We start from the raw sequence: 72,089 nt of genomic DNA, 5'->3' as shown, positions 1-72,089 counted from the left end.
AAAGAAGTGGTTTGGGACTATTTAGAAAATGTGGATGAGCACAAGTCCATGGGGCCGGATGCACTGCATCCGAGAGTGCTAAAGGAGTTGGCGGATGTGATTGCAGAGCCATTGGCCGTTATCTTTGAAAACTCATGGCGATCCGGGGAAGTCCCGGATGACTGGAAAAAGGCTAATGTAGTGCCCACCTTTAAAAAAGGGAAGAAGGAGGATCCTGGGAACTACAGGCCAGTCAGCCTCACCTCAGTCCCCGGAAAAATCATGGAGCAGGTCCTCAAGGAATCAATTCTGAAGCACTTAGAGGAGAAGTCAGCATGGATTCAGCATCAGGAACAGTCAGCATGGATTCACCAAGGGCAAGTCGTGCCTGACTAATCTAATTGCCTTCTATGATGAGATAACTGGCTCTGTGGATGAGGGGAAAGCGGTGGATGTGTTGTTCCTTGACTTTAGCAAAGCTTTTGACACGGTCTCCCACAGTATTCAGCAAGTTAAAGAAGTATGGGCTGGATGAATGGACTATAAGGTGGATAGAAAGTTGGCTAGATTGTTGGGCTCAACGGGCAGTGATCAATGGCTCCATGTCTAGTTGGCAGCTGGTATCAAGTGGAGTGCCCCAAGGGTCGGTCCTTGGGCCAGTTTTGTTCAGTATCTTCATAAATGATCTGGAGGATGGTGTGGATTGCACCCTCAGCAAGTTTGCAGATGACACTAAACTGAGAGGAGAGGTAGATATGCTGGAGGGTAGGGATAGGATACAGAGGGCCCTAGACAAATTAGAGGATTGGGCCAAAAGAAATCTGATGAGATTCAACAAGGACAAGTGCAGAGTCTTGCACTTAGGACGGAAGAATCCCATGCACTGCTACAGACTAGGGACCGAATGGCTGGGCAGCAGTTCGGCAGAAAAGGACCTAGGTGTTACAGTGGACGAGAAGCTGGATATGAGTCAGCCGTGTGCCCTTGTTGCCAAGAAGGCCAATGGCATTTTGGGATGTATATGTAGGGGCATTGCCAGCAGATCGAGGGATGTGATTGTTCCCCTCTATTCGACATTGGTGAGGCCTCATCTGGAGTACTGTGTCCAGTTTTGGGCCTCACACTACAAGAAGGATGTGGAAAAATTGGAAAGAGCCCAGCGGAGGGCAACAAAAATGATTGGGGGTATGGAACACATGACTTATGAGGAGAGGCTGAGGGAACTGGGATTGTTTAGTCTGCGAAAGAGAAGAATGAGAGGGGATTTGATAGCTGCTTTCAACTACCTGAAAGGGGGTTCCAAAGAGAATGGATCTAGACTGTTCTCAGTGGTAGCTGATGACAGAACAAGGAGTAATGGTCTCAAGTTGCAGTGGGGGAAGTTTAGGTTGGATATTAAGGAAAACTTTTTCACTAGGAGGGTGGTGAAACACTGGAATGCGTTACCTAGGGAGGTAGTGGAATCTCCTTCCTTAGATATTTTTAAGGTCAGGCTTGACAAAGCCCTGGCTGGGATGATTTAGTTGGGGATTGGTCCTGCTTTGAGCAGGGGGTTGGACTAGATGACCTCCTGAGGTCCCTTCCAACCCTGATATTCTATGACTATGATTCTATGAATACGGAAAACACATTGATCAGTAGGTTACACAAACTCACAAGTTTGGATACTGTATTTTGCCTTTGACTGTGTAAAGCATGCCTACCTGCAGAGACTCTATCCTAGAAAACAAAGAAAAATAATTGGAGTGTGACCCCTTTAATGAAAGCCCCACCTTGGTGATCCACAGGTGCTATGGGGAATTAGTCCAGATTTGAGCTTGATTAAATTTTCAGTAATAAAATTGCATTTTGTAGGTCCCTATTATAATTATTTTCTGCAACTCCCACTGCTAATAAAACTTTACTTTATTTATCCTAAATTTTAATGCTGTCCAGGTGGTTTTAATGAATGCTTATGTGTTAATGATTTCTTGAACCTATAAGGTTTTTTCTGTGTTTTGTAAGTTATCTAAAGTTGAGCTATGAAGCTTTTTTAAAAGGAGGGTGGGAGGAATACCTGTTTAAAATCCCAATTTAGTAGCAGCAAATGTGAAGGTATCTGAATAGTATGCAAATAAATTTCGTTCTCTGGGATATTTTCACTTCTCATTGTTTTGTGGTGTTATTGGCTACCCAAGTTATGTTTCTGCTCCCTTATTAGCTAACTGAAAGTATAAAAATTCAAATAAGAAATAAGTGGCAAATAGTGAAATATTAATGAATAGTTTTGGTCATGCATGACTGTACTTGTTTGCATGTTAGTGTGGGTATTTGTATGAAAAATATTTTCCCAAATATTTGTGTGAACAAAATACAATCCATGCAAAAAATCATGAATTGTGAAGTATAAACATGGCCAAACTGAACAGCATTTTATATGCACAAAGTGTTAAAGTGTTATATGGGGTTTTGTTTGTTCTGAGATTTATTTTGGGGAGAGAGGAGTTGGGATTCAATCAGCTCCTCTCAGTGTTCTTGCTGTTTAGTTTTTATTTCATTGTAGGATTCTCCTTTTTCCCTCTAATCCCTTTAATTAAGACCATTTAAGTTGGAATGCTTTTGAGGCTTGGTGAAGACTCCCAAGAAAATGAAATTGGCTTCTGGCCTTCTGCAAACAGAAATAGCACACAAACTTGGCTTGAACATTTTGTTATTGTGTGAGAACTGAAGAGGGGCTGTGAAGATGCCAGTTAAAGTCAGGGTCAACATGAGGAGAGCTTAAAGAAATGCAACCTCTGTATTCCATCAGGCTGCAAACCCTCCCACTGGAGAGAAGCATATGTGGAAAATCCTCTAGTTCTTCAGTGGAATTTTTCACCTTCTGTGGGTTACTACTTAGGAAGGGTGATGGCTAGGTCTAGTTTATTTTAGCAAAGCCTTATCCTTTGTCATTCTTTCTAAAGCCAAAGTCCCAATGAAGTTGATTAATAACAAATGTTAAATTTAATTAACATTTTACAACTCTAATTTCACCAACTGCCAAATATGAAAGAATAATAAAGCATATACTTATTTCCCAAACCTCAAATGTATTTTATTAACCTATGTGAAAAAATATTAATGGGAAACATTTCTGACAATGAATATTCATCTGTCCTTATTAGCAAAAGTCTTTGCACTATTCAAGGAGAAGGTAGATTTAATAATATAATGATATTGCATTAACTCAAAAAAAAACAACAAACAACCAAAAAAAAACCCACCTGGAAAATGTATGAGAACTTTAAAGATCTTAATATATCCACTGAACTGGTTTGGAATGGCAGCAAGAAAACTAGCTTTATAATGCCAGCTCATCCATGAACTGTAATAGTGACCTCAATGTACCACCCTGAGGATCAGAACTTAGTTCATTCTTCGTGGCCATTCAGTTCATGGTCTCTTGACTGAAGGTATGTCTATACTGAAAACACTGCAGCTATGGTCCCTCAGAGATGTAGCTATGCTGATGTAAGTTCCCAGTGTAGGCCAGCCCCCATGAGACTGGTAGTAAGGGGGCAATATTAGGGTAATACCTAATGAAACCACTAACTCATTCTATAACCAAAAAGTCATCTGATAGTAGTAGTAATTTCCAGTCAAAAATGGAAGATACTATTTACCTTTAAAAGTTGACTGAGCCACCTACATCAAGTTCAACTCTACTACTCAAGATAAGGGAAAAAATGGTTATTGATAAATTCTTTGAGCAATAACTGTTTCCAATGATGTAAGTGTAAGATGATACAGATATTTAGTTTAAGTCAGCTACGGTCTGTGCAGTGGACTTCAATGCTGATAGTTTCTATAGAAAAATGTTTCTGGTGTTGTTGCCACTGTGTTTGTCCTAGGGTATTAGGCTATGTCTACACTAGCACACCCCTAACTGACATAAGTTTCACTGACAAAAATGCTGGTGTGGGCAGCGCTATGTTGGTGGGAGATCTCCATGCGACATAGCTACCGCCGCTCATTGGGGTGGTTTAATTACGCTGGTGGGAGAGTTCTTCCCGCTGGCATAGAGTGACTACATGGGAGACCTTACAGAGCTGCGGCTGCAGCGGTGTGCTGCTGTCAGGTCCACGGTGTAGACATAGCCAATGGACTAGTCTACACTGGCAATCCTAAAGCACTGCCACGGCAGTGCTTTAACGTGGCTTGTGTGGTCGCAGCAAAGCGCTCTCCCAGCCCTCTAAAAAACCCATCTTCACGAGGGGCCGGTGCATTGTCTGCACTGGTGCGTTGCAGGGCTGAAACTTGTTGCGCTCTGAGGGGGTGTGTGTTTTTTCACACCCCTGAACAAGAAAGTCGCAGCGCTGTAAATTGCCAGTGTAGACAAGCCCTTAGAGAGACAAGGTGGGTGAGGTAATGCTTTTTATTGAATCAATTTCTGTTAGTGAATGGAACGAGTTTTTGAGCTGCACAGAGTTCTTCTTGAGGTCTGGGAAAGGTACTCAGTGTGTCACAGCTAAATACAAGGTGGAACAGATAAAGAGTTAACACATGTTGCATGAGACTAGTCAATTTGAAGTGCACAGTTAACACCTTTACAGTCATAGGACAAAGGAAGATTAGTGGATCTCAATGCTCCGATAATGACAATATGGGTGAAAGGACACAGCACCTTCAAAAGATGAGCCTGGGAACTTACATTCATTACTCTGCGAGTCACCCCAAAACCATGGACTGGATCAATACACTGGATTTATGGCTCATTACAACAATCTGTAACCCACTAAACCTCCTTTGTCCTATGACTTTAGAGGTGTTAAGTGCTCCCTTCACCTTGAATGGTCTCTTACAACATGTGTTAGCTCCTTATCTCTTCCATCCTTGTATTTAGCTGCGACACTCTGAGCACCCTCCCAAGACCTGAGGAAGAGCACTGTGTAAGCTCGAAAGCTTGTTTCATGTACGTGTATGTACATTGCCTCATATAATAGGATCCTGGTATGAACTGCATCCTCAAGTTGCTAGTGTAATACTACTAATAAATAAGACCTTGGGAGGCAGGCCAGTCCTCACTTACAGACAGCCCCCAAACCTGAAGCAAATACTTACCACCAACTACGCACCACACCACAGAAACACTAATCCAGGAACCAATCCCTGTAACAAACCCTGTTGCTTAGTCTGTGCCCACATCTACTCTAGTGACACCATCAGAGGACCCAATCACATGAGCCACACCATCTGCACATTTACTAATGTGATATATGCCATCATGTGCCAGCAATGCCCCTCTGCCATGTACACTGGCCAAACCGGACGGTCTCTATGTAAAAGAATAAATGGATATAAATCAGACATCAGGAATGGTAACATACAAAAGCCAGTAGGAGAACACTTCAATCTCCCTTAAATCGATAAGAGATTTAAAAGTAGCCATACTTCAACAAAAAAAACTTCAAAAACAGACTTCAAAGAGAAACCGCAGAGCTACAATTCATTTGCAAATTTAACACCAATAATTTGGGCTTGAATAGGGACGGGGAGTGGCTGGCTCACTACAAGAGCAATGTTCCCTCTCTTGGTATTGACACCTCCTTATCAATTATTGGGAGTGGACCACATCCACCCTCACTGAATTGGCCCTGTCAACAGCAGTTCTGCACTTGTGAGGTAACTCCCTTCTCTTCAAGTGTCAGTATATTTACGCCTGCATCTGAAGAAGTGGGGTTTTTTACCCACAAAAGCTTATGCCTAAATAAATCTGTTAGCCTTTAAGGTGCCACTGGACTCCTCGTTGTAATTATTATGAGAGTTTTGCAAAAAGTGAAAGTGACCTTGGAAATTAAGTGATTGCTGGAGGCTGGGGAGCTAGTTGTTACAATTCTGGTTCTTACCCCTTTTCTCAAACTGCCCCTTTCTCAGGTCAGGTCCACACTTTCACTTAGGTTGATCTAACTTGCTTTGCAGAAGGGTGTGACCCCCTCACCCCCGGCAACCCAAGTTTTGCGTTGTCCACACCAGCGCTGTGTCAGCAGGAGACGTCTCCCGCCAACATAACTCACACTTCTCGCCGAGGTGGAGTAATTATGCTGACAGGAGAGCATTCTCCAGTCAGCAAAGCACGTCTTCACCAGATGCGCTCCAGCGGCACAGCTGCATTGGTGCCGATGTAGCACTATAGTGTAGACTTGCCCTCCATCTGAAATGATAGAATCAGCAGGTACGCCAATGAAAACTCAGCTCTCTTCGAGCATGGAGGGTGCCCAGACCCGAGCATAGGATGGATATTTGATTCCTTGTCATGCTCTCAGTACTTGTATAAGTGATACCATATGGTCATGCTGCTGCTGAGCAGCATTCATAATAGTCAGGTGGCTCCTGTATAATTGTGGTCTCCTGTACTTGTCGGTTTACAAGTTGTTCATTTTTAGCTATTTTGAAAAGTTTGACACTTTCCCCCTGCCTTACATACTTTAGATGTGACTTTGCCTTTCTGATAGACTGAAATATTGAAATGGCTGACAGCAGTGCAAGAATGCCACAGAGATCATGTGGCATAGAAGTGGCTGTTCCTCTCTGAAGCAAGGGGAATCATTTAGTTAAGCTAAATTCCTCCAGGGCCAGCTCAAAGTCTAAACTGCCTGCCCATCAACACAAGCTGGTGGTGTGAAGGTTGGCAAATACTCTCATTACATATAGATCAAATATATCCTTATTCAGAGATATCTGGACTTTTCTGAATCTCTTGGGTTTTTCTATAAATATAGGTTTAATGTATTTGGGACACTGCCATTATTTTTCTAAAGGTACAGCTAGATCAGCATATGTATCTTTCTTAGTATGAAGAAAAGCGGACTTCCCATCTTAAAAAACATATTCCTTTCTCTATAATTTTGTAGGGTCACCAAGAAACATATGTGCCTGTGGGTGTATATTGCAAATGTGTATGGAAAATATGTGGAAAGAATTTAGTGGTCGCAGGTGAATGCTCCATGCAGCTCCTAGGAAAATGAATACATTCTGTAATCTGCAGTGCAGTATGATGTAGAAAGTGTCAAGGACTATCTAGGGGCTAAAATCTGAGACAGTTTGTAACAATGCAGGTTAAAAAAAACCCCACCTATATTTCAGAGAGCAGTGCACTGAGATTTATATGGGGAAGAAATGGAGAAGGGTGAAAGATTCCAGATTTGATCTTAATCTTTTACCCCAATCTATTCCATGGAAATATTTTTGCTGTACAATATTCATCTTATCAAACACGCACAATTTATATGCAGAATATATTCTGGGCTGCCTCCTACATTAGTTAGTATTACAACTCCTATTAACTACAGAGGAAGTCTTGAGGACTCAAGAGAGGCAGGAGCGAGCCTCTGGTACATAGAAGATTTGCTATGTGCTGCTCTCCTTTCACCTCCAAGTGATTTTTTCTGAATCTTGCAGCATCACTGTAATCTACCACAAATATCAGAGTATCTCAATGAAGGACAAAAAAATAATTTGTCTGCAGAAAACTGAAAGAAAATTATTTTTTATAGGCTGTTTCTCATGCTTGAGTCTGAGGTTTATGCATTTTTGGAGTGAGAAAGCACTCAGCCACTGGAGGAAGCCTGACATAAAATATTTGAATCAGATTTGTTTACAAAATAATCTCCTTCTGATTTAATGGAAGTCTATTCTGTTCTCGCCAGTTCAAAGCAGCAGGTTTGCGAGCAAAACAAAAACAACAACCTGTTTTAATGGCAATGTTTTCTACATCTTTTCAGCACTTTTTATGACTTTATTTTAAGAAAGGAGCTTTGTTGACCAAACAGTTAACATAGAATATGTCGGAACAGCATTTGAGCTGGGTCAATAGTTCATAACAATATCCCATGCTACCATAAGTTACCCTAAAATGGGCCAAATTTCAAGGGTAATAATATTCCTATGATTGTCAAGTGTGGGTACTAATTACAAATATTAGATCACTACGAGGTCAGGAAAAGTCTCAGAACCCTCATAGCTGAGCTCTCCATGTAGTCTAATAGTTTCAAGTCTTTAACCTACTGTACAGCATTAAGCAGGTACTGTATTAAGTGACCTTGTCTAAACAATAGTGAAGTACACTTAAGAGAAGTGCTGTCAGGGATGCACATGTCAGAGGTGTTGCTATGCTCTTGTTAAATGCTGTGTTTGAAAACCCTTAAGTATTACATTTTTATTTATTTCATCATCCTGTAATAAAATTTTAAAAGTGTTTTTTTTTAAGTACATCTGTTATAGAGAAAAGCTGTCCGGTCATTAAAAGAGTCAAAGCAATTGGTTTTCATGCATGCAGGAATCATTTCACTATAAATGAAATGTTAATCGTGCTGTTTAAACCACTTCAGAATTCTAGGCCCTGACCCCCCCCCAAAAAAATCTTTTCGGTGTAAAACAGTGTTATATTCATGGGAACAACCCAAACTGAATCAATGAATTTGGTATGTATGGTGAGTGCAACAAATTAACTATAATACAGCAATAAGTCATAATTGATATACAGTAGAATTAAAGTTACAAAAAATTATGAGACTACGTGAGACTTTTCTCTTTAAACTCAGACATAATGTAGATGAGGAACTGGATTTTGGCTGACATCCTCAAGCAGGACAATAACATGAACAAAACTTGGTTGTCTTGCTTTAAGTGAAGAGCTGTTGATCCTAGAAAGGGAGATATGCTCATCTGGATATAAAATGTAGAAGGCAGTGAACTCAAACCTGTGCTTTGTGCAATACACCACATTCAGTAGTTCCTTGTACCACAGCATCTCAGATACCACAGCAAGATTAATGTTATTAAATACTGAGGCTCTTCTACAGAAGTCAATGTAGTGTCCCTGGCATAAAACAAGTGTAACAGTAATATCCGGCGCTGAATTCTTATCAATAACCACTATTAGGGCCCAAGGTGAAGCTTTGCATTGTCATACTTCTTTATGTAGTGAGGAGAGCTGAAAGAAGTGTCCTATAGCTGGCTGGAATACACAGCATTGTTAACTCTTATTACAAAGGTCTTACTATGAAGTGCAAATGAGAGGAGAGAAAAACAAGCTGGACATTAAGTGCAAAGTATATGAAAAAGGACAAGTCTAAAGAAATCAATCTGGAACCCTCTGGCTCCTTTGGAACAAACCCAAACTGCCTGCCATCAGCACTGGAGCTGCAGTGTATCTGTGGAGCCATAAATCTAACCTCTGATCAAAATAATACCTGCTGTGCAAGGAATCATTCAGTACATGGTCTGTACTTTATTTTGGATTTTTCCTGGGCTGCGAGCAAACAATGCACTGAACTGTCCGCTACTCTGTAGCATATAGTACTATATAACTCCAGACCAGTGAATGATGCGATTATAGAAGTGTTTTTTTACCTTCCTCCACCCTTGAAGATATTAATTCCAAAGTCATGCCTGAAGCTGTATGTGCCGTCTGCCAGCATTTTGAGTGTCTTCTCAATTAATCAGGAGTTGTCTAGAATTAATGGTACCTATGAATGTGTTAATGGTGAAATATTACCCCATCACCCCCACAGAAACCTTCTGCCCCATGAGGAGCTATGAAAATTACAGAAAGCAAGTGTCTCTTTCCTCCCATTGCATCAGAATGTTACAAGGATGGGGCTATGGTGATCTGAACCATTATTACCACTGTCCCCTGAAAAGTTTTAATAGTTCCTCTTGTTTCTGTAGAACACTAGTTTGTTTATATGTCATTTTCCTTGTTTGACTCATAAGAAGGGCTGCTATTTCCTGTGTCCAGACAGAATACCCAGATTGCATTTCCAAACATGAGAGAAAGTTGAGTAGGTAACTGACCAAAACATAACTAATTAATTTGATCAGTATCGTTGCTTTTATGGCTTACTTTATGCCTTTCCTATTTACTTGTAATGCCCAGGTTGCTACAGAAATAGTGATTAAGAAGCTGGTTTCTGGCTTCAACTTAGGAAAATCTCATTCTGCTAAAATTTTAAAACTCTCTTAATGGATTGAAGTGTACATATTTGGGGAATGCTTGTGTAGACTTGTATTTCACAAATTACATATGGTGAAGAACTGCCTTCAACTGGCAATAAACTCAGAGCTTTAATAAATCTTAACCACAAAGAACTTGTAATTAATAAGAACTTTCCCCGTGGGACATCATTACAATGCTTCCTCCAAAAAATGATATATGATTGTGCATTTACTGTACTAAGCTACCTTTTGTCCAAATAGATCCCAAAGGGATCAGAAAACTCTATCAGCTAATTTTAAAAAATATGAGCCTGATTCTCTTCTCACTGCATTACTTTAAATCAGGAGTAACTCTAATAAGTCCAAAAAGAAAAGGAGTACTTGTGGCACCTTAGAGACTAACCAATTTATTTGAGCATAAGCTTTCGTGAGCTACAGCTCACTTCAATGGTGTATCATAGATATAAAAGTACTGTAAAGTGAGAAGAGAGCCAGACAAAATGTACACATAGATATACATGATTTTAGATAGCATACCGACCACAAATATAAATTAATATACAGTTCCTACTGCACATCCGAAAAAAAAAAATTTAATTGGGCTAAGTTCTCAAAACATTGGCTGGGACATATGGGGAAGCAGGGAAATAATGAACATAGAGAGATTAGATGTATGTGCCATATTTAAACTGGTTGAACGTTGGCTCTGTTTCTGCATTAACCAAAAAATAGATGGAGACTGAGTGGTGCTATAAAGGTATGCACTTCTAATTTTCAAATAGGGAACGCATCACTTGTATTGGGCACAGTAAAATTTAGATTAATGAAAGAGTTGTCTAAAGTAATAATTTGTATAATATATGTGCATAAATTAAAGCATGATGAAATGCTTCTCTGGGTTTGATTTTAAAGAATGATCAAATATCATTTATAAACAGGAAAAACAATTTTATACTGGTCCACACACTCAGACAAGACAAACAGACCATTTTGGATCTTTGTAAAAAGAAACCACTGTTTTTTCTTAGCCTGATAGAACTACACATGTGTGAAAAGTTTTCAGTTTTTCAATATTCCTGATTTTATATTTCATCTAGGACTACTGTGCTGGTGATGAAGTAGATATATCAGTGTCAATTGAAATCCTACCTGAATTAATTTATGTAAAGAAAAAAATAAAAGCATTTGTGATGAATTGTTGGTGTTTCTGGAGAGGGAGTGATGGGCAGAGAAAAGGGCACAGAGCTGTATGAATTGGTACAGATGGCAATGTTCACTCTACCTTTCCTTTTATCTTTTGGATGGATGCCTTGCCATGGATGCCCCATTTCTGTCTTTATGGGTCCCCTAAAAGTCCCTGTGTTTGACTTGGCCTGTCATTATGTTCAAAGGCAACTAGATGCAGCTATCTCTTGAGCAGGCCAGTGCTTGCTCCTGGGTTAGATAGAGCATCATTCAGACATGATCTGAAGAGTTCCATCTCTGAAGTAGCTGAGTGTTCTGCTTCTGCAGCTCTACCAGCTATTGCAAAATAAGAGAACAAAGGTGGGTTTTTTTGGTTTGATTCTCTTTTGGAATTTGAAGAGCCTAGATCCTCCTTGGTTTTGGAGGTAGAAGTAGAAACAGAAAGGGGTGCAGAGTGATTGTGAGCCCCAAGCTTCCACAATGGGGGAGAAAAGAACAGAGAAGGTATAAAAATGGGAAATGAATATCTGGGATAAATCAAGTTTCATACCAAGTTTCTCTTGTCTCTAAAATGTGTTTCTATGCCACAAAGTCAAATGTGACAATGTGGGGCTCTGTGTCTATGGTGTCTCACTGACTTCCAAATCTGTGTGCTCAGATTAAAAAGTAAAAAGATATCTCCCCCCGCAGCTACCAGATCTGCAAACTCAATTTGGGATGTGAGAGCTAGGCTGGTTTCTTTCTTTCTTTCTTTCTTTCTTTCTTTCTTTCTTTCTTTCTTTCTTTCTTTCTTTCTTTCTTTCTTTCTTTCTTTCTTTCTTTCTTTCAGATCCGTACTTGTAATAAAAAATTCTACCCTCAGTGACTCCATGGCCTTCAATGATTTGCACAGGTGTAACTGCTTGAAGTTAAGTAAACATTTTAGTTGATGAGGGACAAGAAGAAACAGAATCCAGCTCACACTCTCAGCTGTGTCGGCTCCGCAGGGTTAATCTCAATCTCTTCTGTATAATAAGAAGGTCAGATTTTGATTACAGGAAGCCTGATCCTGCTCTTACTCACACCAGTGTAAATGCAGTGACAGCAATGGAGTGGACTGGAATGGAGTGACTGCAAACTACACTAATGTAAGAGAGAGGGTAGTAGAATGACATATAAAGGCAAGCTTTGAAACACAAGACCTGAAGCAGCAGCAGTGAAATCAGGGGCAGATACTACAGTCAGGGGTATTGCAGAACTGATAAGGAAAGAGGAATATGTTGGAAAAGCATTTGCGCTGGGTAGATAGTTCATAACAATATGTTCAATCCACCTTGTTTCCTCTGTTCATGAATCATCCATCAGCGGACATGCAGTTGTCTCAAATTTATTCATCATTTCAATTTCATTTGCCAGAGAATTTCTACAAACAATTCTCTGCAGCTCATTCATGAACAGGCTGTTGTGAGTGTCCCATATCTGAGATGCAGGTTGTTTTGATTAGACACACAGCTCATATGGTATATTTCCGTATTCCCACTGGGTGAACATATCTCTTTAAAGTCAGTTGTCCAGTCTAAGTACTCATCTTTTACAAATACAAATGAACTTTTCAGCAAATATTCTCCAATGTTTATCAGTCACTGTTGCACTGTTGCTTGTAAACATTATTTGCTAAAATATTCATGGAAAGTGAACACAAATGGGCCATGAACGTAGTCAGGTGAACATATTTAAAAAGTTGAACAAATATATCTGAATGCTTTCTTGTACTTTTTGACTTGTTTTCCTCTCCCTAACGAGAACTAAAATCATCTAATCCTTCAGCTTCAGCAAGACTTTTCCCCCATAGATCATCAATACTTGTTATTCTTGCCTCTTACACTGTGCAGACTAGCAAGAGAATATGGCTGAATTGCCAGAAATGCATGAATCATGCGTTAAGGTCATCTTTATTAATTGCCTCTGCTTACTTAGGAAGTGCATCATCGGCCAGCATTTGTGAGCCTGGGGCAGTCTCCTGCCCGTGGCTGTCTTACACTGCAAGCATCCGCGCTACAAGCACAGAGGAAGGAGCCTGGGTTTAGAAAGCCAAAGAGGTAAAGCCAAAAAGAAGAACTAGAACAGATTCCGCTGATGGAGTGGAAAGAAAAGTAAGCAAATAGCTAGCTCACTGTCAAATCAGTGTTGGTCTTACATTTCCCCACTGTCCGCTAAAGATATTGTACTCGAAATGAGCCCCAGGCAATGTGATGGCAGTGTGGAGGAAGTGTACTGTGCTAATGGGCATTCCTACATTACTCTTTTTTGTCCCTACTTTGTTTTTATTTGTTAAGTTGTCTCTTTAGAAATGTTTTCTTCACTTATATTCAATAACTGAAATAAGTTGAGTTTACTGTTTGGAAGGATATATTCTAACATGGTGGTGGATGATCTATAGCAGGCATCTGAACAGCAGGGACAAAGACAGATGGACAAGTTCATTGAGTTTATGAAATTACCCAAGGCCCAGTGGGAAACTCATATTTTTGGTTTCTTTTTCACTTTTTGATTTAGACAGTTTGTTGAAGTGTCATCATTGTGACAAGACACGGGAGCATAAAATTCACTTGCAGTTAGTACCAGCTCATGGTGTGTGTGTTTAAGAAGCTGAGTGGGAGTCAGGTTTATCACATTCCATCAGGGATCAGTTTCATTTGTACTCAAATCAAGAAGTTCATTGATTCTTGAGGAATATTGCTCACCTTCTAGGAATGTATTTCGAGGGTAGTATTACAATACCTCTCTCCCTCTTATCTGCAACCATGCAACCTCAGGCAGAACTCTAGTCAGAGCTCATCAAGCTTGCGTAGGTTTGGGTGCAGTCAGTGCTTGCATAACTTTAAGGAAAACCTAGGCGCAGTAGGTAGTATGGATGATTCAGTGGCTTTCCCTCTGAATCACTTCTGAACCATTAATCCAGGTTAGCGTTAAGTGATACATTGCTGCTGATGCTATTACAAAAAAAAAAAAAAAAAAAAAAGAGAGAGAGACATAAAGCCAGTTGGAAAGAGGGTGAATACTGCAATAAAATTCCACTAGTATTTGCTTTAATTTCAAAATGAATCTGCTTTGGTGAACACAAAAGAGTTTTGAGACCCACTTTCCGTGAAGGCTAATATGATCATTAAGTTTCACTTGCATGAATGCTTGAAGAAACACAAAATGATAGAGTTGGTTGGGACAAGCATCAAAAAGTTTTGAAACTCTGCCAATACTTCTCTGATGTAGCCACAATTCTTGAGCCCAGTTCAACTCTCATACAATGGAATTACATGAGTGTAAATCTGAAAAACTGGGTTGGGAATCTCCAGGCAAGATTTCTGTTGGTTCTTGTTTCTAATCAAGTAGAATGTACTAAAATACCAACCATTCTCAAGATATTTTGGCACTTCAGGTGCTGATCCCAGCCACAACCTTGAAATACAGAGGTGCACAAAAATAAGCAGTGTTAATTGGAAACTGCAGAATCTTCAAATAATTCTGATTTTAGAAATGGAGCACAGGTTTAGGAAGGTTTATCTTTCTTTCCAGATTATTTGCCCCTCATTATTTCATAGCCTCTGCTTCTCTTCCAGGAATAATTTAAAGAGGTCATTTCAACTTATCTCTGTCACAGGCAGCTGGCTGCTGTTGAAACAAATGCCCTGTATTTTGATAGATGGATTTCCTCTTGTTCACCAAATTGATTTGGACCATCTTTAACTGTTAAGATGTTTGAGAGAGTTCATGGACTCAGCATGCTGAGGGTGAATTGACTCATAGTCATAGTATCACTTGAATAATGAACTCAGGAGTCTTTCCCCACAAAAATGCACTTTAATTGCATAAAGAAATGTGGATGTCTCAATAAGGGGAAAGTATCTGCCTGGCAGTTACTTCAGAGCTTATTCTATTTGGAGATGCATTTTTGTGACTGCTTCCAATGTGAAAAGAGATGCCGTGTGAGGCTGGATGTGTCTCCTCATTTTGTATAAATTTAGGAACCTAAATGGGGAATTTTGCACAAACAGTCTCACTGTGTGGTTCCTTGGCATTGTCTTATACAAATTCACTGATCAAGAATGTTAAAGTTGGAAAAGAAAAAGAGAAAATTCATGCATCAGCACAAAATGTACCAAAAATCTTGTTTGCTTCATAAAAAGAGCAGCTAGACACACACGAGTTCCATTCACCCACTAAAATGAGACTCTGGGAAATGACTGAGATAAAATAAAAATGTAGCTCAAGCCATCTCTCATTTTAAAGACAATGGGACTGAGCCATGACATTGGATCTCAGCTTCAAAGCCAGATCCATATTCAGTGGCCCATGTTCTAATCTTGTGCCAAGTAGGACCTTACTACTCAAATTGTCTCATTGGGCCAGATTGTGAACTCCTAACTCAAATTGCAGAGCAACTATTCACCCGAGTAGTTCCACTGCATGCTTATGTGACACCTGGTCTACATGTAAAACTTATCCCAGCATACCGATGATGGTTAGGGGTGTGATTTATTTTTAATGACATAACTATGCCAGCATGAGCCCTAATGTGGATGCATTTATACCAGCATAAAAGTACTTCTGCCAGTATAGCTTGTGTTTCTTGGGGCAATGGTGTAAACTATGTCAGAAGAAGCACTTTTATGCTTGTATAAGCTGCACCTGGAACTAGCAGGGGTTGCTGAAAGGTCCACAAAGCCTTTCTAATGTGGACAAGGCCTGAGTAACTGCTTTACAGTGTGACTAAGAGGCTCACAATCTAGCCCACTGAAAGAAGTGGACCTGCCTGAACTGAAAAGTGCTACTTAAGCAATGTCTACACTACAAACTTTGGCCGATGCAAGTGACATCAGCATAAAGCCACTGCAGTTAGTATATCACTATTGCACGTACATACTTAATTCCTTGCATCAGCATTGCATGCACTCACCAGGAATGATTGTGTCAAACCACAGTGTGATGCACCATGGGTAGGTATCCCAGTATGCAACTCACCAACATCCTGCATGCTGTCTTTTGGGAAGTTTTAGCAATGCATGGTGTAGCAGAAACAAGTCACACAGGAGTGACGGGAAGGTTCCCATTATGTAACTTTTTCCATTCCATAATATCATCCATATCTATAATTTTTGTGTCTTTTTTTAAAATCTCACAAAGCCGGGTGGCCCTCCTCATTGTCCACTATCTCTGACAGAAGCATGGAACCCGAACAGCTCTGCGCTATTGCCATGAGCATCGCAAGCACAGGACATACAATCTTCAGATATGAGCTGCAAGAAGAACCTCATCAGCAATTCATGATGTTTTTGTGGAGGACAGATTGCTGTGGGACACAGCAAGAACAAATTCAAGGTTGTTGATGACAGTCACAGAGCAGCTGCAAGCGGGGAGCACCACTTCTGGGCCTGAGAAACAAGGACTGACTGGTGGGATTACATCGTAATACAGGTTTGGGAAGACAAGAAGTGGCTGCAGAGCTTTTGGATATGTAAAGCCACATTCCTGGACCTGTGTGCCAAGCTCCTCTAGTGCTCCAGTGTAAGGACACCAGAATGTGAGCTGCACTGACAGGGGAGAAGTGAGTGGCAATCTCACTGTGGAAATGTGAAACACTGGATTGCTACTAGTCAGTGGGAAATCATTTTTGAGTTGGAAAATCCACTGGGGGGGCGGCTTTTTATGCAAGTATATGCACTATAAGGTGGGTAGAAAGCTGGCTAGATTGTCGGGCTCAACGGGTAGTGATCAATGGCTCCATGTCTAGTTGGCAGCCGGTATCAAGTGGAGTGCCCCAAGGGTCAGTCCTGGGGCTGGTTTTGTTCAATATCTTCATAAATGATCTGGAGGATGGTGTGGATTGCACTCTCAGCAAATTTGCGGATGATACTAAACTGGGAGGAGTGGTAGATATGCTGGCGGGGAGGGATAGGATACAGAAGGACCTAGACAAATTGGAGGATTGGGCCAAAAGAAATCTGATGAGGTTCAATAAGGATAAGTGCAGGGTCCTGCACTTAGGATGGAAGAATCCAATGCACCACTACAGACTAGGGACCGAATGGCTAGGCAGCAGTTCTGCGGAAAAGGACCTAGGGGTGACAGTGGACGAGAAGCTGGATATGAGTCAGCAGTGTGCCCTTGTTGCCAAGAAGGCCAATGGCATTTTGGGATGTATAAGTAGGGGCATAGTGAGCAGATCGAGGGACGTGATCGTTCCCCTCTATTCGACATTGGTGAGGCCTCATCTGGAGTACTGTGTCCAGTTTTGGGCCCCACACTACAAGAAGGATGTGGAGAAATTGGAGAGAGTCCAGCGAAGGGCAACAAAAATGATTAGGGGTCTGGAACACATGACTTATGAGGAGAGGCTGAGGGAGCTGGGATTGTTTAGCCTGCAGAAGAGAAGAATGAGGGGGGATTTGATAGCTGCTTTCAACTACCTGAGAGGTGGTTCCAGAGAGGATGGTTCTAGACTATTCTCAGTGGTGGAAGAGGAAAGGACAAGGAGTAATGGTCTCAAGTTGCAGTGGGGGAGGTTTAGATTGGATATTAGGAAAAACTTTTTCACTAAGAGGGTGGTGAAACACTGGAATGCGTTACCTAGAGAGGTGGTAGAATCTCCTTCCTTAGAGGTTTTTAAGGTCAGGCTTGACAAAGCCCTGGCTGGGATGATTTAACTGGGAATTGGTCCTGCTTTGAGCAGGGGGTTGGACTAGATGACCTTCTGGGGTCCCTTCCAACCCTGATATTCTATGATTCTATGATTCTAAGTGTGTGGGGCCATTAATCATCTCCTGCATCTCCTGTGACTCTTGGCAATGTGCAGGACACGGTGGATGGATTTGCAGCAATGGGGTTCCTGAACTGCAGTGGAGTGATAGCGCACTGCGCACACATCCCTATTTTTGCACCAGCCCACTTTGCTCTACAGTACAGCAACCAAAAGGGCTACTTTTCTATTGTTATGCAAACATTGGTGCATCCCCAGTGATGCTTCACTGACATCAGGGCTGGCTGGTCAGGGAAGGTGCAAGACGCTTGTATCTTTAAGAACACAGGACTGTTCAGAACGCTGCAAGCCGGGACTGTTTTTCCCAGTTGGTAGGTTGCCACTGGAGATGTTGAAATGCCAGTCGTGATCCTGGAGGACCCAGTCTACCCTTTGCTTCCCTGACTGATGAAGTCGTATATTGGCCACCTCAACAGACCAGTGCAAGATTCAACTACCAGCTCAGCATTGCTGAATGAGAGTTTAATGTGCTTTTGGTAGATTGAAGGGACAATGGCATTGTTTACTTACAAGATTGGATCTCCATTAGAAAAAATATTACAATGGTTATAGCTGCCTGCGGCGTCCTCCATAATATCTGTGAGGCAAAGCACAGAAAGTTGCAAAGGTGGAGCAGCTGTCTGCTGAGTTTGAACAGCCAGACCCAAGGGCTATTAGAAGAGCTCAACACAGAGCTATATGGCTGAGGGAGGTCTTGAAAGAGCACTTTAACAGTGAGCCACAGTAATGCATTTAATGAAGTGTGCTTTAACTGTAGGGTGACCATACATTCCGTTTTGGCCAGGGCAGTTCCTTTTTTAAGCCCTGTTCTGGCCGTTCTGACTTGGGGGGGGGGGCGCAAAAGTGGGCATTTGTCGCATTTGCTCTTGCCAACTTGAGCAAATGGCACAAATGCCCACTTTTGTCAAAAAGTGGGGTGCAAAGAAACTTATAGGGAGTGAGCAGCGATATCAGCCCCACGCGGTGGGAGAGGTGTGGAGGCAGGGCTCCGGCAGGGGTTGGGCAAGCAGCAATGCCAGCCACAGACTTATGCAGGCGGTGTGGGGGGGCAGGAAGGGCTCAGGCAATGCAGTCTCAGCCTTTGGGAAATATGGTCACCCTATCTGGTATGTGTGTCACTGCTCGCCCGAGCTTTGCCTGCCCCCCATGCGGGGAGGAGGGCGTGGGTGAGCGGCTCAGGCCAGCCTCATGTGGGGGACTCGGGTGAGTCGCTCGGGTGGCTTGGGAATATGGTCACCCTATCTGCCTGGCCCTGCAGTTTGGGTCCTGTTAGGAATTGTGTGGTGCTTGGTGTACATCTATGAATTCAACACTGTCATTGCACCTATATGAATTGTGTGGTGCGTGCTGTACATATTTGATTATTACGCTGTCACTGATCTTATGAGTTCTGTCACACTATACAACAACTAGTTAGTTGGTGCTTCCAGTACTGCTAGGTATTCTGCTGAATATGTTGTGAACTAATAAAGACTAATTATTTTCCTAAAAATAGAATTTTGAGTAACAAAAGTAGTGCACAAAAAACCCCTGTACAATTTTAAAGCGAATATATTAAAAACATAATAAATTAATGGAGATCTTAGCAAGGGAAGAGATCATGCATGTCCATTTTGGCTACACATACAGCAGTTATAGCTCTCACAGGTAAGTATATTTAAAGCTGTGGTTGTCCTTACTGTCAGTGTGGAGTGGGAGGGATAGGGACGTGGCCCCGATGCCATGAGGAATTTGTACCAGGCTGTGTGGAGAGGTGCTGTCATAAATATAAAGGGAAGGGTAAACACCTTTAAATCCCTCTTGGCCAGAGGAAAAACCCTTTCATCTGTAAAGGGTTAAGAAGCTAGGATAACCTCGCTGGCACCTGACCAAAATGACCAATGAGGAGACAAGATATTGTCAAAGCTGGCAGGGTGGGGGGGAACAAAGGCTTTCTTTGTCTGTGTGATGCTTTCGCCGGGAACAGAAAAGAAATGGAGTCTTAGAACTTAATAAGTAATCTAGCTAGATATGCGTTAGATTCTGTTTTGTTTAAATGGCTGATAAAATAAGCTGTGCGGAATGGAATGTATATTCCGTTTTTGCGTCATTTTGTAACTTAAAGTTTTGCCTAGAGGGATTCTCTATGTTTTGAATCTGATTACCCTGTAAGGTATTTACCACCCTGATTTTACAGAGGTGATTCTTTTACTTTTTTCTTCAGTTAAAATTCTTCTTTTAAGAATCTGATTGCTTTTTTCATTGTTCTTAAGATCCAAGGGTTTGGGTCTGTGTTCAGCTATGCAAATTGGTGAGGATTTTTATCAAGCCTTCTCCAGGAAAGGGGGTGTAGGGTTTGGGAGGATTTTTGGGGGAAAGATGTTTCCAAGCGGACTCTTTCCTGGTTATATATTTGTTAGATGCTTGGTGGTGGCAGCAATAAAGTCCAAGGGCAAAAGGTAAAGAAGTTTGTACCTTGGGGAAGTTTTAACCTAAGCTGGTAAAAATAAGCTTAGGGGGTTTTCATGCAGGTCCCCACATCTGTACCCTAGAGTTCAGAGTGGGGAAGGAACCATGACAGGTGCTAAAATGGAGTTCTCCAGGAACTTCAAAGGGAGACAAGCTCATGATTGTTGAACCAGTAAGTCCACCAGAGTCTGCAGCAGCTGTGTTTGCTGCTGGAGAAACCCCATTATGTCCTGGATATGGCCCTCTCCTTTTCCTGCTGAGACTCCTGGGTTTTTCTCCTGACTGCTCTTTCCTTCTCCATACAGTCTGAAATACTCACCTGCCAGAAGCTCTGCTCATGGCCAAATGTAACACTGGGTTGCAGGTTCTTGTTGAACATGTCGTCATCCTGAATTCTCTTCTTTCTCCTCCTTAACTGGCTCAGGCATTCCATGGGTGTGGAGAGGGAACCCTTAAGGCCACAGTGGCAGCAGCTACAGATAAAACACACAGAGGTATCATTTTTCAGAGGGGTAGCCGTGTTAGTCTGTATCCACAAAAACAACAAGGAGTCCGATGGCACCTTAAAGACTAACAGATTTATTTGGGCATAAGCTTTTGTGGGTAAAAAACCCCACTTCTTCAGATGCATGAAGAAATGGGGTTTTTTACCCATGAAAGCTCATGCCCAAATAAATCTATTAGTCTTTAAGGTGCCAGCAGACTCCTTGTTGTTTTTTAGAAGTGTCATTGTCAGTATAGGCATAAACTTAAGGTTCAGAATTTCCTTCCCTGGTTCCCCTAAAGGTTTAAACAAGACATGCTCATTGATAATTCTGCTTTGGAATGCTTGTGCATGGCACCACTCACAGAACCAGCCATGGTGAGTTTGGCGCACCGGGGGTCAGGGAAATGAGGAGAGAATTCCTCAGTTGCATGACATACTGAGTACAGGGCAATGGCGCTGAACACTGGCACAGTTTTCCACACACAGTGGTAATTTTAGCTGATATCTCAGCTTGGAAAAGAGGAGACTAAGGGGGGATATGGTAGAGGTATATAAAATCATGAGTGGTGTGGAGAAAGTGAATAAGGAAAAGTCATTTACTTGTTCCCATAATATAAGAACTAGGGGCCACAAAATGAAATTAATGGGTAGCAGGCTTAAAACAAATAAAAGGAAGTTCTTCTTCACTCAGCGCACAGTCAACCTGTGGAACTCCTTGCCTGAGGAGGTTGTGAAGGCTAGGACTATAACAGGGTTTAAAAGAGAACTGGATAAATTCATGGAGGTTAAGTCCATTAATGGCTATTAGCCAGGATGGGTAAGGGATGGTGTCCCTAGCCTCTGTTTGTCAGAGGGTGAAGATGGATGGCAGGAGAGAGATCACGATCATTACCTGTTAGGTTCACGCCCTCTGGGGCAGCTGGCATTGGCCACTGTCGGTAGACAGGATACTGGGCTGGATGGACCTTTGGTCTGACCCAGTATGGCCATTCTTATGTTCTTATGTTGAGGGTAACAAAGGCACAGTGTCACCTAGTTTTCTTGACCTTCAGTCCCTGTCTGTGTAGGGGTGTTGCATTGACAGTTATATTAAGGATTGCGAGTAGAGCTAGTCAGAAAAATTGCAGAAAACAGTTTCTCACCAGATTTCAGAGTAACAGCCGTGTTAGTCTGTATTCGCAAAAAGAAAAGGAGTACTTGTGGCACCTTAGAGACCAACCAATTTATTTGAGCATAAGCTTTCGTGAGCTACAGCTCACTTCATCGGATGCATACTGTGGAAACTGCAGAAGACATTATATACACAGAGACCATGAAATAATACCTCCTCCCACCCCACTCTCCTGCTGGTAATAGCTTATCTAAAGTGATCACTCTCCTTAAAATGTGTATGACAATCAAGTTGGGCCATTTCCAGCACAAATCCAGGTTTTCTCACCCTCCGCTGCCACAAGTACTCCTTTTCTTTTCTCACCAGAATTTCCTGATTTGTTGAAATTGAACCATTTCTTGGAGGAGCTTAGATTTCAAGGAAGTTCCTCCAGAAACCTGCCTGGTTTCTTGCAGCTTGCTAGCTCAAGTGCTTCCAGTGCCCATGGTGGCCCAAGGGTAGCCTGCCAGCTGGACAGCCAACTTTCAGGGTCTGTGACTTTGTGGTGGTATGCCAGGTGGACTACTCCAAGCTGGTCCTCCGTTCCCTTTCACCAAGAGCTTCAACAGTTTTGGGGTTTGTTCCGAATCAAAATTTCAAATATCAAAATTATCCACAAAACAGAACTACTTTTCTTCACCCAACTCTAGTTATCAGGTGCTCAGATCCTTTGGTAATGGGACCCATATAAGTCAGATGAATTCCTGGGGCGTAAGCCTTTTACTGAGAATGCCCAGCCACCTGTCTGAGTGAGTTCTACAGATGGATCCAGGGATAACCCAGTGGATCACAATCAACCCATGTGGGTCATGGGGTCATCTTGCACCAGTCTATAGCCTGTTTACACCTCTCTGGAGGTACAAAAGGTCTAGTCCTAAATGAGTAGCTGGGGATTCCCCTGGCATAATGGATGTCTTGAGGGTATGCCATGACAGAATCTGACCAGAGTACTCAGAAGCTGTGCATGGAGGTTGCATTGGGTGGAACAGCCCTTTGAAGGGATGTTACAAGCTAACATAACTTAGAGTTGCTCTGAGAGTGCTCTAAGTTATGTGAAGCTGAACAGAGTCCTGGGGATTGGTGGAGCAGAGGTATCTTAAAGCCACTCTAGCTCCTCCCATACCCCTTCAGCTCTTCAGCTGAGAGGGCATGGGGAGAGCTAAGGTAGCTTTAAGCTACCTCTGTCCTCCATCAGTCTCTAGGACTGGAGTGATTCCACCATGGCTGATCAGTCTCTCAGACAGGTAGGCCTCAGGCAATTTAGAGCTTCTGAGATCATAACTAGCATGTGGAGCTACAGCTATTGTTGATATTAATAATCAGAATTTACCAGAATTTTCTGTATATTTCTTTTGTACCCAAACAGTCACAGACACAATATTTACAATGAAAAATATCCTGAAAAATTTGACAAATTCCTACCACAAAATGGTAGCTCTCCAGAATATTTACCTTTTGTTATTTTCACAATCTTCCAGTATTATGCCACTAATTAACCCTCTTCAGTGCCCTTCTACACCCACTTTGAACTGCAAGGGAGTTCTGTATGTGAGGTGGCTGCAGAATTGGGTCCTTCATTCCTACAGGCAAGAAAATGTCTATGCTGTTGGCATTCCTGCAAATCAGCAATGTCAAGAGGAAGCTTGTGAAAATCACCTCTGAGACTTCAAGGTCCGCCCTGTATAATGCAAGGCATTTACTTTCAGGCTTTCTGCACAGCAGGTTCCTACAGCAGAACCCGAATACCCTTTATTATCAACACCACTAGATTTTTCAAAATTCTAAGGTGAGGGGGAGGCAACACACTTGTCTTCTCATGCACATAACATAATATTTTGTATTTTGGGGGAACTTCAGATTCTTAATATTCTGCCCTGATTTTTAAAATATTTACATGTCTTTTGACTGTTTATTAGCTAATCCATGGATAGATCTGTCCAGAGGTGTACAACAGTTATAGAGGTAGAGAGGTGTGTGTGTATAGTACAGTAAAGACTTTTTTTTCATGTGTGTAAAGTATAACTGGAATGCTGCTTCTGACCAAAAGCTGTGCAATACTGAAAACAGTGTGTTTGTTTTCAGACATCTGATATTCTGTCCTAATAATAAAGGGATTTAAGCACTCATACATTCATATTTTTAGTACCACTTTCTAGGTGTCCCCTTTTTTATTGCTAAGTATTTTAAGGTAAAGTGTTTTTTTTTGTATATTTAAAGAAAAATTGTCACTACAGCTATTGACATGTAGATGCTATATATTCATAGTAAGTATCTTTGCTTTATAAACCACCATTCACATAATGCTGTAAAAAAGCAGCAGAATAAGGCAGGATACGGTCTCTTCATAGCTATGGCCATATGATAAAAACAGATGCAACAACGAAATGTCTTATTCAATTATGAATTAAGAATGATTGAATTAAGTTTGTCTTAAATGCTGATATGCTTTTAAATGATAAGTGTGACATCCTGGCCTCAGTGAAGGCAATAGGAGTTGGACCACTGACTTCCGTGGAACCAAAATGACAGGCTGTGACTTGGAAGAGATTTTGGGGGTTGGATAGTTAAGGGTGGGATTTCCAAAATCAGCAAGGAAGTAAATGCCCAATTTTCTCCCACTGGCCTTGATCTTGAAAGGTGCTCTGCACGTCCTATTGTGAGATGCTGAGCAGCCTCAATTCTGGAGGGCGCTTGGCACTTCACAATAAATCTCATAGGATTGTTAATGGGATAAAGTTTTTCATTGGGATGTCATTGCTTCAATGTGAACATTGGGTCAATTACAGAAATTATGAGCTGATAATGGCCTGGTAGAGGGCCAGTGGGATTGCTGATATGTACTTACGTATTGATATTAAAATGTAGCCACACAAACAATTTTTAAATGATGCAGACCCATCACATTGTACAAGCGAGCCTAAGTAATTGTGTGATCTTATTACTAGCACCATGATCTTCTTTGGAGCAGAGAACTGTTTACTCCTGAATATTTGCATAACATCTAGAAAAATTGGGCCAATATCTGATTAGAACAGAGGTGGCCCGCGGGACCGTCCTGCCCGGCCCTTGAGCTCCCGGCCAGGGAGGCTAGCTGCTGGCCCCTCCCCTACTGTCCCCCCTTCCCTGCAGCCATGCCACCCCGTGGGCAGTGCGGCTGGCTCTGGCCAGGCGGCGCGGCTGCTAGTCCTGCCACTCTGAGCAGCATGGTAAGGGGGCGGGGGGGGGGGGGGGGCAGGTGGGTTAGATAAGGAGCAGGAGGTCCCAGCGGGTGGTCATGGGATGGGTAACAGGGGGCGGTTGGATGGGGCAGAGGTTCTGGAGAGGGTGGTCAGGGGACAGGGAGCAGGGGTGGGTTGAATAGGCGTTGGAGTCCTGGGGGGGCCTGTCAGGGGCAGGGGGGTGGATAGGGGTTGGGGCAGTCAGGGGATAAGGAGCAGGGGGGTTGGATAGGGATGGGGTCCTGGGGGGGCAGTTAGGGTGGGGGGTCCCGGGATGGGGCGGTCGGGGACAAGGAGCAGGGGGGTTGGATGGGTCGGGGGTTCTGAGGGGGAGATCAGGGGGCAGGAAGTGGGAGGGGGCGGATAAGGCACGGGGGGTCCAGGCTGTTTGGGGAGTCACAACCTTCCCTACCCTGCCCTCCATAGTCTTTCGCAACCCTGATGTGGCCCTCGAGCCAAAAAGTTTGCCCACCCCTGGATTAGAGTCTCTTGGGGTAAGTACAACAAAAATTATTAATAATTATAATATTTTGTGCTTCTGACAAGGGGCAAGACTAGAGAGTGCAGAGATATGTAAAAATAAAACTTCTACTTTTTTTAAAAAAAATGTACTTGACTGATCTTCTAGAACTGATTGGTTCAAGTTTTGGATGAAAGTTTAAATCACTTCCTTTTTTACTCCAACCAGTTCTTCTGTTCCTGTTGTCCTGATATATGTAGGAAAATTATATATTTGTGAGTGACTGGGAAACCTGAGTGAGTACAACAATGTTGCTTTCCACCTCTGCTTTGGATAAAGGATAACTACCTTTACACAGAACAAAGTCAGCTAAGAGCCAATGCTTCCCATTTCTTGACAGGCCCAGGTAAAGCACTCAAATTACTTAAACTTTGTAGCTAAGGTTTAAATTCCCTTTAAAGTGAGATTCGCATTCCTCATGTCAAGGTTATCTTGGACAGTGATAGCCTTTCAAACAATCAGACCACCTGCCAACCTTATGGGTGTTCAGAAGTTTGACAGTCTCTGCACTGATCCTACTCTTGCATGAAAATGGCTTTATCAAGCCTATAATTTGAAATGAAATAGTCTTAAATGGTTTCCACACAGCTTGACTTTCAAAGAGGTTCCAGTTTCACATAACTTCATATAAACAGAGAATAAGAAGATATAACCAGATACCACAGTTCCTGCTTACTAATTGCCATAAAACAGAGCCATCTGCTTTATACAACGTCGAGGTCATGTAATCCCTTTAAACTGTGACCTTTTTGGCTCAATGGGACTTGTTATTGATTAAATGAGACCTTCTTAGGAAGTTATTGGGAAACTTGGTGTGCATTCAGTCTGAACACAAAATATATTTGCTTGGAATTCTATTAAAACTTAAGAAGATAGTTCTACACAGTCTATCCTTGAACTCTCTTTCTCTGCCACATGTTAATCTTCGATGACTGAAGATAGAAATGGCTTATTTCAATTAAAACAACCACAACCCCCCACAAACAACCTCTCACACTGAACTGAAGATAAATTTGAGGGTAAAGTTAAAACTTCTCATGACCACTGGAGATGAAGCTGGGTGCATTCATGGATGAGGATTTTCTTCCTCAAGCAGTATGGTCCTGCCATTCCATATGTATATATGACCCACTTAGAATCTTCAGTGCACACTTTGTGCTCCAGCGATAAGTGTTACTGCAAAATAAAAATTATTGCAGTTTGGCACATACAGAAGAGGACTTTTAAGTCTTTCACTACTAATAACCTTCATGTCATGAAACCTCCACTGGACTGTGCTTGTCTCCCTCTCTCCCCTCAAATACTTCACTTAAATATTTGATTAAATAAAAGAAAATAATTACTATGATTAAAGAATCAGTTCTTCTGTATTTTCCCCCTTCTTGCCTCCCATTTCTGTCTGTGTGTCTTTAATATCTGTCAATTTTTTCTCAGTCAAGAAATAAATTTGATAATTCACAGATAATTCTGCAGTCCTTCCACTCCTCTTTTAATGAAACCTATTATAAAGTTGTTGCCTATTTTTTTCCGTGCTGGAAAAAAAAAACAACCCATCAGAATGGTGAAAGGCCTCACTGAAAATGCTAGGGCTCAAAGATTCCACCTACTGTGTGATAAGTAATAATTTGCAAACAGATATGTGCTGGGAGATAAGACTTCAGTTTCATTGAAAAATAAGTTGTTCTGGCATCTAAGCAGTAGGGAAAGCATGATAGCTAGAAATTCTCCATTGATGAGAAAGGACTTGACACAGATGCAGGCTATTTTGCCTTAATCTATTTTATTTACAATTGGGACAATTTTAAAAAATGCTGTAATCTGGCCTCCTTTCTTGCACATGCAAGTCCGAGTACTTGCACACCTGACTACATCATTTGTACTGGTAATTTCATTGTGGGCATGATTTGGTTGGCAAGTTGTGCCCTCATTGGGAAGGTTGTGCTTTTGAATATATGGCCCAGTGTGTGTACAGTTTCTGTTACCCTGAACAAAGGTAACCAAAGCCACAGCCAAACTTTGAAGTGGCAATCCACTGCCAGCTAGATATAGTTTGCAGCCACTTCAAATAAGCAGCTGATTCTCTCTGATTCCAAAGCCTACATGGAACCAAATTAAAAGGTGTTATGGATGGTCATATAAATTCAACTCCCTCACATCCAAGTTAGACAATTTCCCTGGGCTTATCTACACAATGACATTGGCCAACATAGCTATTCTTGAATAATTCCCCACAGTGGTGGCTCCATTCTGAAATAAATTACGGTACTTTATTCTGGAATAACTCTGTTTTGGAAGCAGAGCACTAAAGGAGAGCTCAAGGAAGACAAGGCCATTGCAGAGAAGCTAAACTAATTCTCTGCATCAGTCTTCACTGCAGAGGATGTCTGGGAGATTTCCCACAACTAAGCCATTCTTTTTAGTTGACAAATCTGAGGAACTGTTCCAGAGTGAAGTGTTGGTAGAGGAGGTTTTGGAACAAATTGCTCAATTAAACAGTAGTAAATCACCAGGACTAGATGGTATTCACCCAAGAGTTCTGAAGGAATTCAAATATGAAATTTCAGAACTACTAACTGTGGTAAGTAACCTATTGCTTTAAATCAGCCTCTCTACCAGATGACTGGAGGATAGCTAATGTGACATCTATTTTTAAAAAAGGCTCCACAGGCAATCCTGGCAAACACAGGGCAGTAAGCAATCAAAAAAAGCTAACAATGTTAGAAACCATTGGGAAAGGGCTAGATAATAAAACAAAAAATATTATAATGCTACTATATAAATCCATGTTACACCCCACCTTGATTACCATGTGCAGTTCTAGTTGCCCCATCTCAAAAAGATATATTAGACATGGAAAAGGTGCAGAGAAAGGCATCAAAATGATTAATGGTATAGAACAACTTCCATCTGAGGAAAGATTAAAAAAGACTGCTTTTTTTCAGCTTAGAAAAGAGATGACTAAGGGGTAGAGGATATGATAGAGATCATTAAAATCATGAATGGTACGAAGAAAGTGAGGAAGGTAAGTGATATTCACATAACACAAGAAGTAGTGGGTCACTCGATTAAATTAACAGGCAACAGTTTTAAAACAAACAAGTACTTCTTCACACAATGCACAGTCAACCTGTGGACCTCAGTGCCATGGGATGTTGTGAAGAGCAAAAGTATAATTGGGTTAAAAAAGGAATTAAATACATTCATGGAGAATAGGGCCATCAATGTCTGCTAGCCAAGATAGTTAGGGATGCAATCCTGTGCTCTGAGTTTCCCTAAATCTCCAACTGCCAGAAATTCAGATTGGCCTGTTCTGTTCATTCTCTCTGAAGCATCTGGAACTAGCCTCTGTCAGAAGACAGGATACTAGGTTAGATGGATAAATGATCTGAGCTAGTATGACTGTTCTTATTCCAGAATAATATCACTTTTATTCTGGAATAGTGTCCATATAATTGAGTTATTCCAGAATAGGTAAATTATATAGGAATTGCTAAAGTGGAATAGTTAATCTGGAATAGCTGGTCAGTTTCCCCTAGCTTTGATTGGACTCTTTTAGATCTCCATGCAACCACTCATTAATGATGGATTCTCATTGGTATACGATGACAGTTCACAAACTTTAAAGACTAGCATACCACAGCAAAATCTCAGAAGTAGTTTGCATGCCAACTTTGTAATTTTGTTGTTTTGAAGTGAATTAAGTTAAACCAAATGAAGGTGATTTATGAGAGGGTATGTCTAACCAGCAAAGAAGAACCCGCAGCACCGAGTCTTAGATCCCAGGTCAATTGGCTCTGTCTGAGGGGCTGAAAATAGTAGTCTAGACATTCCTGTTTCCTGGAATTCCTGGAGCAGGGCTACAAGACCCTCCCTCCTTCACTGGGTTTCAGAACCTGGGCTCCAGCCGGTGCAGAAATGTGTACACTGCTGATTTTAGTCCCGCAACCTGAGCCCCAAGAGCCCAAGTCAATTGACCTGGGCTCTGGGACTCGATGACGTGGGCTTTTCTTTGCCAGGTAGACCATCCCAGAGCATACACAGAAGGCTATAATGTGGTTTAACAATTCCACTTTTAAAATTCATTTGGATTAACTTTCTTAGGTGTCTCATAAAGGCAAGCCTTATTTATATACTATACTTTAAACCCATCTATGGGTATGTCTACCCTGGAGCTGGAAGATGCAGCTCAAGGAGACATACTCCTGCTAATTCTGATTGAGTTACCGCACTAAAACTAACAGTGTGATTGCAGCAGAATGTACTATGTACCTAGCATCTCAGATGGGTACATACTAAGGGTGGCTAGTCCCACTTCCCACATGTGCTGCAGCAGTTACACTTTTTTATTTAGCCCACAAGCTCCATCAGAACTAGTGAAGATAAATCTCCTCAAGCTGGACATTACATTTCCAGTTCAAAGTGTAGATGTACCCAGTGTGCCACCTGATGGCAGCCTATGTCCTGTTAATTATACACATGCTGCAGTTTGAGATCCACTGTGGAAGATCTATGCCAAGGAGCCAGAAGGAGCATGCAAAGGTTTGTTTGTTTTTCATCTTTATGTTTAGTACCATTTTGTCTGGCAGTTTACAAACAAGTGTTTCTTTATAGGCAAGCTCTCCATCCTGACAAAATACCTATTTTAATCATTTGGTGTGGAATGATGAGTAGCGTACAGAATTTAATTTTTATTAACATCTTGGTATTATATATACAAAGGGGGAGAAGGGATTTCAGAGATACAGAACACCATTAGGTATGCAACGACCCATGAGAGTCAAGGCCTAACTCCCATTTGTACCTTTGAAAATCTCTCCCAAAGTATTTAGTTGCACGAAGACATACTATAATACTCTGTACTACTGGACAATCATGTTTAACTTTAACAGAATAATTACATGACATCCCTGAATCTCTGGGACCCAGCTGTCCGAGACTGCTTCTTGCCCTATTCCTGTTCTGGCAGTTAAGACTGGCTGGGATGTTTGCCTTCTCAATTCCTAGTGGGATTTAACTTTCCAGGAATTGCAGCTGGGCTCAGCAGAACCTGCTGCTCATGGCAGTCTGCAGAGCCTGTACTGGCAGCCTTCAAGGCACATGTCTGTTCATTTTGTTTAGCTTTTGATGGATTGTTTTTGGTTTGATTCATTTTCTTTCTGAGAGTTGAGCTACCCAAATTGCCTTGGTGATATCAGCAATGTAACTCTAGATCAATGGCTACCAATGGTGGGTGGCTTATGTAATTTTTGAATCATTTTTAACAAGTGTCTAATTGCCATGTCAATCAGCTCTAGGATGGAGTGCATGTACATCTTTATTTGAAGCCTAGGTGGAGATAGGACTTGAGAGAAACAGGAAATACTCTGGTTTCAGAGTAATAGCCGTGTTAGTCTGTATTCGCAAAAAGAAAAGGAGTACTTGTGGCACCTTAGAGACTAACCAATTTATTTGAGCATAAGCTTTCATGAGCTACAGCTTATCCTCAAATAAATTGGTTAGTCTCTAAGGTGCCACAAGTACTCCTTTTCTTTTTAGGAAATACTCTGGCTGTCCCTGGTTAAAGCAGCCGGTATAAGAAGACTTGACTCAAAGCTGAGAGAGATTCTAGGCATGATTGGGTTGCTTTCACCAGTAGCATGAAAAGAAGGGCTCAATCTGACACCAATTGGGAGAACAAAGGTTTGGGGTACCAAAATTTGGACCAGAAGAGGCTGTTTAACCTGTCAGAGAGTAGTAATACCCTGTTAGGCCCTGATCCTGTACATTGAAATCAGTGTGAACTTTGCCGTTAACTTCACTGAGTGCAGGATCATGCACTTAAAGAGCAAGCTGTAATATCAGTAACTAATACTAAGTTTTGATGGAATGTGAGGGTCTAATCATGGCTGACCTGCTGTGAGTGCCAGGGAAGGGTAAAGAGCCTGCACAGAGCTTTCTCCCGCCTTCTCCATGCCACTGAGGAGGACTGGGAGAGATTAGCACCATTGTAGTATCTGTGCCTTAGTTACTCTGATTCATCCTTGTGCTGGTGTAGAACTCCCATGCAGGGACTGATAACTTCTAAGGGACAGATTGCACCTTATCTGCCATGGCCCCTGTGAGCACCAGGACAGCGAGGCAACAGCTGAAGTTGCTTGTCACTTTCAGTCCTGCCTCTCTTTCTCCAGCCCCCTGACAATGGGGGATTTTGCAAGTGGCATAGAAGCCCTGTACACATGGGTTATTCCTCAGATGGGGATTTACAGCTGTTAAATTGGGCTCCACATTGGGGCCACAGTGCCTCCCCAGTCAAGTAACTATGTGTCAGGCATTTGCTGTACACTCAAGTGACATGTTCTAGTCTTAGCCCATTTTACAGACATTCAGAGCCCTGTGCTCACATACATACATTGCTAACTGCCTAGTGAACATGAGCAACTTACTAGCTCTGGGCTGAAGGAGGTAGGGCTCCAGGGTGTTCACTGCTTGAATGTGTCATTTCCGAGGTCTTCACACTCTCCTTTCCAGTCATAAAAAGAACACCTATATGGAGTTTTTCCAATTGGAATAAAAAAAACCCACGATTGAATTAGGCAATTTATGACCTGAGCTCAGAATTTTATGATGTGACAGGACAATGTTGGAAGGATTTCTTGTAACATAACACATTTCCCCCCTCTTGTATTTATGTTCCCAACAGGAAGAGTTTGATTTTTTTTTCTTTAATAGAAAGTTTTTATCTCCCCAGCCCCTCTGAAAATAAAAAGTATTTCCCATAAGAATCAGAATTAGCTCATTGTAAAGATCACCTCAGACGTAATATTTTCTCTCAAGAGAGAACTTACTTCTGGGAAATTCTAAAGGTAGCATTCTGATTGCATTTTTAAAGTTCACTGCAATTTTCTATGACCTGGTTTCGCTTCTTGCTTTCATGTTCTTTTACCAGCTGCTGCAACTCCTTATCCATCAACAATGATAGTTTCTTTTGTGTGTTAATCCTCTGACTATCAAGAGACTTTCCCCAATTATCTCTGGGTTGATACTGATAGTTCTGGCAAAGGACCCAGGAACTCTTTTGCATTTCTAAATGTGGGTTTTCAAGGTGGTTGTTACTACTTCATTAACAGTCAGACAGGTGGCATTGGAAGACAGCTGTCTGGTCCCACTGACCAATTTGTAACAGGTAGGAGAACTATTCCCTGAACTCCACAGGATAACTGGAGGAGTGCCAAGAACTCAGGGCGTTGTTTTGAAAGGTACTCTCTGTAAAACACAGCGGGTTTAATAAAGATAATCTCTTCATAGGGAGTAAAAATGTGTAGAATAGAGACTGAATGATGATCGTGGTTCCTCACAGATCAGAATGTCAGCTCTTCCTTGTAATCTCTGGGGATGTAGCTGCATATATGAAAGAAAAAAGATTTTGCTGGCTGGCCTTGTGAATGAAATAGCTTCCTCTATATTTTGCTAGAGCTCCATGTCTTTTGATAGGAAGGTCCCTGAATTAGAATGCCACAGCTTCTACCCCATTTTAAGTGATTCTATAGTCTGGATGGCAGTGAGTGTCTCTCATGGATTTTGTTTACTCCGAGAGATGCTCCATTATTTTATTATCACAGGAGTCAGGGGTGAGAAACTTTCCCCTAAGTGTTGGCTGGAATGGAAACATTATGATTCAGGCCATATCTTGTTAAACCTGAATTCTCAGATACATGGGAAAAAAAAAAAAACTTTGCACAATGGCATGGTACTAGATCAATATATGAACACCACATGAGATATTTGGGTTCAATTCTTCAACCTGGCCTCTCTTTCTTGTGTGCCTGGGTGTGTATGTGCTCACTCGTGGGAACAAGGATTGGAGTGCTGTACTGATAGCATGCTGAGCCTTAGGGACATGACAATCAAAAGTGATACCTTCATCTAATGAAGAAGTGATGTAGATGGTCCCCAAAGAATTTCTGCTTGGGAAGAAAGGACATTTTTACATGATATTGGCTAGACAGGGCATTAGGGTGGAGTAAACGGAAAAATCCTCTGGGCAATGGTAAAGCATTCTGAAGGAATAACATAATTGTAATCCAGGATACATCATAGAATCATAGAATCATAGAATATCAGGGTTGGAAGGGACCTCAGGAGGTCATCTAGTCCAACCCCCTGCTCAAAGCAGGACCAATCCCCAATTAAATCATCCCAGCCAGGGCTTTGTCAAGCCTGACCTTAAAAACTTCTAAGGAAGGAGATTCTACCACCTCTCTAGGTAACGCATTCCAGTGTTTCACCACCCTCCTAATATCCAATAATAAAAAAATATAATATAATATTTTATAATATAATAAAAAAGTTTTTCCTAATATCCAACCTAAACCTCCTCCATTGCAACTAGAGACCATTACTCCTTGTCCTGTCCTCTTCTACCACTGAGAATAGTCTAGAACCATCCTCTCTGGAACCACCTCTCAGGTAGTTGAAAGCAGTTATCAAATCTCCCCTCATTCTTCTCTTCTGCAGACTAAACAATCCCAGTTCCCTCAGCCTCTCCTCATAAGTCATGTGTTCCAGACCCCTAATCATTTTTGTTGCCCTTCGCTGGACTCTCTCCAATTTCTCCACATCCTTCTTGTAGTGTGGGGCCCAAAACTGGACACAGTACTCCAGATGAGGCCTCACCAATGTCGAATAGAGTGGGACGATCACGTCCCTCGATCTGCTCGCTATGCCCCTACTTATACATCCCAAAATGCCATTGGCCTTCTTGGCAACAAGGGCACACTGCTGACTCATATCCAGCTTCTCGTCCAATGTCACCCCTAGGTCTTTTTCCGCAGAACTGCTGCCTAGCCATTCGGTCCCTAGTCTGTAGCTGTGCATTGGGTTCTTCCGTCCTAAGTGCAGGACCCTGCACTTATCCTTATTGAACCTCATCAGATTTCTTTTGGCCCAATCCTCCAATTTGTCTAGGTCCCTCTATATCCTATTCCTGCCCTCCAGTGTATCTACCTCTCCTCCCAGTTTAGTATCATCCGCAAATTTGCTGAGAGTGCAATCCACACCATCCTCCAGATCATTTATGAAGATATTGAACAAAACCGGCCCCAGGACCGACCCCTGGGGCACTCCACTTGACACCGGCTGCCAACTAGACATGGAGCCATTGATTACTACCCGTTGAGCCCGACAATCTAGCCAACTTTCTACTCACCTTATAGTGCATTCATCCAGCCCGCACTTCTTTAACTTGCTGACAAGAATACTGTGGGAGACCGTGTCAAAAGCTTTGCTAAAGTCAAGAAAAAATACATCCACTGCTTTCCCTTCATCCACAGAACCAGTAATCTCATCATAAAAGGCGATTAGATTAGTCAGGCATGACCTTCCCTTGGTGAATCCATGCTGACTGTTCCTGATCACTTTCCTCTCATGTAAGTGCTTCAGGATTGATTCATTGAGGACCTGCTCCATGATTTTTCCGGGGACTGAGGTGAGGCTGACTGGCCTGTAGTTCCCAGGAGGGAACAAATTGTCAACAAACCTGGACAATTGTTTGACTGAAATAAAGTGTATAATCTCAATAAGTGTGTAGCCACCGTATTACTTTAATTGTTTATTATGCTGTTTTGGTAAAACATCTTGTTCCTTTAGCTTAGCACACAAGTCAATACCTGCTGCTTCTATGGAAAATGATAACAGAAATTAGCTGTTTAACTGTATAGTTCACATATTATGTATAATTTTTAACACTACTTCCTGAATTTAAACCAATGAGCTCAATTGAGATCCTAGGATGTAAATTGCTATAAAAATGCAAAGTATTATTATTTCAATATATTACTACTTGCAAATGCTTAGATTTCATTTTACAAGGTTTGTCCGATCCCAGCAGTGCCACCTTACCCTCCATAAAATAAATTTCTCTACTCCTGCTACCTTATACCTAGGGCCTTACCAAATTCATGGTCCATTTTGGTCAATTTCGTGGTCATAGGATTTAAAAAATCATAAACTTTATGATTTCAGGTATTTAAATCTGAAATGTCACAGTTTTGTAACTGTGGGGGTCCTGACCCAAAAGGGAGTTTGGGGAGGGAAGAGGTTTGTAAGGTTATTGTAGGGGGAGTTGCAGTATTGGCACCTTTACTTCTGCACTACTTCTGATGGTGCCGTTGTCTTCAAAGCTGGGAAGCCTGATTGCTCTCTGGGAAGCCTGAGAGCAGTGGCTGCTGGCCAGGAGCCTGTCAACAGCAGCGCAGAAATAAGGATGGCATGGTATGGAATTGCCACCCTTACTTCTGCACTGCTGTTGGCAGGGCGCTGCCTTCAGAGCTGGACACCTGGCTAGCAGACATCACTCTCTGGCCATCCAGTTCTGAAAGCAGCCCAGAAGTAAGGGTGGCAATTCCACAACCCCCCCTCCCATAACCTTGCAACCCACTTTTGGATTGGGACACCCAGTTTGAGGGTATGGTCTCTGCTGTGAAATCTGTACAGTATAGGGTAAAAGTAAAAGTACACAAAAGACCAGATTTCATGCATTTTTCATGGCCATGAATTTGGTAGGGCCCTACATGCACATCAGGAGGAGATCTCTTAATGGATATGGGAGGCTACTCAGAGGTTCACACTACAGTCTCATTTGTTCTAATTATTCCAGACATTTCACAGACTGCATGTTCATCATTTGGTGGGCAAAACTTCAAAAAATAATTAGGCCGAATGATGACAGAAACCCCAGCAGAAAGAATCTTCTGTGCATTTTATCTGATTTTATTAATAATTACACTCATTAAACTTTACAAAATATATTATAATACCAGTTCCTGAACATTATTATTAGACTCCCAAAACCAGGCAAGCAGACAGGATTTTCTTATGGGATTGCCAAACAAAGCTCAAGTCTGAGCTTTAACTTGTTCAAAGACAACCCATGCCTTTCTAGTCCATTGCCTCTAGTAAAAAAAAAAAAACAAAAAAAAAAAACAAAACCACAGCAACAGATTTTCCTGTTGCCAGGAGAGGTCACTCTTTCTCTTTTATCTTGTCTGATGTGGTTGATCATGACTTAGCCATGTACATTAAGAAAACTTTTATATTTACTGTTTGAATCCTGTCTAAAACATACAGCATTATGTTCTGAATGGCTTGCAAACATTTACTTGTCGCTTAGCATATGATTTATGGAAATGTCCTATAGAATCTAATAAAAATTATAATGTTTTATAGATTCTAGAGGTTTTTTTTAAACCATCCCATAGAATTCTACAACAGGCCCATAATTCTCTCAAGTTCTATAATAGAATTATAAATGATGGTTTCCAAAGGTAGCCTATAGAGAGGATATCATTCTAATAAATTGTACAGGTGTTTAGAGCCATTTAAGAGAAGCCTAATGATTTAATTCCTATTAAGAGTGGGAATTTCCAAAGTGCTCAGCAATGGATTAACTGTGCTCTCATCCAAGTCAGTAGAAGTAGTGTTATTGACTTCACTCGGAACAGAATCAAGTCAAAGTTGGGTACTTTTGAAAATCTCACTCATATTCATAAGGAAAAGTCCTATTGACTTCAGTGAGAGTTTTCCATAGTAATGATAGAGGGGAAAACCTCAGGATCTGGCCCAGGATCAGTAAATTGAGCAGGTCTGAAGAAGAAAATATCAGACTCATAACCAGGGCATGGCAAGTCGGGCAACTGACCAGGGCGCAAAGCCGGGAGTGGGGGTGGGACAGAAAAATGGGGTGGAAAATTAACAACAACAAAAAAAACAGAGGTGCAAATATGCTTGCTCTCCCTGGGCACTAAAATGCCTAGTTACATCTCTGGAAAATATATTAGTAATTTCTGTTTCAAACATCTTATTTGTTCTTGTGTAAAATGCAATTAAAAGGATAAAATAAAATTCCAACCACACCTATGTCACATTCTCAAACATAATCCAAACTCATGAAGATCCTCAGGTCTAAAACCTGGGCCTCTGGGCCCCTGAGCAATTGTGACATCCACATGGACATCCAACAATTGTGGTAGAACAGCAATTAACAGGCTGGGAGCCTTGTGAGCCCAAGAGCCACAGGACGTGCTGCACAGAGAGCATAACTGGCAGTGCTTCTGGGATCTCTGATTGATCCAAGTGCACTGCTTAAGCCTGGATAGGATTCCAGGAGGTTGTCTGTGCAAGTAGATGATTCCTACATGGCTGCTATGATGGACCCTGCTCCTGATTCCTGCCTTCTGACTCCAGCTCTGACCCTTTGCCCTGGTTCCAAGCCCCATATTCAGGCTTCACCCACTAGGCATTGCCACCTACACCCAGCTGCAACAAAATAATCCATGAAGTTCAAAAAAGTATTTGATTTCCTTAATTTTGAAATTATTTTTCATTTTCACACACTTCTGCACTTCTAAGTTCCTGGTGATCTAGGAGCAGAAAAAGCAGAGTACTGAAAGATAGTCTGTTCTAGCAATATTGTCAGTTCTATAACAATTAGGCATTCTCCCCAAAGCAGGTTGTCTCATGAAATGTTTGGTTTAGCTTTACAGGTGGACGAAATCTGGCTTTTCATTCAAATTTTGGAATTCTTAGTCAAAACTCAGCTGAATCAGCAAAATGTGTGTGATACTTCCATCACCATGTTGTCCCCTTCCAGAGAGAAAAGGAATGTAAAGATCAGCAGAGAAATGCTTTATATTAACTGATCCAGCCCTAATTACCTGGATCAAACATCTCTATTAAGTAAAATGTTGACATGTTCCTTTGGCTTTCCTCCCTTAATTTATCACTCTGAAATAAATGGAAAATGTGTTTTTTCTCATAAAGTATACTTAGTCTTTAAGAGTCATTAAACTCCTTTTCAGCCCCACCATTCCTACCTCACACCCCCTGCTCTGCTCCACAAACAAAATTACTGGTAGGATCCTTCCAACTGTGAGTACTGGCAATAATACATTTGATTTTAACCACAAACACCCCTACAGCATTAATTTTCTGTATGTTGACTCTAGAGTTTAAAAGCTGTAAAAGGTTTGTCTTTTGCAAGAATATTATATACAGAATTAATAAGGCGTTTTTACTGTTTTCACTTAACCAAATATTTTTGCCTATGAACTTTTCCTCAGATTTTTGTGGTGAACAGAAGAAAATGAAGTGGAAATTAAAATGATGGAAGGTGAAAAGATCCGTAGCTCCATGGGAAATAGTTTTCAATGTGTACTTGGGTTGTAAGCTCTTTGGGGCAGAGACTGCCTTTTTGTTATCCATGTCTACAGCACCCAAGACAATGGGACCCTGATCTCTGTTGAGGGCCTCGAGGCACCACCACAATTCAATTCAGTAGTAATAATAATGGAAGCAGTCTCCCTGTTCTTTCATGCTGCCATTTTGTTGCTTAGGGGGAAAGCAGCCAGGAGAGGACTACAAGTACTCCATCAAGTCAGGGTCCCTATAAACTCAAGCTGCAGCAAGCTGTCTGTCTGTCAGAGGTGTGAACAATGTGAACCGGTCCCTCAAAACACATAAACCATCTGCTATTTACCCAATAGGCTCATTCCTCATTTTTAAAAAAAGAAAAAAAAATAGAGAGAAAAAAGTGCCTGTACTGTTATATTCCCCTCTTTCTCTCTACAGGGGTATATAAAAGATCAGCTTGAGCATCAGAATAACTCCACCCAGAGCCAGCACTCATGAACAGTGAACCAGCTCATTTGTTACCCTTTCATTAAACTTTAACGACTTAGGTTTCCTGCTTCCTATAGCTCTCCCCCAGCATAGATAGCCACTCTGTGATCAGTACTGTATAGTAATACTCACTTTGGCTGCGTTATAGATCGCTGTCATAAATATAAAGGGAAGGGTAAACCCCTTTGAAATCCCTCCTGGCCAGGGGAAAGCTCCTCTCACCTGTAAAGGGTTAAGAAGCTAAAGGTAACCTCGCTGGCACCTGACCAAAATGACCAATGAGGAGACAAGATACTTTCAAAAGCTGGGAGGAGGCAGAGAAACAAAGGGTCTGGGTCTGTCTATATGCTGGTCTTTACCGGGGATAGACCAGGAATGGAGTCTTAGAACTTTTAGTAAGTAATCTAGCTAGGTATGTGTTAGATTATGATTTCTTTAAATGGCTGAGAAAAGAATTGTGCTGAATAGAATAACTATTTCTGTCTATGTATCTTTTTTGTAACTTAAGGTTTTGCCTAGAGGGGTTCTCTATGTTTTTGAATCTAATTACCCTGTAAGATATCTACCATCCTGATTTTACAGGGGGGATTTCTTTATTTCCATTTACTTCTATTTTTTATTAAAAGTCTTCTTGTAAAAACTGAATGCTTTTTCATTGTTCTCAGATCCAAGGGTTTGGGTCTGTGGTCACCTATGCAAATTGGTGAGGCTTTTTATCCAACGTTTCCCAGGAAAAGGGGGGGTGCAAGTGTTGGGAGGATTGTTCATTGTTCTTAAGATCCAAGGGTCTGGGTCTGTAGTCACCTAGGCAAATTGGTGAGGCTTTTTACCAAACCTTGTCCAGGAAGTGGGGTGCAAGGTTTTGGGAAGTATTATGGGGGGAAGGACGCGTCCAAACAGCTCTTCCCCAGTAACCAGTATTAGTTTGGTGGTGGTAGCGGTCAGTACAAGGACAACGGGTGTAATATTTTGTACCTTGGGGAAGTTTTGACCTAAGCTGGTAAAGATAAGCTTAGGAGGTTTTCCATGCAGGTCCCCACATCTGTACCCTAGAGTTCAGAGTGGGGGAGGAACCTTGACAATCGCAAACAACACAAAGGGTCATACGTGAACATTTCTCCCTGGGACAGTCACCTACTCTGTCATTGGATCATTTGTTATCTGCTACTTTTGATCTCTTGTTTTAAAAGAACTGGCTTGACAAAGCTGGTGGAAATCTCTCACCTTTCCTAATGTGGGATCCATCAGAGCAGCTGCTTATCTGAACTTCACTTCACTTCTGAAGCCCGTGAAGCTTTCTTATCACTATATTTCTGTTTATACAAATCTAGAAAGCAGTGCCTAAAGGGCCATTTGTAAACTTGTATGAACCAATAACATAACTACTGTATCACTGAGGAAAGGTTATGAGACATTGGGGCTGAAACACCATTTTAATGGAAAATCAAAACTTCCTAAGGAATAAGCCATCAAAGCAAAGTGCAACCTTAACTGCACGCCATTGTGCAGGTGCATTGCAGTATAGTGACTAATGCCATGGCATGCTATTTCGCAAAATAACTGTGATATCATATAGTTTCTGCTAATCCTTGTATGTACTTGCAGCATCTTATAATTAAAAATATGTACTTACACTAATTTTATTTTCATAATGGTCCAGTATATTTGTATAGATATAGGTTCTGTCTACATGTAGCTTTACTGTATGGTAAATTCTCTTCAAGGAATTACATTAAGAATTTTGTGAGCACATTGTGCTAGACACTTTGTTTTCCATTAGTAGCACACCCTTCCTTAATTACATTTCAGGGAAGGATCCGGTTAACTATGAAGCCCAACACATGAAGTGTTGCCTTCCCATCACCTCCTCCATTCCACTAATGTTCCTAGCTCATCTGCCTGTTTCTTAGCTTCTCATGAAGTCATCTCCATGCTTTCTACCAAATGTCCCGCCCACCCTATGCAGGGTATGTCCTCCCTAATGTCATGCACAAAGCTCCTACCCTGACCACATGTAAGTCCCGGCACTACCATGCTGCTTTTACAGTGAGTCAAAATGACTTGTAGGTAAGGACTTGTTGACATGTGAAATTGCATTGGTTTCACGAAAGGTAGAATTTTAAACTGATTTAATTAAATTGATGGAAATAGCCACATCTGGCTCATTAGCAAACAGTGAAACTGAACGTAGGTTAAGTGGAACAAGTGGAACTTTATTAAACCCTGTGCACTCCTCTGTGGCTGTGTTGCTTCCATGCCAGCTCCTCACATTCCCTGTTTTCGTGGTTTTTTTCAGTAATACTCCCTCTAGGGTACATGGGCATTCTGCCTCCAATTACACTGATCATGATACAGTGTGGACATTCTGATTTTGGTTTAAACGAGGCTCATTGCAGGTTAGCTTAAAGACACAAGGCAGGTGAGGTAATCTCTTTTACTGAACCAACTTGTTTTGGTGGAAGGGACTAGGGTGATCAGGGTCCCGATTTTGTAGGGACAGTCCTGATTTGAGGGGCTTTTTCTTATATAGGCAACTATTACCCTCCACCCTGTCCCAATTTTTCACATTTGTTTTCTGGTCACCCTAGAAGGGACAATCTTTCAAGCATCACAGAAGAGCTAGCCTGAAAGCTTGTCCCTTCCACCAACACAAGTTGGTTCAATAAAAGATATTACCTCACCTACGGTCTCACTCTCAAATCTTGGGACCAACATGGCTACAACAACACTGCAAACAGTTTAGCTGAAGTCAGTTTGAAACAGGTTTAAGCTGAACTGAAATCAGCTACTCTTAAACCTAAATAAGAGGGTCCAATATGGGGTTGCAGTGGGTCAACTAAACAGATGCAAGTTTGAGTGTAGGCAAGGCCTGATTTACCCAGTATTGCTACCATTATCTCCCCAGCTTTCTCCCACCTTTGTCTGCCACTAAGAACAGGGGCCATTCTCCTTGAGTGTTTGGAAAGAGTCTAGCACATGGTAGGTTTCAGAGTAACAGCCGTGTTAGTCTGTATTCGCAAAAAGAAAAGGAATACTTGTGGCACCTTAGAGACTAACCAATTTATTTGAGCATAAGCTTTCGTGAGCTACAGCTCACTTCATCGGATGCATACTGTGGAAAGTGTAGAAGATCTTTTTATACACACAAAGCATGAAAAAATGGGTGTTTACCACTACAAAAGGTTTTCTCTTCCCCCACCCCACTCTCCTGCTGGTAATAGCTTATCTAAAGTGATCACTCTCATACTCATATAGCGGAAGCAGAGCTCTTTTGCAAGCTGCACCAGACTTTACACTGGTGTGTTCTCCCTGTGAATTGGGCCAACTGGACTGTCTGGTCTGGAGGATGAATAAACCTACGACTCCCTAGAGCACAGCTACTTATTTAGATCCTTGCTCTCTTGTACACTTGTGCATAAGCCAAGGATCTGTCTGGCTCATAGTCTTTATCATTCTACTGTATGTTTATTGTTACTTGTGTGACAAAGTTCCTCCTCTACCTTGGTGGGTCTTGTGCTTATTGGTGGATTTGCTCACCTCGGAGATTCACGGAAGCCCTCAGTTTGGCTGTTTTCGTGAACCCACAGTCCAGGTCAACTCCTCCTGTGTCTGATCAGGAGTTGGGAGGTTTAGGGGAACCCGGGCCTGCCCTCTACTTTGGGTTCCAGCCCAGGGCCCTGTGGAATGCAGCTGTCTAGAGAGCCTCCTGGAACAGCTGTGCAACAGCTACAACTCCCTGGGCTACTTCCCTATGGTCTCCTCGCAACACCTTCTTTATCCTCACCATAGGACCTTCCTCCTGGTGTCTGATAATGCTTGTACTCCTCAGTTCTCCAGCAGTATGCCTTCTCGCTCTCAGCTCCTAGTGCCTCTTGCTCCCAGCTCTTCACACGCATGCCACAAACTGAAGTGAGCTCCTTTTTAAACCCAGGTGCCCTGATTAGCCTGCCTTAATTGATTCTAGCATCTTCTTGATTGGCTGCAGGTGTTCTAATCAGCCTGTCTGTCTTAACTGTTTCCAGAAAGTTCCTGATTTTCTGGAACCTTCCCTGTTACCTTACCCAGGGAAAAGGGACCTACTTAACCTGGGGCTAATATATCTGCTTTCTATCACTCTCCTGTAGCCATCTGGCCTGACCCTGTCACATTTGGTATTTTTGTGTTTTTTTAAAAAATAATTATGTACATTTTTCTTTTGAACATTTTGAATTAAGAGATGAGTTGTTAGAAAAAAGTCACTACAAAGAGATTGCAGGCCACTGGAACAACATATTCTATGTGTCACAAATTCTGGAATGTTCTGAAATATCGAACAGCTCCATGTTTGAAAGCAAAGGTCAAATGGCAGATTTTGACCTCATTGCAAATTTTGTTAATGGGAAACTCAGGAAAGCAACAGTAAAATTGTAGATACAGGTATAATACTGCCTTTTAGCTAATACCTACAACTGGAAAACATAAAGAAGGAATTTGGAAACTGAGAAGATCCTAATGCAGTTAAATGGGTAGAAGTTTTCAGTTACATCTGTGCACTTGCACTGAAATCAGCTGAGAAAAAAGGAAGAGACCACAGACAATTGCTGAGAGGTCCAACTCATCTCTCAGAGTTATACCTCTTTGTTTCCTGATACAGAAAAGCAGATACTCTCTGTGGGCGTATATTTTGATAGCATTTTGCTGCAGAACTTCCTATACAGAAAGTTAAGATAACAGATTTACAGGCTTTCCTTTGTTTTTTTCTTCTGCTTGGCTTTTTATTTCTCTTCACTCTAGCTTCAGTGCACACTCACATGGATACGTGTATGTGAGCTGGGAATCACAACCCTGGCTCATAGTGTTGAGGTAGCTTTTCTCTACTTGTATCTTTCCTTGTGGATCATTTCTATCATGCCTCTCCTTTGCTCTTACTTCTTTTCACCCATCTAGGTTCTTATCTCATCCACCACTGCAGAATCTAAACAGCCCTGGGGGTATTTCTTCTCTTGCCCCCACTGGGTCACTTCACTCCTTGAGCTCCCCAAGTCATTTCTTCCCCATAGATTCCACCCTCTCTCCCTCTTCCCTGAGTTCTCTTCTCTCTCTCTGTCTCAGAGCCAGTTTCCCTTGTTAGGTGTGCCTTCTTCAGCCTCTCTTCCTGAATAGCTTGTGTCATTTGACTCCTGCCATGATCTGCCACCTCCTCACATATCACTTATAGAACTAGGTTTCCAGCACAGGGCTTTTCATATTGTCACCTATTGTGGCTAGTGCTGGATCAAATAGCTGCCTCCTCTGTCTTTTCTCTCTTTATCCTTCAGTGAGAAACAGAGAGAGGGAGAAGTAAATTATTGTCTGCCATAGAGCGGAGACAGCAAGGGACTTCAGAGAGGATGTGAAAGAGTTAGGACCTCATAATGACAGCAATCTAGAGGAATCATTTACTCCACAGAAATACACACTGGTATTCCTTGTTAAGTAGTTGGCAGCTTTAGGGAATTAATTGTAGAAAATGGGAAAGTAGTATCTTCAAATGCCATCTAGCGACAGTGTGCAAGGGTGTAACAGAGGGCAGAATTTGGCCTAGAGTTTCTAAGTCATCTTAGTGCTTTAAACACATTGAAATGTTTAAAAGATTAATATTTTTGGCAAAGCTGCTTAATCCACATTTCAAAGGTGGAATTAACATGATGCTAACACTCCATACAAACATAGGTTGCTGAAAGTATGTTCTCATAAACAAGGTGCTAGAGACCATGTCATCCTACCTCCTCTTTCATCCCCTCAGCTTCCAGGCCAGCTGGATCATCTCATGAAATTTAATACATTTTGGAAACATCAGGAACTACAAAAGAGACTTATGAAACAGTAACAGCTACATGGACACCACCAGGAACAGCAACAATGCCAAAAAATGTAGTGATTGCATCTGCACAGAGAGTGCAGTAATTTGAGATTGAGATTGAGAAATGGAATATCACGGGAGAGAATGTTGGGACATTGGATGTACTCAAAGGATTGGTCGTAAGACATGGAGCCTTTCACTTGTGGGTCATCAGTTCAAAGATGACCTATCAATGGTAATAACCATTGCTAGCTTGTTTGAAATGAGATGGTTGTCTCAGTCCATTTCTTATTTTCCACATCACTAAAATCACAATCATAACTGGCAACCAATATAAAGTTAGGCAGTCTCTCAAGCAAAGCTGGAGCCTCAACGGGGGTCCATCCATGCAGCTCTCACTGCAGGATCAGAACCTTACCCTGTTACAATGGTTTTCTCCAGAACAAAGCTCAGGCAGTAAGGGGGGAAATTGAGTTGTACTTACTTTGTGTGTGTAAAGAGAGCCATTCAGACTCCATTGTTGTTATTCTGCGGCCTTCAACAAGCATTAAAATCCCTTTAAAAAGTAAATAAAATATTGGTCACAAACACTGGATGGGTTCTGTGTCTGAGTTCCGCAGCATGGCCCTGCTGTGAGTTAGGACAGATGCCTCCCCATACACAAACTGATATATACTTGGATCTTTTCAGGTTTCAGTACACTGTGGGTGGCAGCCACCACTCTGAAGAACAACATCAATTGCCGCATTGTCACCAGGGAGCCGAATGGAAAAGATTTAAAGTTTCCATCCTCCATTAATATAGTTCCCATAATAATTTATAAAATAAATGTTTAAAATAGATTTTCATAGTATACTATGATACTATAATGGTAATATACTATTTTCAAAATAGTATTAAATGGATTAATGCAGAATAATGAGATATAGCACTTATATAGTGATTTAAATTCATTAACTTCATAATTCCTTCTCTTTTGAGCTACACAGAGGCCTTCTCCAGCTCTGGGCTGAAGACCTGGGCCCAGAGTTCTGTGTAGCTCGAAAGCTTGTCTCTTTCTCCAACAGAAGTTAGTTCAATACAAGATATTACATCATGCACCTTGTCTCTCTAATATCCTGGGACCAACACAACTACGACACTGCAAACAACTATATTTTCCAGTAAGTTCATAATGCATTCACAGCAAAGAGTGTGTTTTCATTTTTAGCTTGCTGGGCAGAACAAAATTCATTTAAACATTGAAATAAGAGCTATGCAGAGGACAAAAAATGCATTTTCACAAAGGAGTTTAAAATCTTGATATTTGACTTCATTCCAAATTGGAACAAAAACCTGAACATTTCAAAAATTCCCTGCAAAGGAAAATTTAAAAAAACTTGGTTTAAGTCACTTGAAATATTGCATTTTGACACAATTTAAAACTTTTGTTTTGATTTTGACTGTTTAAATTTTGGATTATTTTATATAATACAAAAAAAATTCAAAATGAAATATGGAAACATTTGTTTCAAATATATCAAAATAGGATGTTTTGACACTATTTGAATTCCTCCCACCCCCGGTTTTCTCCAAAAAGAAAATTTTGGCAGTATGAGTCCTGTTTTGTGAAGCATTTCAGTTTTGATGGAACTGCATGTTCTGATTGAATATGGTTCTGTCAAAGTTTCTCTTAACAGCTCTAATTGCAATGTATATCTGAAGATAGCTTTTTCTCATGTAAACTTTAATTTGGGAAGGGTATGCAATGTTTATAAGCCATCAGAACAACCAACAGTAATTTGCTCCTTATTCTCAGTACCGGGCACTAATACTTGAGTCAGAGCCCCAGTGAAATCAGAATCAGACCATTAATGTTTTCTTGAAATAACTAGGCACGATGCTGAGGTTTCCAACACACTGGTTATGCACTGCAATATTTTCTCTTAAAAATGAAATTCGATTAGATAATTTATATAGTATAGATTTTATAAGCATTTATAAATCTGTATTTAAACAGATCACAACTTCAGCAAAACCACTAATAACGTATCCTTTGAAAGGTATCTGAACAGAGGAGCTATTTACATGGGAATTGACTAAATAGTATGAATGTTTAAAAGCCTGAAGTGCTTTCATGATTGTAGTCCAGAACTTATAGGTTCTTAAATAATGCTCATGGGAATTTAAATAATGCTTAGAACATGGTGGTCTTGTGCCACTTGGATTCCCTCTGCTTTTGCTGTACAGATCTTTCCCTTTAAAGCTTTTTAAAGATTATTTAATCAAAGAAAGTGGCTTTTTTAAGGTTTTGGGCTTTGTTCTAAGCGAGTGTCTGAGCTTATAACCAAGAAATGTGTTAAACCTGTTGTCAGTTAGAGTAATTGATGTGCAAATTGATTAGGTCTTGGGAAAGATGGCTAAACCATATAAAAGAGCAACACAATTTACAAGACAGGAGGAGTTGAAAATAGAAGTGAGCATGGTTTAAAAAACAAAAAGCTATAGAAAAATTATAAGTAAGAATAAAAGCCAGAGCTGAGGTAAAGGAATTTGTACAAAGGTTAAGACTTGGTGATTGTAATACTAGTCAAGGATTTAATCAACTGTACAATTTTATTGCAGGGCTACAGGAAGTTAAAAATAAATGTTTGTGGCTAAATGGAGAAGTCCTTAGATTAAAGACCAAATGGCTGGTAAGTGTGGAAAATAGTATGAAAGTTGAGGAAATTTTAATGGTGTAAAGAGTTAATAAAATATTCCCTAGAAAAGGGAGACAATAATACCTTTCATTTTATAGAATCTTATATTCTACAATATACTAGCACATACTCTAAATACAGGAGTCCATTAATCTACAACTGAAATATAGCCTCTATTTAAAGCCCCTGGCTGTTTGCCCAATGGGGATTTGCACCATAGTAAATGAGAGGAGAATTTGGCTCATGATGTTAAGAAACTCTGTGCTTCTGGAGGTGCCATTTGTAAGCTGAAATGTAAAACTAAGGTCTTGACCACCTGTGATAATTGAAAATGGCATGCTTTTCTTTGCAAGAGGAAGGTTGGTAAAACCTTTGGGTCCTGGCCTAATTCCAATGTGTGTCATTGCTTTTTGAATGTTCAAATGCCATCTTGTAGACTCATCAGGATGTGACATGGTGCACTCAGGGGCAAAGTGAAAACATCTCATCTAGTGCATTTCACCACCAAGGTGGCTGTATTTCAGCAGCGGGGGGAAATGTTATATCAGTTAACTGAAAGTATTATATTAATATTCTCTTCCAAGTTAGATCAGTGCATGTACCACCAGTCCAGTTGAAAGGAGGAATTTGGCTCAGTATTGACTCAACATGTCCTTCAGCATCTAGGTGATCTTTGTAGGTTTCCAATCCACATAAAGACCCAGATGAGCTTCTGGGAATATAGCGTCAAACAGCACAAGAAAGTTTTGTTGAAGGTGGACTGAAGAGGTTTAGTTCATGCTTGAAGTGCTGTTATTGTTTTGCCAAAGCCTGGAGAGGATTTCAGATATCAGTAAGTCCAAAGAACTAAAATTAGAAAGCTAGAAATGGAAGGAAGTGCAGAAATTATTCAAGGAAATGGCCATTAGAGACACATAAATGATGAACATTCTGTGATGAAAGTGAACTAGACTTCTCTTTGGGAAGAAAGTTTTGCCCCTGATATTAGTGAACCAAAACAGTTTTAAAAATAGACCCAAGCCAGAACTTTGGCTCCTAGCACCCCTGAACTGTGAGGAAATTCAAATATTTGTGACTTACACCTATCTCTAAAATTGACTAAATCCAAAAGCTCCCAAGCTATGAATAAATAATAAGTCTAATAGAGTGCTCTTCATCCAGAGATCTCAAAGGGAAGGGTATGTCTCATTAACCCTATTTCAGAGATATTGGATTCAACTCTTGGCTTTGTGATGTAATGATAGCAACATTAAACTCACTTATCAGCAACTGTCAGGGTTCCTTCCCCACTCTGAACTCTGGGGTACAGATGTGGGGACCTGCATGAAAGACCCCCTAAGCTTATTATTACCAGCTTAGGTTAAAACTTCCCCAAGGCACAGATTTCTTTCTTGCCTTGGGATCGCTGCCACCACTAAGTGATTTAACAAACAATCAGGGAAAGGACCACTTGGAGTCCTATTCCCCCAAGCCTACACCCCCTTTCCTGGAGAAGGCTTGAGCATATATCCTCACCAACTGGTTACAGATCCAAACCGCCTGGGTCTTAGAACAATGGAAAAATCAGTCAGGTTCTTAAAAAGAAGGATTTTATTTAACGAGAAAAAGGTAAAAGAATCACCTCTGTAAACTTAGGCTGGTAGTTAACCTTACAGAGTAGCAGAAAATTCAAAGAGCACAGAGGAACCCCCTCTAGCCTTAGTTACAACAAAACAGGGATAAACCTCCCTCTAGCAAAGGGAAAATTCACAAGTTGAGGAAACAAAGATAAACTAATATTCCTTGCCTGTCTGTTACTTACAAATTTGAAACATGAGAGACTTGTTTAGAAAGATTTGGAGAACATGGATTGATGTCCGGTCCCTCGTAGTCCCAAAAGCGAATGGTCACAGAAAAAAAGAACCCCAAAGAAACCATGCCCCCCGCCCCCCCCCCAGTAGATTTGAAAGTATCTTTTGTCCGCATTGGTTCCTTTGGTCAGGTGCCAACCAGGTTACTTGAGCTTCTTAACTCCTTACAGGTAAGGAGGAATTTAGGCTATGGTTATGACAAAAGAGACAGCTAATTTTCTGTTGAGAGAGAAAACTGCAGCTTTGAAAGTGTGTTTCAATTATACTTCTACAGGAAGGAAGGAAGACAGCATGAACAAATAGAAATATGTGACAAAGCAGAAATGTGTGTTCCTGAGATAGAAGATTAAAACATACAATCTACCTACCTACAAACTCGGCTGCAACAAGAATGGACAAAATATGAACTGCATTGTTAATAGGAGATATATTTGGATTTTCTCTCCGCAAAATTATTACAGCAGGTTTGAAAAAAAGTGGGAAGATGTTGATACCTCATAGTGCTAAGATAAAACAATGCTAAAAAAAGCTTCTTAGCATCCATGGGTCAGATCCACAGTTGGTATAAATCAATGTAGCTCCATTGATATCAGTGGAGCTAAGCTGATCTACACCAGCTGATTCTTTGGCCCTTAGTATTTGGTACAGTACAATTGACACTGAAAATCTATCAGTCTGACCTTTAGAATATAGAAGGCTTTTTTTCTCAGTTGGAAAGAATTGTGAGGTGTATGCAGCCTCCTCTCCACCCTGGCCACTAACCAAAACCTTGAAAGGTTACCCAGTCAGCTCTGCTCTGTCAGAAACTAGATATAATGGACTCACACTGAAGCAAATACTCACTATAGTATGTAGTAATCTATAAAACATACCCAATATTAAATTGTATAAAATGAAGCAATCATATCATAAAGTAAAATTATGTCTGTTATTTCCCTTTAGTTTTGTAGGTTATTCTTTGAATTGCTGATTGATGGCCAATCAGTATTATACAAGTACAAATATGCTGGATGCGAAAGTGAGACTTGTCTAGAGTTCTGCTGTGGGCCTCATAGAAGGAATCTGTAGATAGATAGATGTATATATATTAGTGGAGGTGGACAAATGTTTTAACACATGAGGTAAAAGCCAAGTCACTGCTGTTTCTTTTTACTGTATTTGCTGCAAGAAAATAAAATTATGTTTTCCAATGCACTTTCATGGAGGGTTTTGGGTTTTTTTGCCTGTCTGGTAGGTATTGTCTGCTTCAGAATTTCAAGTGAACAGAGCAGACTGCTCTAAAGCTGTACTTGAGTATTTTCCCAGTGAGATTATGGAGACTGTTGATTGATATGATTGTGATACTAAGCACCACATTGTCACACTTGATGCACTATTGTAATAATCTTTGAGCAAAATACACCTTGTAAGGTATCATTTGAAAATCAATAACTCACTGATCATTAATATTGTTGCATGATATGTATGTGGTGGGTATTAAGAGTTATGGCTATATGTTAGAATTATGACTGAAGAGTGCTTAAAGCAGGCACGTCAGGGGGAGTTGGTAAACAAATCTGATTTAGACAAAGGAATGTGTATTTGATTCTTTGACCAGCTCGATCTTCAGAAAAAGACAATGAATGTCCAGTTTTACAAATTTGGTAAACAAATCTGTTAAGATAACAAGTGGGGAAAGAAAGAGCATGGAGCTTCCTTCACCACCTTCCTCACAGATTGAATAGACGTTACTTTGAGGGGTAACCCTCAGAAGAATTTACTTCAAAGGTTTACTGGTCTATAAAGGCAGGGGATGGAACCTCAAGTGATAACCAACTGAATCAACTGATTGTATACAATATTAGTGTATTATAAAAGTGTCAAGAGTGAGGTCTTTTCTGAAAGCTAATGACACAATGGTGATTAATATCATTGTGAAATTTATACATTAACTCTACATGAGGAACCATGGATACTTGATATTATGTTTTAAAGTCTGGGCTTGAAGTCTCTGGAAACTAGATATAGGTGTGAAACCATCTTGAACAATGCCTGTACCTTGCTAGATAAAGTTTTAGACTTTTAGATGTACGTTTTCACTTTTGTTTGGTTATAACTCTTTCTAGCTGTATTCCTTTTTCTTGGCATCACTTAACCTATGCCCTGTAGTAAACATAAATTTATTAACTATAAACCAACTTACTGCAGTATTTAAATGGAGGGAATATTTATTCCAGTTGAGTTAATAAGCTGTGATGTACTTTTGTCTCTTTAGGGAGACAAACAGACTGTATTATTCCTCCGAGCTGTCCAGGAGGGTGCTAGACATTACAGAGCACACAGTTTGGGAAAAATTAGGAACTGGAAGTGTGTTACGGTCATCCTGCAAGCAGTAACCAAGGCTGTAGCGACCAGGGACTGTAACTGGTGTGCTGCTGGCAGGCTGCTGGGGTCAGAGTTGCTGGACCAGGGCTGTAGTTATACACAGACACTCACAGGACATGACCTGCATGTTTGTTGCTGACTGTGAATGTCCTAAGGCAGGGAGTTATGGTAGCAAAGAATTTGAGGCACCCAGGGTTACAGGGCGGGGGGTGACTCAACCCTTCACTCATCTAGATTGCACCCCCTTGCATTGACAATGATCCAATGTATTATTAGTTATGCTGATGATTTGTTGTTCAGTTTCCCTGTTTTCTTTAGTGAGGGTATTTGGCTTGTTGATATTTAATGTTAAATACACTTTATATGAAGGCAGGCTATGCTGGTAACCTAGCTTGGGTTGGATTTGTACACTGATCCATTGATACTGAAAGCATTTGAAGTCATCCCAGGGGAAAAACAGTTATTTGATGAGTTGGGATCTGCTGATGATGTGACACCTCTGGACATGTCCCAGCTACGAAAACCTGAGTCTTCTGGCCAACAGTTTTGCAAGAGGCCTCCACTTTGACTTTGGATATAACTTTGTGACAAGAAGTGTGCAGTATTTCCTCCATATGTGTTGCAGTTAAAATCACAGGTGGGTGTAAAAATAACATAGAAAATCAGATTATTCAACATCTGCCATGAGTATTAACAGGAAACACTGTGTGTTTTGAAGCCTAAACATCTACATATAACTTAGGATAATTATGCAGCCCAGAGGAGGTCATTGCAAATTACCTGTTGAAACAAACTAATCATTGAATAAACTACAAAGGGATTCTCTATCTTTAGATAACTTCAAACCAAGACAGTGTGCAGTTGTGGAAGATCTGCTTTAGTCAAACACAAATTATTGGGGTCAATACAGAAGTAACCGGGTGAAATTCTATGGCTTGTGTTTATTCAAAAGGTTAGACTCAATGAACTAATGGTCCCCTGAACGCTATCAAAAAGTTGAGGTCCCTTCTGACATTGGAATCTTTGAAATCAACTCTTCTATTATATATCCCCTTCCCCAGATGAAATGTTATTTTAAAGGACTTGGGCTTTAATCTTACATTTGTGGCTTTTGCTACCAGCTTCCCCCCTCCATTTTTTAAAATGATCTCTGATCCATACAAATGAACTTGCCAACAAGTGGAAATATTGACTACAACTTATATATGACTCAGTTACCTCAGATAGGTGGATCTTGAGGATCATCATACAGGTTTATCTGTAGCTGAAAAAACCCAAAGATTTCACCAGAAGATCACTTATTCTGCACTGTGAAGCTTTTGATGGCAAAACATGTGAGCAGCCATTTTTGATGCTCACAAGTGGTCCAGCATTCTTGGGGATACTGGTATTAACCTTATCAACCCTTCTGGCAAATGGAATGTGAGCAGTTTGGTTTGCTTTGCATGCACCCTGCTGTTGTGTAGATTCAGTGGAAACATCAATCTTTGGGGAACTTGATCATGGGCAGCTGGAAACTGGTCAGCCATGTGAGTGGGGAGTAAGCCAGGCCATCGCTGCACCCCCAACGTCAGTCAGCATAGTTGCTAATTAAAAATAAACCATGAACTACTTGTCACAGAGGTGAGATCTAGTGTAATTTTTAATGGATTTTGTCTTTATAGCTGAGTTTGATATCCAATTCTTTCCAAAAATGGTTGATTTCTCCCAACCCTCATTTGGAGTGAGGGCAAAGTCAAGGGGGAGAGGAAAGAAAATGGACACTGTGCATCCTTTGCAGAAGTCTTGGTGCACAGGGTATTCCTGGGCAGGCAAGGCAAGGAGTGGGGATTTTTGGAAAAAAACATGGCCAGGGTAGGCCTATACTTGCTGATTCCCCACTGGTGCAAGCCTTATAGCAGCTAGGCAGAGTAACGCACACATTAGTATTTGCCTTCACCAGCAGCGGATAAGTAAAGGTGCACGTAGTTGTCACAGATATTAATCCGACTGAAGATCACTGGTAACTATCATTTAATCTGTCACCTCTGCATTAGGGATGGTTGGAAATGAACAATTCTTTGGGTTCCTCTGTATACTGATAGTGATGCTGCCAAACTGTTACTGCTCTCTGCTTTCTCTCATCACTGCTGTAGTGCATGGAAAGACTAAAGAGCTGAAAGCTGTCAGTATGAATGCTGGTGTATTACTGGAGAGCCAGATCCTGCACTCTTTCTCATATTGAGCAGTAGCTTACTCTGCCAGCAATCCTGTTGATGGGACTACTCCGTGTGAGGAGGAGGAGCAGGATCTGCCCTGAAAGGAATAGTTCTGCAGGATGTAACACAGAGAAATCTCCTGGAAATACAAAGTGGAGTAGTTCTGTAAATCATTGGGTGTCATCTTGGTAAAGTTCTTTGCACCTCAAAACTGCTCTGTGTTTTGAGGAAACAAACCTGAGAGTCACAGCAGAAGGGGAAGTTAAAGGTCAGGGGGTAAATTCTGCTTACTGTTACAGATTTCAGCAGCTGAGCCTTGCACACGTAATCAGCATTCAGCCTCTTGCTGCCTGAACGAAGCTTGCCAGGTGGGTCAGGAAAACTTTGGAGAAAAATTGGCTGGGGAAAAAAATTGCTGAGAATGTGAAATGCTGAAAAACTTCATGCCAGTTTCTGCTCTCTCTTTACACCCATGTGAATTCTGAGTCACTGAAAGCAATGGAGTTATGCTAGATTTACAGCTCTGAGGCTACGAGCAGAATCTGGACCATCATCTGTGGTTCATCTGGTTGTTTTCTTTCCTGCATTTGGATTTGGAAAGAAAACAAATAGGCAAATGTTTAGGACTGGATTCTGGCTTTTACAGCCAGGCACACATGGGGAGGGGGACGTGTGTGAGGGCTGTTTGTAGCGGGAAAACCAGGGAAGAAGCAGGACTGGCTCAGCCAGCAGTCTTTCAAGGGGCCCTTGGGGAGAGTCATGGAACAGTAGCTCTGCCACCCTTGTAGGTGGTGCAGATGGTACTTCCTTGCCACTGCCCTGGCCAGCTCTGATGACTGCCCTGCCTTCACCCTGCCAGGTAGCTTGTGCCAGCAGCAGCACTAGCCTCCAGCAGTGCCTACCCATCCCAATGCAATTGTGCCCAGCCCTGGCATGGTGACCCAAAGGGAAGTGGGGAATCTCCTTGCTCGCTCTGCAACCTCTGCGTGCACTTGTGCAGGCTCAGGCCCCATCTGTCTCTGAAATTACATTGCAAGAAGGGGAGAGAGAATCTGTATGTGAATGTGACAGTTACAACAAGCTGAAAACAAGGAGCAAAACCAAACAGGATAAAAACAAAAGGATTGGTGGAAAATTTCTCTGATCCTTCTGCCATGACCAGTAAATTTCCTCCTCGATCAGATATATCTGAATATACAAGAGGTGCCAGTAGAAGTCAATGTTCTGTGTTACATCCGCCAAGCAGGATCAGAGCTGGTGGGAAGCATAACGGCAGCTGTAGCATGCAGTTGCATCTTCTCCTTCCCTTCCCACTAACCACAGCAGCAGCAGTTAATCCTTCTGACTTCTGAAGACAAAGGTTGTTCTCGATCCAATAATCCTCTGCCATCACCAGATGAGACCTCCCGTTCTTTTTCTAGTCTGCGGTATTTGCAGCTGTGTTGTGAGAAGCACACAAATCATCCAGTAAGGTCATTGAAATGGATAACTGCTGCTTTACGTGTGGGAAGGGAGCATCAAAGATCCAGTTTCTGAGAGTCTCCTTCTTAGTATCACTGTTGACTAACAGGTTTGGTTGCTGTCAACTGATTTTGCTTTGATTTCTCACAGCACCGTGCCTCAACTCAGGAGTCATTTTGGAATCAAAAGTATTGAACTGATTTAATAACTTATATGTAAGTGTAGCCCTAGGAGCAGTAGGATCTAGGAGAGTTTAAAAATCTTAGTAGCGGGCCATGCTCTGGCATTATTAAAACATAATAATGCTGGTTAGGATCTCTTGTAGTTCTCTCCCTTGCAAGGGATACTCCAAAGATAAAAATCATAAATTAAAAAGTGACTGTGTAAATCACTATATATAATCACATATAAATCAAAGAAAATGATCTTTGCATGTCTCTTGGTGCTGCATAGTCCCTACCATTAACTTCAGTAAATAGGTATGGTTGAAAGATATGTACTGTCTTAATAGCAGGTTAAAATCTCGGTCCTGCTTCCACTGAAATCAGTGGCCAAACTTCCGTTGAATTCAGTGGTGCAGTCATCAGGCTCTATCTGTTCAGAACTAGATAATGACTTGTGCTGGGATAATGCATTCTGTTAGGCACTCAAGAAAGTAGAGGATTAAATTATGGCTTTGCCACAAGCCCTAAGAGCAGCCTGGGAAGCAGATTGTCCGAATCATAATCAGTCTGCCTCCTGGTTACCCCTTATTTTAGGTGCAGAGTTGGAGAGGAGGTGGTAATACCCTGCACTAGCCCTATACCTAGTGCAGTGTTAATGCCTGCTTTCTTGATTTCACTCATTCCCCATCCCTCCTTCCACACCCATCCACATTTGTGGGAGGGGGAATACGAGCTCCAATGTGCTGCATCCTCTTCTGGGCTGCTACCCATGGGAACACTGGGGAAGCAAGGGGATGCAGGGTGGCCACAATATGGCCAGTAGGAAAGTAAGCCATTAACCCCAGCAGCCTGGGCACCGTTGTCCCAAGTGGAGCTGGCTAAGTAGTTGTTCGGAGGATGTATTCAGTACTGCATGCTGAAGTCCACAGGTTGGAAAGACCACAGTGCATTCCCCTGAGGAATTCTACCGCAATTATTTTTCCTTGAATTATGTCATATCCCACCTTAGGTTATGAATACCATTTCTGAGGTTTAGTTTAGTTTTAACCCTTTATTCTGTTTGTTTACTTTATTCTGGTTGGCCTATGGCATTAGAGTGAGAATGGAACACTGGACTAGATTTTGATCTTGCATCTCCTTTTTTACACTGAAACTCCATTGCCTTCAGTAGAGTTACATCTGTGCTTACACTGGTATAACTGAGATAAATCAGACCTAGTAAGCTTAACTTTATCTTTAAAGTCAGCTTCACTTTGTAGTGTTTATACACTAGCACAATGCTGTTGCCCTTGGGCTTCAAACACTGTTGCGGGTAAATATTGTTTAAATTTTCCCAACTCAAACAGGTTTTAATTTTTTTTTAAAAGCACATAAATAGCCACATAGACTTTAAGGCCAGAAGGGACCATCATGATTATCTAGTCTGACCTCCTGCATGTTGCAGGCCACAGAACCTCACCGCCCACATCCTTAATAGGCCCATACCCTCTTGCTGAGTTATGAAGTCCTCAGATGTTGACTTAAATATTTAAATTCTAGAAAATCCACCATTTACTCCAGTTCGAGCCAGCAAGTGAGCTGTGCCCCCTGTTTCTGAGGAAGGCAAAAATCCCAGGGTGCCTGCCAATCTGACCTGAGGGAAAATTCCTTACTGTCCCCAAAGATAGTGGTTAGTTGGACCCTGAGTGTGTGGACAAGACCCACCAGCCAGATGCCTGGGAAAGAATTCTCTGTAGTAACTCAGGTTGCTTCTCATCTAGTGTCTCATCTCCCATTTCTATTCATGTTATGGTTTGTAACTACTCTTTGCTAATGCTGCAGAGTTGTCCAGTGGATAAAGACTAGGCCTCAGGAGACTAGGGTTCTATTACTGGCTCTAATGGTGGGTTGATGGGCAAGTCACTCCACCTCCCTACATCTCAGTATCCCCCTGTAATGTGGGGATGATGATACTGACCTCCTGTGTGAAGCACTTTGAGATCTATGTATGGAAAGCACTATATAAAAGCTAGGTGGTGGTGGTATTAGTAATTTTAATAACATCTACATGGCCTAAATGTGTCCCTTTGCAGCTGATTGGATATGTCCCATTTCATTCCTGTAAGGGTGGCACAACTCAAACTTTGTACATACCATATCCTAAGGTATGAAAGAAGGTTTGATTTGGAATACAAAGTTGTCATAAATATAAAGAGAAGGGTAACAACCTTTATGTATGCAGTAACATAAAATCCCTCCTGGCCAGAGGTACAAAATCACTTTACCTGTAAGGGGTTAAGAAGCTCAAATAATCTGGTTGGCACCTGACCAAAAGGACCAATAAGGAAAGAAGATACTTTCAGATATGCAGGGGGGTGGGGGGAGAGGTTTTGTTTGTGCTCTCTTTGTTGGTTTACCTGCTTGGTCTCTCTCTCTCTCTGTCCCAAGAGGGAACAATCTCTTGAAAAGGTACCTGAAATGATACATTTAAAATGACAGAAATTGTAAGTAAAGGCAAGGAAATGTGTTAGATTATCTTTTGTTTTAGCTTGTGAATTTTCCCTGTGCTAAGAGGGAGTTTTATTCCTGTTTTTTTGTAACTTTGAAGCTAAGGTTAGAGGGGAATCGTCTGTGTTTTAAATCTTTTTATTTACCCTGTAAAGTTACTTTCCATCCTGATTTTGCAGGTGTGATTCTTTTACTTTTTTTAAAAAAAATAAAATTCTTCTTTTAAGAACCTGATTTATTTTCAGTGTCCTAAAAACCCAGGGGATTGGTCTGTGCTCACTTTGTAACAAATTGGTTAGTATATTATTCTCAAGCCTCCCCAGGAAAGGGGGTGAAGGGGCTTAAGGGAATATTTTGGGGAAACAGTGACTCCAAGTGGCCCTTTTTCCTGGATTTTTGTCAAAATCACTTGGTGGTGGCAGCAATACTGTCCAAGAACAATGAAAGGATTTGTGCCTTGGGGAAGTTTTAACCTAAACTGGTAGAAATAAGCTTAGGGGGTCTTTCATGTGGGTCCCCACATCTGTACCCCAGAGTTCAGAGTGGGGAGGGAACCCTGATAAAAGTGCACTGCATTTTACTATTTGAGTTTCTTAAACAATTTAATTAGGGTTTCTTGAAACATGCAAATGACTTCACTGGGAAGACCTTCTTTTACTTCTTTCTTTCAAAAAGACAGAATAAAAGACACAAAATCAAGACCAAAACTGGCTCAAAAGATTACCATTATCAGCACCTTTTTTTTTTCAGTTCTTAAAGAGATCTCTGCTTGGCTAAACTAGTAGCATCCTTTGTGACATTTATCCATAGCATATAAAATAGCAGTTTACCACTCACCTTGAACAAGTTGTTTTTGAAGTGTTTGAAGGCAACCCAAAAAAGTACCCTGCCATTAATGGCATGCTGGAATTTTCTGTATACTTGTTTTTTGACAATTATCATTGAAGTTGATCACTTATTTTTCAAGGCTTTTAAAATAGATCTTTTTACTTGTTAACATGTTAACGTGTAAAGTGGATGAATTCCTTGCTACTGCACATGTTGCTAGTTGGAACATGCAGACCATTGTAATAGATGTGGACACAGAGCACATGAGAGTAAAATTGCAGTTATAATAATATGTTAAGTATTTAAAAACATACATTAAATGGAATTTTTAATCTTTGATGCTCCTGCATTTCCCCTTTTTCTCACTATCCTGTCTGGTAGCTTTGTAATCTTAATTTGAAGTTGAACAACACAGCTCTGAGCATGTTATTGCTGTGTGTTTTTCAGCTTGGCTTTCATAAGGCTTGTGAATGAGTGTGTCACTTTTATAAAGCCTGAGGATCTCAAAGCACTTTCTAAACATTGCAAGGAACAAATACTGGGCTACTGTCACTGTGATGAAGATGGCAATTGTTTTGCTTCAGTGCATCACATGAGAATTAATTATCATAGTTTAACACTGAGATTTTCAAAGCTTCATAGGAGATTTAGATTACCCATACCTCATCAATATAAGGGGAATTAGGTGCACAAATCTCTTAGGTGTCTTGGAAATCACAGGCTTTGTTTGTTATGCAGACTTTCTGTAAAGTGTATGGAATTAAACACATGTACACCTGCTAAACCCATCTCTCTTTACAGTTTGTGTGGATGGAGGCCAACCACACATAACCAAGTTTAAAAAAAAAATCCTATCCCATACATAGATGTAACACCAGATTAGACAAAATCATGAATGTAACCATATTATTGTTACTTTACCCATTAAAACTGTACATTAGGCTAGATCTCTGCTTGGGGTAAAACACACTTTTTAATCCTGCTTTTAACATTGGTTGACTCCAGCCATACCACATTAAAATAATTATTTAGTTGAAATAATGTTTTAAATAGCATTTAAACATGATTCCTTAACTTGATTTCTCTGTGCAGTGTTAACAGAGGCTAAGGCCCTGCTACACATTGGGTAGGACTTTCAAGTGTGCTCAGAATTGGCCTAAGTCTTGGTGAGATCAGTTTGAAAACCAATGAAAATATAACACATGTTTTTCAACCAGTATATATCTTCAACGGGTGTATATCTTCTTATATGGTGTCTCCCCTATAGAAAATTCCAATGTACAATTTGCAATTAAATTATAATACTGTGGCATCTGTGATGTTCCAGACACTTAGCATAGTTAATATGTACAGAATAATGTGAATACTGCTGTAAAGTTTGGTTACAAAGGCAATTGAAAAGTTTTTTCCATATGCATATTGTAGCTTCTAATTCTTTTTGACTTGTCTTGTTATGTGAAATCTCTTAACCTCTGGAAGTGACTCCCCAATGACCTCAGTGGATATGTTTTAAGGTCTGAAAACTGCTGTGAAAAGACTGTGGTGATGTCCAATAATTTCACAGTGAAATTTCATCTCTTGAAACATCATTTTGTCCCATTAGATACAATGGATTATCAAGTGAGATTTTTATGATACATCTTGTGAGATTTCCTAATTATTCCTGCAATACCCATTTAGTTGCTGCTTTTATGATTCTCTGCTTGCCACAATCAACACTGTCATCATTTCTAGGTGCTGAAAAGCAGACTTTACAGAAATAACCCTCTGACACACATACAGTCACTACTGTATTTACTTTGAACAGTTTTTTTTTTTTTGGCATTTTCAACATTCATCTCCTATCTTCTATTATATGTAGTTAAGTCAGCTTAAATACACGCTTGGTGAAAAGATAAATCTGTTAAGGATAATTTCCTGAATACCAATCTGTGCAGATCCTATGGCTTGGCTATAAAGCTGAATGACTGCTCTCTCCAGTTTATGTCTATATAACACTATATAGTGTGAAATCCCTAATAAACTAGGATTTAAAGCTGTAAAGGAAATAAAGTCAGCTCACATGAAACAGGTGCACTAAGAGGTCTTTGCTGTTAATTTACCAAGTAAAAATTTCTGATTAAAAAAAAAATGGGAAAACATCCCAAACTCTTTGTCAGTGGTTGTAGAACATGAACCCAAAATATTTCTCATTCCCATCTACCACCTGTTCCAAGAGTGGGTACCAGATTAGAACTTTATGAATCCCCACATGAGAGAGGGAGAGACATCAGGGACATCGTCATGAATCTTCTGGAAAGGAAAGAACAGAGGCAATGAGGGGCAATCTCCAACTGTCCCCTCAAAAGTCCACCTGTGAACCAACAATGCCTCATGATGACCAAGGTTATCATGGTTTCTGCTAGATTTAACAGTGTCTTTATCCACTGCCAGGAGTAGATTGTTGACAAAACACATCAGTGCAGCATCCATATCATACTGGGGATTATCCCTGGGTTGCAAAGGAAAAAAGAAATAGACTCTGAATGATAAAGACTCCAGAGCTGCTCCATCTGAATAATCTCAATATCTTTAAGCTGCACAAATTTGTTTCATAAGGAACTAATCCTTATAATACCCAGAACTGACAGGCAAAATTGACCAGTGCAGACATTTGCTTCTTCCATTTTGAAGCAAAATCAAGTTAAGGAAGCATATTTAAACAGAGTGCCAGCTGAAATGATTTCTAATATGATTTGACTACATAAGGTGAATGGGGCTAAATTGGCTTAGAACTACTTCTGACTCAAGAGTTCCAGGCTCTTCCTATGGACTTTAGCATAGGTATTTAGATATACTATATAGATACTATTCTATGGATTACGATTAGAGTTGCAGCTCTGCAATATGGAAATTGGTTCTAAGAAATTATCCTTGGCTTTTAGACATGGATTTTAAACATGGTTCTAACAATTTGGCTGCATCCACAGTGGCTGTCAAAAACAATTTAGCTGGAGCCGTGTTTAAACCAAATTTAAATACTGTTCAAATGCCAGTTTAGAAGTCAGTGTAAACAAAGCTTTTGCTTCCTTTTGAAATAACTTTGATGTTAATGAAAGAACTGTTAGAAAAATGCCATTGCAGTATAATGATCAAAGCTTTGTGTAAGCAGGGTCTGTTATAAGTTCTCCCCGATATCCAGTGATGCACTGGGGAAAGGACTTCAGGAGTAGATTGTGTTTGCATAGACACACCTACTCTGTCTAGGTGTGCAGTATGATGGAGCTATTTTGCCAAAAATGATCAATTCTGGCTGGTTTTGGGTTACAAATCACTCTAGTATTTGAATGCAAGGGTAATGAAATGTTGTTATCCTTATTCCCTGAATAAAGGGCAGCATGCCCTGACTGAGATGGTCACCTTAAAGTGAAGCTCACTTGCTAAGCAAGAGATAGGAATACAACATCCCAGTGAAGATGAGAGCGGGTTGGGTGAGGTGTTTCTACCTGGTGGTGTGGACTCTGCTTAAAGAGTGGGATTTCACTGGTGTAACTGAGAGGAGAATTTGACACCTAAATGCCTCATTATAGAGGCAAGGGCTAGTTCTGCCTTCAAATACACAGGTAAGTAAATGAGAGACAGCCATGTAATTCAGGGCAGAATTGGTCCTACAGACTCATTGTTTACCTTCATTATTTACACCTAAATTTCGCTGAAATTCTAGGTGCTAATTCTGTTTTCATTCTCAGTTTCTATGATCCTTTGCCTCCACCTTTAGATATTAATCAAATTTTATTTCATGTTTTTTTGCACTTTTCTTTTCAGCACATATGACCATGTGAAACCTAAATAAAAAAGGGAAAGTATAATAGTCAAGTTGCTACAATCCTGAAGAGTACTTTGAAAAATGTAGAGGTCACAATGATTTGATTGGAGAGCCATGTTAGCAATGCCATGTGGACATCTGTTATTTCCATGACACTGACATTTATTATTTAAAAAATGGGGAAAAAATACAAGGTGGGGGGGGGGGAAAGAAAAATGACATGAGTGTCTACAAACTGCTATCTGAGGAATCTCTGTTATCCTGGGGAATAGATAAATTGATGCTCAACTGCTGATAAAATGCTTGGGAGTTACCAAGCTTGTGTAATTGGTTCTTGCTCATGTTTCTAGCTTCTCTGGTCAACACCATGTAGGAAAGTCAGTTCTACCCCTGCACGTGGCAGTGGGCTATACATCTGTCAAATCTTTAACAGCATAAACATCAGAAACAGATGGGGGAAGCCGGGACTGTGCCAGACCAAACAAAACTTATCAAAGACAATCCATTGTGATGCCAAGACAAATATATTCCATCCAGATCATTAATTCCTAGTCCACTGGAACCAACCAAAACAAATAACGATTAGGGAATGGAACGCTTAAGAATAACCCTTCTGTGCAGTGGGGTGAAATTTACCCCCTGAACTTCAGTAATCAGACTGTGATGTATGTGGGGGACTGGCCTAAAATGTGGGGGTAGGGAGAAATGGAAATCACCCCATCAACTGGAGGGTAAAATACAAAATTGCGGTTTAAGCCTAGGGCAGGAATATTCACCTCTCCCCTCTCTGTGTGGGGAGTTTGGATCCGTGTCAGTGCAGAACCCTGACTCCAACCCTGGCTGTCTCCATTACACCTGCATATTTAAGGCTGGCATGGAGTCCATCCCCACGGACCACTGCGGGAGTGCAAAGGCTTTCCCAGCGTAGCTGCTCCATTTACAGCCCCTCTGCAGTGGTTCAGTGGCACAGAGGGCTTTTGTGTTGTCCCCCTGCACTGGAATGAATTTGACCTTTAAGGGGGAGATTCTCAGTGACGCAAACAGCAGTGAAGCACTCAGCTTTCATTGACTTTCAATGGGAATCAGGCATCTAACAACCTTTTATGCCTTTGAAAATATCCCCCAAAAGGATACATCTGTGAAGAGGATATATTTCCTACAGAGAAAATCTGCAGTGTCACAATGTAATGTCTCCAGTGGCCCAATCCTGATAGGTGCTCAGCATCACCAACTTCCATTATCTTTAGTGTAAATTGAGGCCGTTTAGTACTTGGCATGATTTAGCTCCAAGGTCTCAGTCCAGCGCCTACTGAGTTTAATGTGAATCTTTCCACTTACTTTTTTGGGAATTGGGTTGGTCTCTAAGGCCTTGCTCCTGAAAACTCTGAAATGCACGTTTATGTTTAAGCACAGTAGTCCCATCACTGAACCAATGGGACTACTTCTGCACTTAAAGATAAGCATGTGCTTAAGTGTTAGCAGAATCAAAGAAAAAGGTTCTGTTTATTCAGTTATACTCTAAGAAGGTAAAAATTAGAATGCAATCAATACAGATGATGTAAAGTATTATATATTACCAATATATATTATAGTGCACTATTACTTATATTACTGCAATTTATTTTAAATTATTTTAAAAATGCATACTTGAAGTTCGAGATAAATATATTTTAAATATGTGTAAATTGTTAGATTTCATTCCAGACCGGCTGTCTGAAGAGCTTGTAACTGCACAAAAGTAATTTCACTTTCAGAAAGTCATTTGACAAATTACATTTATGAAGTAAAAATAAAATGAATTCCTAGAAGTGTGATTCAAAATTGGTTTATCCATTTGTTGATTAAAGCACAAAAGACCATTCTGACTAACAACAGATCATTATTTGTATTTTTTTAAAGAACTTTTATTATTTTTAACATTAATTCCTTTATTTCAGATGGTGTTTATATGAAAATATGGTATTCAAAAGAAAAAACATTCCAATGGTGTTATTCATTTTAACTGAGCAAAATATATAGCTTGAAAATGAAAAGTACTTAAAATCAGCCTAATTTCAGGTTTGTGCTGCTTCTGCAAGCAGCATGCAGTGTTTAGGTGTGTTGTTGTGCCTGAACTGATTAGTTTAGTGTGTTGTTGTGCCTGAACGGGTACGTGCAGCTTTCACTGAAGTTAACAAGAATTTTTTGCACTATGTGGATGTCAGATTTTTTGCTGAGACTTTTGAATGTAAAGTGTCATACTGGAATTGGTCACATGGTGGAAGGCCCAGGGTATTATTTCTGATTCGCTGATTGGCTGAGCCCATGTACACGGTACAGATCAAAAAATTATCTTCACTTTTGCTGTGCAGTCAATACACAGTCAACCCGTGGAACTTGTTGCCATAGGATGTTGCATAGGCCAAAACCATAACTGGGCTCAAAAAAGAATTTGCTAAGTTCATGGAGGATAGGTCCATCAATGGCCATTGGCCAAGATGGTCAGGGATACAACCCCATGCTCTGAGTGTGCACTCCCAACTCCTTTGACGTCATTGGTATCAGGAGGTGCTCAGCATCGATCAGTCCGTGCCTTAAGGATCAAATTCAGGAACCCAGTTTCAGACCTGAGTGGAGGGAATCCTTCCCTTTAGTGATTTGAGAGCCCAATGGCTGAAATAGCCCTCTGTAGTCCCAATGAACCATTTCCATAGGGTTGTGGGTGTAGGATCTGTTTTTCTTTAGGGTGTGCTGCAGAACCCATGGATTCTGCTAAGTTTGTATGGGTAAAGGCAAGATTAGGGGAATATGAAATTGCAGAACTAATAACTGTGCTATGTAACTTATTGCTTAAATCAGCCTCTGTACCAGATGACTAGAGATAACACCATTTTTTTTTTTACATGTCACACCATTTTTTTTAAAGGCTCCAGAGGCAATCCTGGCAATTACAAGCTGGTAAGCCTAACCTAAATACCGGGAAAATTGGTTAAAACTGTAGTAAAGAACAGATTTATCAGACACATAAATGAACATGATCTGTTGGAGAAAAGTCAACACAACTTTTGAAAAGGGAAATCATGCCTCAGTGATCCATTAGAATTCTTTAAGGGTGTCAACAAACATATAGACAAGACTTAGCCAGTTGATATATTTCAGAGTAGCAGCCGTGTTAGTCTGTATTCGCAAAAAGAAAAGGAGGACTTGTGGCACCTTAGAGACTAACAAATTTATTTGAGCATAAGCTTTTGTGAGCTACAGCTCACTTCATTGGATGCATTCAGTGGAAAATATAGTGGGGAGATTTATATACACAGAGAACATGAAACAATGGGTGTTACCATACACACTGTAACGAGAGTGATCAATTAAGGTGAGCTATTTCCAGCAGGAGAGCGGTGGGGAAAAAACCTTTTGTAGTGATAATCAAGGTGGGCCATTTTCAGCTGTTGAGAATAACGTCTGATCAGACATCAAGAATTATAACATTAAAAAACCAGTTGGAGAACACTTCAATCTCTTTGGTCACTCAATTACAGACCTAAAAGTTGCAATTCTTCAACAAAAAAACTTCAAAAACAGACTCCAACGAGAGACTGCTGAATTGGAATTAATTTGCAAACTGGATACAATCCAGTTGATATAGTGTACTTGGACTTTCAGAAAGCCTTTGACAAGGTCCCTCACAAAAGGCTCTTAAGCAAAGTAAGCTGTCATGGGATAAGATGGAAGGACCCTTCCTCAGGGTAGGAAAAATGGTCAGTTTTCACAGTGGAGAAAGGTAAGTAGCAAGGTCCCCCAAGGTTCTGTACTGGGACCAGTGCTTTTCATAAGTGAGCTGGTAAACGGGGTAAACAGTAAGGTGGCAAAATTTGCAGACAATACAGAATTACTCAGGATAGCTAAGTCCAAAGCTGAGTACAAAGAGTTACAAAACTGAGTGACTGGGCAACAAAATGGTAGATGAGGGGGGAGGGATAGCTCAGTGGTTTTAGCATTGGCATGCTAAACCCAGGGTTGTGAGTTCAATCCTTGAGGGGGCCATTTAGGGATCTGGGGCAAAAATTGGGTATTGGTCCTGCTTTGAGCAGGGGGTTGGACTAGATGACCTCCTAAGGTCCCTTCTCACCCTGATATTCTATGATTCTATGAAATTAGATGTTGATAAATGCAAAGTAATGCACTTTGAAAAACATCATCCAAACTATACATAGAAAATAATGGGATCTAACTTAGCTCCTACCACTCAGGAACAGATCTTGAAGTCATTGTGGATAGTTCTCGGAAAACATCTACTCAATGTGCAGCGGCAGTCAAAAAACTAACAGAAAGACAAGGAATAGAAAATAAGAAAGAAAATATCATAATGCCACTATATAAATCCACTGTATGCCCACACTTTCAATATTGCATGAAGTTCTGATCACTTCCATCTCAAAAAAGATATATCAGAACTGGGGGGGAAAGTACAGAGAAGGGCAACAAAAATTATTAGAGGCATAGAACCACTTTCCTGTGAGGAGAGATTAAAAAGACTGGGACTCTTTATCTTAGACTAATGGGGGATATGATATGCATCAAAAACTCATGAATGATATGTAGAAAGTGACTAAGGAAATGTTATTTACCCCTTCACAGAACATAAGAACCAGGGGTCGCCTAATGAAATGAATAGGCAGAAGGTTTAAAACCAATGAAAGGAAGTACTTCTTCACACAACACACAGTCAACCCGTGGAACTTGTTGCCATAGGATGTTGCAAAGGCCAAAACCATAACTGGGCTCAAAAAAGAATTTGCTAAGTTCATGGAGGACAGGTCCATCAATGGCCATTGGCCAAGATGGTCAGGGATACAACCCCATGCTCTGAGTGTCCCTAAATTTTTGACTGCCGGAAGCTAGGAGTGGATTACAGGGGATGGACTACAGGGGATGTTCTGTTCATTCCCTCTGCAGCATCTGTATCAGCCACAATCAGAAGACAGGATACTGGGCTACATGGACCATTGTACTGACCCAGTATGGCCATTCTTATTTTAACAGAATAAGATGGTGTGTAGAGGGGAAGTTAAAATGTATCTTATCTCTCAGTTGATCATTTATAGCCCTGCAGGTGGGAGGCAAGAGGATAAAGGAGACTTCTTGAGCCTAGGAAATGTCCTCTCTTACTTTTTTTACAAATTGGAATAAATAAATATGCATTCTGACCTATGAAACAAATTAACAAAGAGATTGTAGATAGTGTATTTAGGCCAGCCAAGTACTACCTCACTGTGTATAAATTGCCATTTTAAGTTATCAGGGCCATTATAGCACAATGCTCAGGTCAGCTGAAACATGAATACTTCTACTAACTGTACTGTGGTTCATAGTCAACCACTGGGAATGGAAATATCAATGTAATGGTTAGAAAACATTGGAATCCTTCTCCCCCCTAAACTTGCCTTCCCCCTGTTTAAAAATTCTCATTCTTATTCTTGGATAACAATTTTGAGTGTCATACATTTAACAGGATGTTGCTGATGGACCTTTGTGAAATTTACATATACCTCCCCATGTGAGTCACTGTATGTGTGTCCGTACTTCCATTATTCTTTACAGGACTAGTCATGTGCACACAGTTACTCATGTGCATAAGTGTTTGCAAGCTCTGGGCCTAAATTTCTGATGAACTTTACAGCTGATTTTGCATAACTTTTTTTATTGTAACATAGGTAACCATCTAACTAACTTCCAGAGCTTCAGAGTTGTGGTTCTGAGTACAAAAGTACTTAGGATTTGGGTGTTTCTCCGGAGTGTCTCTAAAAGATACAAAACAATGGGGTCTGCAAAACTGACCTGCAAATATCAAAAGAAAAGTCTTTTTAATTTGATTTGTAGCATCTTCTGATGGGGATACCTTTATATCAGTCTTTCTCCCAGTACTTCAGCATTTCTCCTTCCAATTATGAACAGAACCAGAAAGTGCAGGAACAAGAGAGGAATAATAGGGTTAGATACTTACTCTGAGATAATCAGACTAGTCCCATCATTGCGTAAATCACTGCTTAAAAAGTAATGTGCCAACTTCAAAGGTTTTGTTGTCATGTACTGTAGAGTCTTAGGTTAGCCAGTTTCATTTACTTTTATACATTCTGAAAAAGAAACTTTGCTCTGTGCATAAGTCTACTATTTTCTGTTTTTATTCTTTTGTTATTCTGAGGGAGTTCAGATTTGCTTCATTGTAAAAGTGGCTACCGTATGGTCATATGAGTCAAGCTTAATAAAATGATGAATGGATTTCTGCTGCTTTAAAATATGATCATTAATTCTAATTCCTACATGAATGTGACATCTGTTCTTGATCCTTGTCCCTTTACCTTTAATCAGAATCATCATCACCAATTTCTAACAAATTATTACAATTTACAGGTAATTGTATATTATAAAAAAAATCTCTAACATTCTTTGCCTTAGTGAATAGAATGGGCGAAAATTCTGCCCTAACACACACTTTGTGCAGCCTCCTTAATTTCAGAGGGGAAATCTGTGTGTTAGGGTAAAATTAAGCCCAAAGAGAGTGTGAGGGTGGTTTTTTTTGTTTTGTTTTTTTAAAAGCAGTATTTTTAGTAAAGAAAGATTCATGTTCCTATCCAGCACTGCAGCATAAAACATAATGAGTTCTTTACATCTAAGATGTCTGGTATCTAGAGAATTACAGGATATTTTAAATAGTGACTGATAAATCCAAGACTGTGCATAGTGCTTGTTGAACAAGTAGAACATGTGAGGTTTAGGAGTATAACATTATTCCAGTATTCTACATTTTCTGAAACAGATGTCTGTTTTCCACAAAAATTCAGCCTGCAATTTAATGTGCTATACAAGAGGGGAGCAGGATTGTTGTAGGTACAGCCAATCTCATAATAGGATTATAACTGACTTTCTGTGTATGTGCTCAGTATCTCGTTCCCTTCCCTCATGCGTTCAATTTCTCACTCTTAGGGCTTGTTGCTGAAACACCCAAGCACTTGTGTGAGGTACAGAGCTCCCCAGCTCCCACTGATTTCAGCACCTTTGATTTCAGTATCTTATAGAACTGCTCAGCACTTTGCAGAATCAAGCCCTTACAACGTTCTAGATTCTCAGCTTGAGTAACTGGTGTAGAATTAGATCCAACTGCTCTATTTATTCATTGTTAATCAATCAAAACTTGATTTTGTGCTATCTGAATAATTTTAGAAACAATCACTGGTCTCTTCATGAACATTACTATCTATTTATTGTGCTTTCTAATCCAGATGGAATTTTAAGTATCTTTGATCTTCTAATAAACAATTTAAATATATTTAATGATAACATTGTGGTAACAAGCCAAAATATTAAAATTAGAGATGGTCCTGAACGAATACCTTAGATATGAGCACCCTGATAACTGGTGAAATTCAGCTCCAGAACTGAAATCTGTGTCCTTTAAAACTGGACAAGTTCAATGACATTTTCAGTTCTGTGTAATTCTGGAATTGTTCCAAATAGCAGCATTAAATCCCATAGGGATTTCCACTTGGAAAGCTGAAAGGGATGCTTAAGGAAGCATGTGGCGTATAACAGCTGCATCCAGGCTCCCTCCCTTACCTCACTTTACTCCCTGAGCTTTGATACCATGGACTTCTATGGGTTTTGGGCAAGAGAAAAAAGCATATCACATTTGCTGCACCCCCTTCATTCTGATTTAATGTTGTGGTTGGTTGGAATTTTTCCATTTAAATAGTTTTTAAAGGAAAATTGGTATTTTTGTTAATATTTGTGTGTGTGCACAATATCTGCTTTCCATAGAAAATACTGATTTATTTAAACAAATGCCCCAAAACTGAAATATTTCAACTGCAAAGCAAAATACTTTGAGTTGGCTGTCCTGACATATTGCCTTATGGGAATTGTAATTCAATTTCCTAATATCCCTGTTCTTCTTTATGGGCCAAGCTCTCCTGCCAGATCCTCTCCCATGATGCAACTGCCTCTTCTCACCATGAGGAGATACTGTGGTGCATCATGGGAAATGTAGTTGACCAAGCACAGAACAGAATAAGGAACAGAATATGAGAAACATGAATTATAACTCCCTGAGGCACCATTGTATCAACATCCATTGGTGGTGGTTCAAATTGGCCCTAATGATACTGTGTCAGGGTATCTGTCATTGATAATAGGTGACTTCAGGGAACTTGGAAGCATGCTGAAGAAGAAGAAGAATATCCAATCTGCTCTGAAATCCTTCTTGTCCCACAAGCAAAAGAAGACAGAATATTCTGGAAGTGAATCACTGGGTAGGTAAGTGATGGAGGGTTTTTGTTTTGTGGGACGTTGGTTCACCTTCTATGGGGAGAGCAGGCTGTATAGTTTGGATGATCTCCACCTCAGTAAACAGGGAATCAATTTCCTAAGGGACAGGCTGGCTAGAGTAGTCAGGCAGGTGTTAAACTAATAACAAAAGGGGAGGGCAAAAAAAAAAAAAAAAGAAGAAAGATACAAGCACTCATTTAGCACAGAATCAAGATGTTGAAAACCAAATTAATCAGGGAATCAAAGAACACAAAAAGAAGAAATTTACGTAATGGCCTATATACTAATGTTAGGAGCCTGGATGAAAAAGAAGAGGAACTGAAATTGCTCATTTAGTATAATAAATTAGATCTAGTTGGCATTTTTTTAAACCTGGTGGGATGATTTGCACAATTGGAATGTTAAAATCAACAATTTTAATTTATTTCAAAAAAATTCAGTGGGCAAAGATGGAGGAGGAGGAATGGCAGAAGATGGGGTATTGGATAGTGTCTGCTAAGAGCACCCACTCACACTAGGGAACAGGATGACCAGCTCCTCACATACCTATGTATAATGTATAGGGGGGGGGGAAAGCTGTGTGATCATGGGCAACTTCAATTTGAGTGACATATTCTGGAAGTCTTATGCTGACAATATTAGGACATTCTTGGAATTTCTAAATATTATAGATGACAATTTCCTAATTCAAAAAGTGTTTCAGCCAACACAAGAGAATTTTATAGTAGGCCTATTCTTGACG

General features: G+C 40.7%; 1 long non-coding RNA gene across 1 annotated transcript; it reads left to right on the top strand.

Moving 5' to 3' along the window:
* Positions 1-46,321: 46,321 nt before the first annotated feature.
* Positions 46,322-50,551, top strand: LOC140916895 (uncharacterized). Its single transcript, XR_012160686.1, has 3 exons — positions 46,322-46,371; positions 47,813-47,883; positions 50,014-50,551. It is a non-coding gene; the product is annotated as an uncharacterized lncRNA (long non-coding RNA).
* The last annotated feature ends 21,538 nt before the right edge of the window (positions 50,552-72,089 follow it).

This window comes from Lepidochelys kempii, chromosome 9 (genome assembly GCF_965140265.1).
Source record: "Lepidochelys kempii isolate rLepKem1 chromosome 9, rLepKem1.hap2, whole genome shotgun sequence".
NCBI classification, from domain to species: domain Eukaryota; kingdom Metazoa; phylum Chordata; order Testudines; family Cheloniidae; genus Lepidochelys; species Lepidochelys kempii.
The sequence above is the reverse complement of the archived record's forward strand: the minus strand, read 5'-3'. Positions and strand labels throughout refer to the sequence as shown.